This window comes from Tasmannia lanceolata, unplaced genomic scaffold (assembly GCF_043159265.1).
Source record: "Tasmannia lanceolata isolate RefF3 unplaced genomic scaffold, GAP_Taslan_0.1 ptg000015l, whole genome shotgun sequence".
Taxonomy (NCBI): Eukaryota; Viridiplantae; Streptophyta; class Magnoliopsida; order Canellales; family Winteraceae; genus Tasmannia; species Tasmannia lanceolata.
In genome coordinates, this window is record NW_027518692.1 from 3,518,371 (window position 1) to 3,590,459 (window position 72,089).

General features: G+C 40.3%; 3 protein-coding genes across 3 annotated transcripts in view; 2 read left to right on the forward strand and 1 right to left on the reverse strand.

Moving 5' to 3' along the window:
• SD2-5 (S-domain-2 5) overlaps window positions 1-51 on the forward strand; it is a 3,699-nt gene extending 3,648 nt beyond the window's left edge. The window contains exon 2 of the mRNA XM_077354426.1: window positions 1-51. This exon is cut by the window's left edge and continues 2,742 nt beyond it. The gene's annotated coding sequence lies outside the window, so the exon portion shown is untranslated.
• Window positions 52-21,600: 21,549 nt separating this feature from the next.
• LOC143847087 (uncharacterized) lies at window positions 21,601-32,300 on the reverse strand. Its single transcript, XM_077355766.1, has 7 exons — window positions 32,011-32,300; window positions 30,884-31,905; window positions 29,876-30,781; window positions 29,172-29,410; window positions 27,460-27,596; window positions 26,977-27,162; window positions 21,601-21,610 (listed from the first exon to the last, which is right to left on the reverse strand). The coding sequence occupies exons 1-7, from the start codon at window positions 32,298-32,300 to the stop codon at window positions 21,601-21,603; spliced, it is 2,790 nt and encodes a 929-aa protein (XP_077211881.1).
• Window positions 32,301-64,919: 32,619 nt separating this feature from the next.
• LOC143891860 (uncharacterized) lies at window positions 64,920-66,228 on the forward strand. The gene is made up of 2 exons (XM_077396365.1): window positions 64,920-65,469; window positions 65,565-66,228. The coding sequence occupies exons 1-2, from the start codon at window positions 64,921-64,923 to the stop codon at window positions 66,060-66,062; spliced, it is 1,047 nt and encodes a 348-aa protein (XP_077252480.1). The 5' UTR covers window position 64,920; the 3' UTR covers window positions 66,063-66,228.
• Window positions 66,229-72,089: the final 5,861 nt, after the last annotated feature.

Consider the following 72,089-nt stretch of genomic DNA (forward strand, 5'->3'; position numbering starts at 1 on the left):
ATTAGCCACTAAAAATAAAAAATAAAAATAGTTATTTCAATTGCTTCTTTATTGTATTGCCATCTCTTTTGGGATCCATACTTCTTTATATTCTTTTCTGGTTTTTACTCCTACTTGCTTTTGATCTATCAGTGATTTCTGTATATTTATTTATAGTTTATTTTCTAACTCAGACCAGCATATGCATATATTTTGTTTTAAATATGCCGGTCTTATTAATGAAGACTTTGTTTTACTTTTGGTTGGTAAATGTGGGATCCGATCCCGCGAGAGGGGCGGCGCGACCTGCCTCCCTCTCTCTTGGTTTCTCGTACCGACGCGATTGGCGTGTGCCGTTTATTATTTGATTTAATTCATCTTTTCCGTAAACTTGGGATCACTAAAACAATCCGAATTTCACGTAAAAGATAATGACAGTCGCCACCTAGATGAGAGATTTAGGATTTATAAGTGACCAGAAATCTAGATTCGTTACCTGATTACAAGAATGGAAGGTATGGGGAGTTACCACCACATGCACCATTCTTGCCTGATAATCCGGTCTTCAATTTCAAAAGTTAACTTTCTTGAATTTCTTTTAAATAGCTCATTTAACTCTATTAATGTGCGAACTATATGACATGCATCATAAAATCTAATTTCAATGTATTCCCTAATGTGTCTTGATTTTCTTAATTTGTTTGGATTCAATCTAAGTAAATGTTCTTCTAAAATTCTAATTTGAGAGAAATCCTATATATTTAGTTAAGAATTTATAAAAAAAATTAATATACAAAACCCCACCATTTGTGGTAGACCGACTCGTGCTTGGTATGCCTTTCAAAGCATCCAAAGTTGCCTACGTATCCAAGCCTCACTGGAATAAGAGTCGATCGTAGTTCGGTGCCTGAACTAAGTTACATGTCTAAGACATCTAGGACACCAATCTATATTGGAATGACTGTTTTAACAATTTAAGAAAGATTATTTAGTTCAAGTTGAGTATATTTTATTATCCTAGGACTCCATCTAAGATGTTATATGGTCCTATCTAAGTGCAATACATCCATTAGACTAATGCAGGTGAACCTACATCCTATGTAACTAGGCTTGTCCTATGGGAAAAAGGGATAACTAGTGTAACTAGATCTATAACTCAATTGCTAATAATAGCAATTGGTTGTGATGAGGCTGAACTCCTTAACTCTAGGACTCCTTAAGACCTAAAACGTGACGTAAGTGAATCCTAAAGGGGCTCTAAAGGTTCTTACGAAGTGATACCGTTATCCAACGGTTCCAAAAGCATGGATCAAATTACCTTAATTTATTAAGTTAATGATTTTCAATTTTTTAAAGATTTTCGATTCATAATATATAAGGAATACAAATGGCTCTATTATTGGCAAGTTTCAGCCTTGAGTTGCATTCATAGAAGGGAATCGTGCTTTCCACCCTTGCATAATTTAACACGTAAGTTATAGTATGTTATTGCCTGGCATATTTCTCAGAATTTTCGTAGACAGTGGACCTCGGAGCCAACAACATAATATAATTTAAATGCTCAAATTATTAAGGATTGATCACAATTAAGATATGATTATGAACGCAATCTTTGCGATTAAACTATAATAGCATTGCAAATTAACAAAGGAAATCAATGGCTCCTAAACTTTCTATTTCAATAGTTTAAAGATTGAATACATGATAGAGCATTAGATGTCTTTGGAAATTTTGATAACAATTCAAATTTACTTTCATTTTTTTAAGTATTTTAAAGAAATCCAGTCCAGATTAGAGATTTACACATCAACTTATAGCAAATCTTATTCAGATTAAGCTGAAATTTTTACAGTAGCTTTCTCTTGAGTAGAGAAGATTACTGTAAAATTTTCATGGATTATAAATATATTTTGCTATCAGTTATCCAATGTTGAAGAGTTCTGTCCAGATTATAGATTTACACAGCAACTCATAGTAAATCTAATCTAATCTAAATAAGTTCAAATGTTTACAGTAACTGAATCTTGATCAGAGAATGTTACTGTACAATTTCTATGAATTGTAAATGTGATTTACTATCAATTTTTCCTTGTTGAAGATTTCTGTCTAGATTATAAATTTACACAAACTCATAGAAAATTTAATCGAAATAAAGTCAAAATTATACAGTAGCTTTCTCTGGACTAGAGAGAATTACTGTAAAAGTTTCATGAATTTTAATGATGATTTACTATTAATTTTTTATTTAAAAAATATTTGTCCAGATTATGAATTTACAAAGAAACACATAGTAAATCTAATCCAAATCAATCCAAACCTTGTGAAAACATATAATTCCAGCAGTAAATCTTGATCAAATATTTTCAGAATTTTTCATGGCAATTTGCTATTTGTTTCCGATTTAATATGGCATGCTTAATTTCGTATAAAAAATCATAAACAAGTATCTAACAGCAACCAAAAATCTTGAAAAGTTCACAGGAAATTAGATAAAGTCTTAGTTACTTCTCATCCAAATTTCATCTCTGGAAACTCTATATAGTTTTCAAAAATTAATTTTTTCCAAAACTACCCCTTGGATTAAATAAAATTTTAAACCCCTTAAATAAAATCCGAAATTCTTCAAACAATTCGTACTGTTTCAAAACCTTAAAAGTCTGTTATTTTTAAATTTTCGTTGATTTTTAATCTGTTTTGACATCTTTTTAAATTCGATCTTTAGAATTTTACCTCTTTAAGGATAAAGGTCAAAAGGTCAAATCATGGTCAAAACGAAATCAAAATTTCTGAAAATTTTAGATTTCTATGTTTTTTAATACACAAAAGGCTCAGAGATTGAAAATTTTAAGAAATTTCAAAGGTTTATTGAAGTTGCTTTGTAAAGTGGATTTAAACCTTCTTAATTTCAAAAATTAGATTTTAATATTAAAAAATAGATTTTTCAAGAAAAAATTTTAGATTATGAAATAACTTAAACCTGACCTTATCTTCTCAAAATTTCACATGCAAACAATTTCATCTTCATAGCTTTTCAAAGAAAATCACAAATTCAATCCGAGCATGCTTCTAATTTAAACTACATGAAAAAGGGTTTTGGAAGACCAACCTTACTGACTCTCTTTGTCTCTAGGGTAAGTAATCCTTGGATATACACTTTGACTTACTGTTTTAATTGCAAAAGAAACCCCAAAGAATCATAAACTAGCCTCCAATATGTTGAATATATTGAATATGTGGAAGTACTTTGTGAAGAACCAAGTGGAAGAGATGAACACCAAGGCACACAAAATAATGGAACAATTTCCAAGATAGAGGAGAGAGAGGGATGAAAATTTCTAGAGAAAATCCAAAGGTTGTGCGTGCTTTGTTTTTATAGAAAAAGTTGGGGTTAAGAGAAAAATAGTAATTCCCATGTGAGCTCCCATCTTTAGTTAGTTTCCAATTTGTTCTTTGACTTCTCATTCTTTGATTTTCATATTTAACTTATTTCTAAACCTTGTTTCTTGCAAGCTAAGCAATGCTAAATTACACAGTGGAGTTCCTTCAAGATCAATCTAGAAGACTTCTCACATAGGAAACTAGCTTTTATGAATGATTTTCGTCCAAAAAGGGCTGTCCGATGTTTGAACTCATATTTGACCAATTTAGAGGCTGATTCAAGAAAAGTCATAAACTAGAAAGTTGTAGAGCTTCTCGAGACGTTCGAAACAAATATAATTGCAAATTTTTAGGACGAGAAGGTAAAACGTTATGGCTGTTTTAGTAACCTGATCATACAAGCCCTCTCTAATTATAACTCTTCATTTCTTTATTATTTTTTCAAAACAAATATGATGTCACCAACCACCTCATCCCATATTGGACATTTTTGCATGTGGCCTCCTCATGTGGGGCGCCCACTTATTTGGCCGACCCACATCGGTGGGTCCACATGGACCCCCACTTTGTTGGCTTTAGCCCAATGTGCCTTGTGACATTTATTTTGAGTTTTTTTTAATGAAAATTCAATAAAATCCTTTAAATTTAAAATTTTTATTGATGAATCCAACCCATATGACATTTATGGTGCACCATCGACATATGGTCGAACCATCTCCTTTAGAAAAAATAATTTTTGGACCGAAATACCCCTATTCGACCATTACACATCCAAATGCGACTGAAATACCCTCAAATTGGTTCATCCCTTAAAGGGGAAAGTTAAAAATGGAAAGTCTTTGTGGTCAAACTTCAAAAATAGAAACTTTTAAAATTGGGTAATTTTGGTGGGCAATATCAAACATGATCATTTGGTACCCCTTGAAAATACCAAAAATGCCATTGACAGATAGAATTTCCAAGTTAAGCGAAACCCCTGAGATACTCTAAATTTAGTAGGCTTTCCAAAATTTATGCAATGATCCAAGATTCCTTAGACACATCCTAGAGATCAAATGAAACATATTGGAAATGACTAGGGGTAACCTGAGGTACAAAATTTTTGTGAAACTAGGGAAAATCCTTAGAAATTCTAAAAATAGTAGCTTTTTCAAAATTCATGGAATCACTCAAGATTTCTTAGACACAACTCGGGGGTCAAACGGGACACATCGGGAATGACCAAAATACTCCTGTAATGCAAAAATGGGCAAAAATGAGGGAAACCCTGGAATTTTTAAAAATAGCAGGTTTTTTTACTTGCTTGGAAACTTATACTTTCATCTTCCAGATATCATTAGAACCTCTAGAAACCTTTAGGATTGCGAATCAACTTCCAAACACCTAAAATGAGATGAAATCTACCCTAGAATACATGGATGCCTAATCTATTGCAGAATATGGACTCGAGACTTGACAAACTACCTAATCTTTTACTTTTTAAAGTGTAGCAAAATGAGGGTGTCTACAGATGCCCCTCTTTGGTAAAGATGACGTAGTCATCAAATACCAAAGCAAAAGTGACAGAACCATTTTGCGTAGCGTTAATCAACAAAGGATTCTCTTAACAATGCAACCTAACCTAATGCAAGACCCCTAGATGAAGTCCTAGAACATAATCAAGATAATTTATTCTTACCACCATGAGCTGGTAGTTTAGAATAACGAAGAAATGGATCCAATCTGATTTGTAAAAATTATGCAACTCAGAATGAAAGATAATTATGAGGCAGCGCCGTTTTCAAACGGGCATTGAGGAAATGAGAGATCATTTTCAAATAAATACCGCTTTCAAACAGGCTCAACATAAATGAGGCACTGTAATTGTACAGGCCAAGGGAAATAAGAGATAGATCATTTTCGAATGGTCTCACAGAGAATGAAATGCCATATTTATGCAGATTCCAAGGAAATAAGACATCATATTTATATCGATCCCAAAGAGGAACAAGAGATCATTTTTAAATGGATTCGGATAGAATGAAATACCGTATTTTTACGGATTCCAAGAAAATGAGATATCATATTTGTATGATGTTGAAAGAGAATTAAGAGATCATTTGGAATGGACTCAGATAAAATGAAATACCGTCTTTTTACGGATTCCAAGGAAATGAGACATCATATTTGTATGATGTTCAAAGAGAATTAAGAGACTATTTTTGAATGGACTCATAGTGAATGAAATACCCTATTTATACGAATTCTAAGGAAATAAGACATCATATTTGTATGCTGTTCAAAGAGAATTAAGAGACCAATTTGGAATGGACTCAGATAAAATGAAATATCGTATTTTTACGATTTCCAAGAAAATGAGACATCATATTTGTATGATGTTCAAAGAAAATTAAGATACAATTTTTGAATGGACTCAGAGAGAATGAAATACTGTATTTATACGAATTCCAAGGAAATAAGACATCATATTTGTATGATGTTCAAAGAGAATTAAGAGACCATTTTTTAATGGACTCAGATAAAATGAAATACCGTATTTTTACGGATTCAAATAAAATGAGACATCATATTTGTATGATGTTCAAAGAGAATTAAGAGACCATTTTTGAATGGACTCAGAGAGAATGAAATACCGTATTTATACGAATTCCAAGGAAATAAGACATCATAGTTGTATGATGTTCAAAGAGAATTAAGAGACCATTTTTTAATGGACTCAGCTAGAATGATATACCGTATTTTTATGGATTCCAAGGAAATAAGACATCATATTTGTATGATGTTCAAACATAATTAAGAGACCATTTTTTAATGGACTCAGATAGAATGATGTACCGTATTTTTATGGATTACAAGGAAATGTGACATCATATTTGTATGATGTTCAAAGAGAATTAAGAGACAATTTTTGAATGGACTCAGATAGAATGAAATACCGTATTTTTATGGATTCCAAGAAAATTAGACATCATACTTCTATGATATTTAAAGAGAATTAAGAGACTATTTTTTAATGGACTAAGAGAGAATGAAATACCGTATTTATACGGATTTCAAGGAAATGAGACATCACATTTGTATGATGCTCAAAGAGAATAGGAGACCATTTTTAATGGACTTAGAGAGAATGAAATACCGTATTTATACGAATTCCAAGGATATGAGACATCATATTTGTATGATGTTCAAAGAGAATTAAGAAACCATTTTTTAATGGACTCAGATAGAATGAAATACCGCATTTTTACAGATTCCAAGGAAATGAGACATCATATTTGTATGATGTTTAAAGAGAATTAAGAGACCATTTTTGAATGGACTCAGAGAGAATGAAATACTATATTTATACGGATTCCAAGAAAATAAGACATCATATTTATATGATGCTCAAAGAGAGTAAGAGACCGTAGTTGTATGGTCTCGGAGAAAATGAAATGCCGTATTTATACGGAGTCAGAGAGATTTAACTTGTTTGCAAACGAGACGGGAGATCAAATTCAGATTGCTTGGTTGATCAATTGTTGATTAATTGATGACTTTGATGATGGAGAATTTGGAGATTTTTCATGAACTTGAATTCGATGTGAAGTTGAATTTGATGAACTTTAGTTTCTTGAAATCAATGAAGGATGAAATCGGGGACAATAGAGATCGTGCCCGATGAAGATATTAGAAACTAAGACTTTGACGAATGACGAGACGACAAACTATAGGAATGAATATGCATGACTAACAAGAATGGTTTAGGAACGCTTTCAGAAAGCTTGAACAAGATTTTTCGCAAAGAAACTGTTGGTCTTTTCTTCTAGGGATTTTGATAACTGAAACCTTGATCTAAGTACTTGGGATCGATAATCTAGAACAACAGCTCTCTTGGATACTAAAAATTGAGAAATGGGAATTTTCCTTTCATAGGTGTTTAGATAAACATTTCTTGACTAGGATAGTATTCAACTACCAGGAAGGAAATTAAAAATTTTAAGGGTTCATCTTTCTGAGAATCTGGCCCAACCATCATCACATATAAAATCCTCCAAGCCTCAGGTGCTTTTCTGGGGCATGGTCCTCTTATGGAAACTGCACTTCCCGATATTTCTACTTCTGAATGCTTCTGAGCTGATCGTCTTTAAAATGAAGCTCTTTGACTAGATTCTCGAGATCTTTCCTTCATGATTAACTTGGCACATGTACAATCGCAGTGAGCTGACGACACCAGGCCTCTTTCACCGAGACAATTACATCATTTGGACACAAGGACGGTAGTTGACTCTTCTTAAAGAGAAAATTTGGGTAAAAGACATTATATAAAAGATTGAGGAACTCTAAAAGAGTGAACTTATAATGACAAAGATTGACTAACTACACTGATAGACAAAGTGATGCTTCTGACTTAGTTAACATTTTGTTTGGTAAGTCTATCATTTTAAAGAGAAGTTTCTCAATTGATAAATACTGGACTTCTTCCTTAAAACAGTAATGCCTCAAGAATTCTGTTACCATTCCTAGGATTGCTTGGTTTCAATGCCCCCAATTTCTAGGATGACACTTGAACTCGCTTGAACTTCTTTTTGATCTTCAGTCTTGATACCGACTGTAGCCTTCTTACAATGATTCTCTTACCGTGACGAAGTCACCTCTTCAAGGTTTTGAACTTGGTGGACCGTGTTAGCCTTTACTTTTGCCTGAACCGTCTTTCTAGGTTTTCAATCCAGCAGGCTATCCTCTTGACTTTTGCCTAAGCCGTCCTTTCGGGTTTTCAACTTAGCGGGAGAATGATCTTAAATTTTTCATAGACCGCCTATTTCAGGTTTTCAGTCTAGCAGATCTTCAAACTCCGTTCTTTTTTCTTTTACATTTTTTTAAGGCCTAGATCTTTGATTCTGAACATCTGAATGACTTTATAGGTAGGATAGGGCTTTTCAAAGAATGGCTTAAGGTTCAACAAAGATTACGACGAACCTGTGAACAGGTTGCCTACGTATCCCACGCTAGGAATCAGGTCGCGCGTAGTTTAGGGCGAATGCCTATAGTTTGAAGGTAAATTGATTTTTCTCTTTTTTTACTTTTTGGAACAATTGAACTTTCTTCTCTGATTGATTGGCTTTTTTTTCTTTTTGGAACAATTGAACTTTTTCTTTTGAAAGGACCGAACTCGGTTTGACCAAGCTGCCTACATACCCCAGCATAGGGATTAGGTCTCACGTAGTTCAGGGCGAATGCCCCTCGTTTGATGGTTTTCAAAGGAATTTTATTAAGGCTCAAAGGGATTTGCAAACGAGTATTCTTTTTGACACTCGATCATGAATTTGGAATTTGTTGGCCAAAGAAGGCCTTCTAATGTTCAGGTTTGGAATTGATCTACGTTGATAAATTTGCTTCATTATTCTTTTTTTTTCATAGAGTTTGACGGTATTTCCAGGTAAGAGATAATGGATCTTCTTCTTTCAAGATTCTGATATGTGTTTTCGACTTTGATGGAGCAAAACTTGTTCTTTGACATCCTTTATCTATGGATCTGTAACTCTTGATATTTGACGATCGCTTTTCAATGCTTGCTCTTGAACTTCTTATCTTGAATTTGTTGGCTTCATATTATGAATTTGGGAACCAAGGTCATTGACTGGAGATATGAAAGTTGTTTTCAATCCATGCCCCTTGTATAACATATGTCTCCCACTTTCTTCATTCTCTTGAGCTTTCGATCTATGTCTTGCCCCTGGTATCGGTTGTAGCGCTTCTAGACAATCTTCTTATCCTTGAAATGGGTTTATCAATTCTTCACACTCTAATGTATTTCTAATAGGCATTCACTGAATCAAAGTTTCAGTGCCATTATTTATTATTTCAATTTTCTCTTTGAGAGGCTGAGATCGGCGTTCCTCCTCTTGTTTAAACATATGCTGCTAACCAAGGGGAGTTTCGTCGATATCTTTTTTACTCATTTGAGGTGGGAGTATTATTTTCATTTGAGTCAGAAGCATACACCCTAGAACATATGAAAAAACAAACTTTATTGAATGGAAAAGATTACATCGTTATAACTCATCCTGAACAGGCTCAGGATTCACAACTTTTAAAACGAAAAGAAAAGCAAAAGATAACTTGCCTGGACTAGGCATTGACCTTGAACTGTAGAACTGTAAGACTTGACTCAATAACTGAACTAACATGATGACTTACTCAAAATAAAATTACTGCAACTGTCTGGCTCTGAAGGCTCGGCGAAGGCTTCCTCATAACTGGTAATCTCAACTTCTGATCTTTTCATTGTAACTAGACCCGAGCTTAATTGAACCTTGGGTCGTCTAAGCATTATGATTTGCCGGCGGCATTGCTGCATGAATCGGCAGAGGGTTATTTACAGTATTTGGCCTCTATTGAAATGCCAATGTTTTATCATCAATCAGCTTTTGGATTACATACTTCAAAGCTATGCATCGATCAGTGATGTGGCCCGGGCTCCGGTGGTAATCACAGTGGTCATGTGCTCTCCAATTTTGAGGTAAGGGATTGGGACGAGGTTTAATGGGAGGTAGGGTGATACGACCTGAGGCTAGACATTCTTTTAATACTTCAGATGCTGGAAGAGGGAGATGAGTGAATTCCTTCTTGAGTGCTTGCTTAGGTGTAGCCCTTAACTGATCGTATTTGAATACCATAGGATTTTGTAGCTCCTTGATATTTTTTGAAGTAAAATTGCCTCTGTTATAAGCCCCATGTGTTGTGGCCTCTTTGATTTCCTAACCTGTGGAGACCAGGCTAAATATATTCTGACCCATCATTGTACATTGCTGGTCGTGATTATCGTAAGACTTTCTCTTCATTTGCTCAAACCATGGTTTGCGGTCATCAGGAAAGGATGGAGTTTCGCCGCTTGACAAAAGATTTTGAGAGTTAAGGAGCTCCATGTCTATAACGTCTGGAATATCATATTTCAAACTGAGGCATTTATCAGTAGCATGACCAGGACGTAAATGGTAATCACAAAATTCTTTCATTTGGAAGGTCTTAGGAAGAAGATTAGGAACAGGCTCTGGTCCCAATAGTGTTATCATTCTTTCCTTGAGCAACCATTTAAAAGCATCAGGTTGTGAGATCGGTAAGTCTGTGAATTCTCTTTTAGGAGTCTCAGATGGTGGCTCTTGGTCATATTCAAGAATTAAGGGCCCAACAGAATCCTGATGGTGCCGAGAGACAGAGCTCATAGTAACAACATCCTGGACTTTGATATTTTTGTTAGCGAAATATTCAGAACTTTGGGACTGACAATACCAGGTTTGCATTTGTTGCTTCATCTGATAAACTTCTTCTGTTAGCACAACCATTTGTCTAGAGAGATTCACAATTAGTTCTTCCGAACCCATAACCATGGAGAAGCTAGGACCTTTGCCCTTAGAAACAACAGCGGTTGGACCAAATTTCTCAGTCAGTGTAACTTTGATGAATTGATTTTCTTCCTTCAATTCCTTCATCTGCTGGACGAGCTGGGTCACGGCTTCCATGATGTAAGAGAGCTGGGAATTTTTCATAGAGTCTGCCATGAGTATGGAAAGAGAGGATTAGAGATGCTTCTAAAGAAAATGGGGAATTAGCTTCCTCACTGACCGCGAATAGATTCAAACCAAAGAAGCTTTCCTGGATTTTCAGTTGTGAACAGTCATGACATAGAAACAATAAGAACGGTATATGAGCTTGACATTCAAGGATTGTTCATTCTCAATGACTTAAAAAAAATTACACGCTAAGCAAGTAATTGGGATAATAGAATGAATCCTAAAGGACCAAGACATGACAATGAAGACATAATCGTATAGGGGAATGCCCCCTAGTTCAAGGATCATGAGAGTTAACTCTGAAGGGGTTAGAAAATAATCTCGAAAAAGGTTGCCCCTAGAGTAAGAAGAGACCAAGGGTACAAGTATGATTAGATCATCAAGATCAGGATTGCATAATCAAAGGATTGAGACTCTGATCGAATCACACAAGAGGGAAAAATGAAAGACACATGATCAAAGGTTTAGATGAGATCGCACAAGATTGCTTTCAACGGATAGATCAAGACTAGACTAATCCTATAAGATCTTACAAAAAATGGGATTTATATCCTAATCCCAAAGGGAAAGCTTTTAATCTTCTTATATTTTAACAAGTGTTACCTGAAGGCATCAAACCCTAATCCTAATCTAGCAGAGTGGAGACAAGATCTCGACTCAAGACTTTGTTAGTGTTCCTAAGGACCGATCGTAGCCATTGGAAGATGGACTATGGCCTAATTTAGACACAAATGGGTAGGATATCCTAAGCTAGGCTCACACACGTGATGCACGTGTGTTCGTATACTATATGCATGTGTGGGGTAATCTAGGGGTAAGGCCAAGAGTTCCCTTAGCGCGAATCCGTGCTCAATATACTGTACCAGTGTCCGGCGTATCAGTACGTGAACAAGAGATCCATTTACGCACCATAAAGGTACTATGCTAAGAGTTAAATGCTTCTTTAGCACAGAGGCACCAGGTGATGAAATTCCAGTCAACCATGCTAGATAACACTCCGGGTTCCTAAAATAGGACGTGTGTGCATGTGAGATGCAAGGGTTTAGATGCAAGTGATGTAAGTGTGTGCAATATGTTTTCGTAATCTCTGATGCCCTCAGGGTTTATTAGATTAAGTTTGTAATATGATGTGATGAGAAAATAAAGCAAACAAACTAATCTAGCAAGTATATAAGATATAAGATAGTTTTTTATGAGCTAGTTAAAATAAATTCAAACGAACTATCCTTTGAAATTTTAATGAAGTTAGGTGGTCCCAAGTAGAGTCGCCAAATTGTGGGACCCGATCCCTCGAGAGAGGCGGCGCGACCCGCCTCCCTCTCTCTTGGTCACTCGTACCCACGCGACTGGCGTGTGCCGTTTATTATTTGATTTAATTCATCTTTTCCGTGAACTTGGGATCACGAAAGCAATCCGAATTTCACGCAAAAAAGAATGACAGAGTCGCCACTTAGGTGAGAGATCTAGGACCTATAAGTGACCAGAAATCTAGATTCGTTACCTGATTACGAGAATGGAAGGTATGGGGAGTTACCACCACATGCATCATTCTTGCCCAATAATCTGGTCTTCAATTTCAAAAGTTAACTCTCTTGAATTTCTTTTAAATGGCTCATTTAACTCTATCTTAATGTGCGAACTATATGACATGTATCCTAAAATCTAATTTCAATGTATTCCCTAATGTGTATCTTGATTTTCTTAATTTGTTTGGATTCAATCTAACTGAATGTTCTCCTAAAATTCTAATTTGAGGAAAATCTTATAATTTAGTTAAAAATTTATAAAAAAACTAATATACAAAACCCCACCATTTGTGGTGGGCCGACTCGTGCTTGGTATGCCTTTCAAAGCATCCAAAGCTGCCTACGTATCCAAGCCTCACTGGAATCAGAGTCCATCGTAGTTCGATGCCTGAACTAAGCTACATGCCTAAGACATCTAGGACACCAATCTACACTGGAAGGACTGTTTCAACAGTTTAAGAGAGATTATTTAGTTCAAGTTGAGTATATTTTATTATCCTAGGACTCCATCTAAGATGTTATATGGTCCTATCTAAGTGCAAGACATCCCTTAGACTAATGCAAGTGAACCTACATCCTAGGTAACTAGGCTTGTCGTTCTATGGGAAAAAAAGCTAAGTAGTGTAACTAGATCTATGACTCAATTGCTAATAATAGCAATTGGTCGTGATAAGGCTGAACTCCCTAACTCTAGGACTCTTTAAGACCTAAAACGTGATGTAAGTATTCCTAAAGGGGCTCTAAAGGTTCCTACGAAGTGATACCGTTATCCAACGGTTCCAAAAGCATGGATCAAATTATCTTAATTTATTAAGTTAATTATTTTCAATTTTTCAAAGATTTTCGATTCCTAACATCTAAGGAATACTAGTGGCTCTATTATTGGCAAGTTTCAGCCTTGAGTTGCATTCATAGAAGGGAATCGTGCTTTCCACCCTTGCATAATTTAACACGTAAGTTATAATATGTTATTGCCTGGCGTATTTCTCAGGATTTTCGTAGACAGTGGACCTTGAAGCCAACAACGTATTATAATTTAAATGCTCAAATTATTAAGGATTGATCGCAATTAAGATACGATTATGAACGCAATCTTGGCGATTAAACTATCATAGCATTGCAAATTAGCAAATGAAATCAATGGCTCCTAAAGTTTATATTTCAATAGTTTAAAGATTGAATACATGATAGAGCGTTAGATGTCTTTTGAAATTTTGATAGCAATTCGAATTTATTTTGATTTTCTTAAGTATTTTAAAGAAATGCAGTTCAGATTAGAGATTTACACATCAACTTATAGCAAATCTTATTCGGATTAAGCTGAAATTTTTTACTGTAGCTTTCTTTTGACTAGAGAAAATTACTGTAAAATTTTCATTAATTATATAAATATGTTTTGCTATCAGTTATCTAATGTTGAAGAGTTCTGTCCAGATTATAGATTTACACAGCAACTCATAGTAAATTTAATCTAAATAAGTTCAAATATTTACAGTCACTTAATCTTGACCAGAGAAGGTTACTGTACAATTTATATGAATTGTAAATGTGATTTACTATCAATTTTCCCATGTTGAAGATTTCTGTCTAGATTATAAATTTACACATAAACTCATAGAAAATCTAATCGAAATAATGTCAAAATTTTACAGTAGATTTCTCTAGACCAGAGAGAATTACTGTAAAAGTTTCATGAATTTTAATGATGAGTTATTATTAAGTTTCAATTTTAAAAATATCAATCCAGATTATGAATTTACAAAGAAACACATAGTAAATCTATTCCAAATCAATCCAAGCCTTACGAAAACATGTAATTCCAGCAGTAAATCTTGATCAAATATTTTTAGAATTTGTCATGGCAATTTGCTATTTGTTTCCGATTTAATATGGTATGCTTGATTTATCATAAAAAATCATAAACAAGTATCTAACAGCAACAAAAAATCTTAAAACATTCACAGGAGATTAGATCAAGTCTTAGTTACTTCTCATCCAAATTTCATCTCTGGAAACTCTATATACTTTTTTCCAAAACTACCCCTTGGATTAAATAAAATTTTAAACTCCTTAAATAAAATCCAAAATTCTTCAAACAATTCGTATTGTTTCAAAACCTTAAAAGTCTGTTATGGTTAAATTTTCATTGATTTGTAATCTGTTTTGAGATCTTTTTAAATTCGATCTTTAGAATTTTACCCCTTTAAAGGTAAAGTTCAAAAGGTCAAATCATGGTAAAAACGAAGTCAAAATTTTTGAAAATTCCAGATTTTTATGCTTTTTAATATACAAAAGACTCAAAGATTGAAAAATTTAAGAAATTTCAAAGGTTTATTAAAGTTGCTTTGTAAAGTGGATTTAAACCCTCTTAATTTCAAAAATTAGATTTTAATATTAAAAAAAAGATTTTTCAAGAAAAAATTTTAGATTATGAAATAACTTAAACCTGACCTTATCTTCTCAAAATTTCATATGCAAACAATTTCATCTTCATAGCGTTTCAAAGAAAATCACAAATTCAATCCTAGCATGCTTCTAATTTAAACTACATGAAAAAAGATTTTGGAAGACCAACCTTACTGGCTCTTCTTGTCTCTAGGGTAAGTAATCCTTGGATATACGCTTTGACTTACCCTTTTAATCGCAAAAGAAACCCCAAAGAATCATAAACTAGCCTCAAATATGTTGAATATACTGAATATGTGGAAGCACTTTGTGAAGAACCAAGTGGAACAGATGAACACCAAGGCACACAAAACAATGGAACAATTTCCAAGATAGAGGAGAGAGAGGGATGAAAATTTCTAGAGAAAAGCCAAAGGTTGTGCTTGCTTTGTTTTTATAGAAAAAGTTCGGGTTAAGTGAAAAGTAGTAATTTCCCATGTGAGCGCTCCAATCTTTAGTTAGTTTCCAATTTGTGCTTTGACTTTCTCATTCTTTGATTTCCATTTTGAACTTACTTCTGAACCTTTTTTCTTGCACGCTAAGCAATGCTAAATTACACAATGGAGATCCTTCAAGATCAATCTAGAAGACTTCTCACATAAGAAACTAGCTTTTATGAATGATTTTCGTCCAAAAAGGGCGGCCCGACGTTTGAACTCAGTTTTGACAAATTTAGAGGCTGATTCAGGAAAAGTCATAAACTAGAAAGTTGTAGATCTTTTCGAGACGTTCGAAACAAGTATAATCGCAAATTTTTTGAAGGAGAAGGTAAAACGTTACGGATGTTTTAGTAACCTGATCATACAAGCCTCTCTAATTATAACTCTTCCTTTCTTTATTATTTTTTCAAAATAAATATGATGTCACCAACCACCTCATCCCATGTTGAACTTTTTTGCATGTAGCCTCATCATGTGGGGCGCCCACTTATGTGGCCGACCCACGTCGGTGGGTCCACATGGACCCCCACCTTGTGGGCTTTAGCCCAATGGGCCTTATGACATGTATTTTGGGTTTTTTTTAATGAAAGTTCAATAAAATCCTTTAAATTTAAAATTTTTATTGATGAACCCAACCCATGTGACATTAATGGTGCACCATCGACATATGGTCGAACCATCCTCTTTACAGAAAATAATTTTTCGGACCAAAATACCCCTATTTGACCATTACATATCCAAATGCAACTGAAATACCCTCAAATTGGTTCACCTCTTAAAAGGAAAGTTAAAAATGAAAAGTTTTTGTTGTCAAACTTCAAAAATAGAAACTTTTAAGATTGGGTCATTTTGGTGGGCAATATAAAAAATGATCATTTGGTACTACCTGAAAATTCCCAAAATACCCTTGACACATAAAATTTCCAAGTCAAGCGAAACCCCTGAGAAACTCTAAATTTAGCGGGTGTAGACCCCGATCCGAGAGACGCAGGGGACGAGCCCCCACGAACAGTCTCTCTCTGGAATCATCCACATGAATGGAGAGCTTTACCAAGGAACTCTAGAAAGAAAAATGCCTCTCACAGCATGAGTGGCGATAAAAGGTGAGATACCTCTCGATTCGAGGACTAGCCCGGATTCGAGACGTACCTTAAACAAAGAAGAGTCGCCATCCAAGGAAGTGGGCCCTGGATCCCATACTATGCTCTGTTGCAATGGATAACCAGAGATATGAAAGAAGGTTCGTGCCTGGTTACGAATTTGGAAGGTCCGAAGAGCACCTCATCCGCCCAAGTGCAAACACCTGATCTCTTATGCCATTTATTTATTGATTTTGAAGAGTTTTGGGCGAAAGTCATATGAAAGGGGAACACATATCTCCGAGAAGACGTCTATCTAATCATGCATGTCTCGGTGATGATTAATAAGCACACATAAAGAAATGAAATAAGTGTCACCTAAGAATAACTATGTTATGAATGTCATACCTAATTGGTGTCTAAGTTCTAGTGTGCAAACACATGCATGCTACAGCTAAATGTATAGGATCTGTACATGAAAGTAAGAAAACAAAACAAAACACACAACACAAATCAACTCTATACACAACTTGACAAGACGAATCCTAAAACTCTAATGCAATACTTGACTCGGACCAGAATGGCCATCCACCCTGGCTGCTCTACGTATCTCGGCCTCGGAAAGAATCAGAATCAACCTAGTTCGATGACCTATTCTAAACTACGATGCTTAACCATCTAGAACCGCTATCCTAGACTCGATCCACTAGACTCGACTGATTTTTAAAGCTTTTTTATACAATTGCTTAAGTTCACGTGAATTGTAATTTTTAGGACTCTCTATATGCCCTAATTAATACAGGTTGATTAGCCTTAAGCTAATACAGGTGGGCCCTATATCCTATGTGTAACTAGGCTGTGCATCCTAAAGAAAATCATGGGCTGACTATATGCTTCCTAGTCTAGCCATCGGTTCGACTAAATGTCTAACCGACTAGGACTCGAGGCATCCTAACTCTAGGGACACTCACACGACAAGACACAGCATATAAACACAAACAGGACAGCCTCCTAACTCTAAAACACCCCAAACATCTAAGACAGACTCCTAACTCTAGGGCAAGATCTTTTTGAAAAGGTTTTGAAGAATTTTTGTATTTTTTAGAAGGTTTGAAATGTTTATTTTTAAAGGTTTTGCTGGACTTAGGATGTGGATCTCAAATTGCACTACGTACCCTTTGGAAAGGGATCAAGCCAATGTAGTTCGAAAACAGACTTCCTAGTACGCTCCTAAGACTCAAGACTATTGAGATTTTTGGATTTTTCAGATGTTTTGACTTTTTGAAAATTTTTAATTTTTTTGAGTTTTTGACACAAGAGGACAAAATCCTATCATCATAAGGGTAGGATAGACTCCTGATATCTCGCAAAGGTTGGACAGCATCCTATGCTTTGCGGGGAAATTGGATAGAATCACACCTCTGCATGGGTTGGACAACATCCTATACCTTGCAGGAGTGGATAAAAAAAATCACATGACTTGATGAGAGGTTGGACAGACTCCTAACCCCTATGATGATAGGACAGACTCTTGAAAGACTGCTTCTTTAACTAAGGACAGACTCCTAGCTAAGGATTGACTCCTAGATTGATGACTCTAAGAGGGATGCTAATGAGACAAGGTATGTCTTCTAGAAGTTGAGGAGATAAAGAAGGGTGCTAGTGAGACTGGGCAAGTCTCCTAGACACAGAGGTGAGATCCAAGTAACCTTATCATTGCCCTTGCAATGAATAAGTAAGGTCAAGCAAACTACAAGACCAAGTAGGTCTTCAACTAATAAAGGTATTCTACCAGAGGCTTGGATAAAATCTTTAAGGGGTAGGCTCTAAACAAGGCTTGTCTCCAAGAGAGGTAAGCCTTACGAGACATAGTGTGTCTCCTAGTGGGGTTCTGGTTTCAAGGTTTTTATTTAAAAGACTGAGTTAGTCTTATAACCAAAAGAGGGGAGCGCTATCCTGACTGTACAAGTCCTCTAAGGATGGGCTTAGGCTAACGCCTTCATCGCCCCTTTAGTGATAGAGTTACTTACGTTTAAAGTTATTGAGATATATGTATTCAAATCCTATGTCCATATCATTTATACACACACTAAAGTAGGACCATACACTCAAATTATTCTTGAAACAATTATACATGATCAGTTCTCATAAATGGTTGGTTTATTAAAAAGGAACAAGGGAAACAGTATTTCATTAGTGCTAATTTTTGCCATGTTATAACCCATATATCACATAGATATCAAAATATCATTATAGTTATCACAAGCTAATTTAAAAAAATCATGCAAGCTGAGACATATATTCATTTTAACTCTTTGCAAATGACTAAATATTTTTTATCATATATTACATATAGAACTAAAGCTTCAGGCCAATGGATGAGTGTCCCAACCTAAAATATATTTCTAGGACCTTACTCATTTATACAAATCTAGTTCAACTCCTCACAAAGAAAATGCATAAGAGTAGCCTATGTATCTCACACAAGCATTCATTGAAGACGTGAAAACACATTACAAGATGCATTACTCCAAACAGAACATATTCAGACAATTCTAGCATTTTAAAGTTCTCTAAACACAATCACTTTAATCAATCAAATATGCTGGCTGATTCTCACCAATTGGCATTCATTTACTATCATTATCACTGGATTTTTAAACAAAAGATAAATGATTTTATAACAGGCAATAACAATCATTCCTTCAAATTAATTATTCTAAGCTTATGAAATAATATGAACTCAAATCATCGTTGAAAACTGTAACAACATAACTTTTAACAAATGTCCTGAAAATTGTTAAAAACCTGCAACTATATGCCACTGACTGAACCTGATATAATGAATTTTGACAAATGCTTCTACCAAAATTTTATACTGTTATTGACATATGATGCCATTGTTAACACCCCTGTACATAATGATACTAATACTATTTCCCCAAGGGCTGACATTACCATCAGCATATCCGCCTAAAAGAATGAAGGTTATGGTTCAAGGTGACTAAAATTTGAGTTATCTTATGGGAGCCTTAGCAAATAGCAGTTGTACAATACCATGAATATCATCAAGACTCCCAAATTAATAGGTTGAGTTGAAGGACTTACAGGATTTTCCAAATCAAACCAATAACCACTCTCTGTTTCCCTCTCACAAAGAAACACTAGCATTCTAATTTCCAATGCTCAATCTTGTCCCAATTGCAGACTTGTACACAATTAACAAAATTTGCTACTTCAAGCACTTGACACATAAGTAATAAACTATATAATTGTTGAACCATATAAGAATCAAACTTTACAAACACCTAACCGTATAGACACTAAACTGTACAAGCATTGAGCTGAACATAAAGAGACTTTTATCTTTAAAAAACATACTAGAATCTGACTATCCTCAAGGAGAACAACATAGGATGAGAAAATGACATGAATGCTACTAGGTTTTGATAGCTGCCCCTATCTACCTTGTCTTTTAATGTTTAAAAGGGCTAACAAAAGATCCAATTAACCATCACAAGAGAGGTGTCCTCAAAAAGAGAAAATTCAAGTTGAAAAGAAGAAAGAAAAAAAACAAAAATTCTTATTGAGCTACTAGTATTGGGGCTACCATGAACATTACCAATGACAGAGGAGGGCTGCTATTGTATGACACTAAAGGTCAGCCTACTCAAACAGCCACAGGCATCACAATATCTAAACAATAATTCCATAACAGCCATTTAAACTGTAATTTTCATACCAATACGAAGTAGCACATCAACTAAAAAAACGATATTCAACAGACCTATTTCAGGTTGTCACCAAACAGTGCTGGAAATTTGAATTTTTGCGTTTTTGGGGTACTTAAGCCCAGAATTAGCTGGAGATATCAACTAGAAAGTTGTAGATCTTTTTTTATAGATACAGATGCATATAAATTTTGTTAAATTTGGATAAGAATTGAGTGTGTTATGCTCATTTCGATTTTCTGCGGAAAAAGTGGATTCAAATGGGTGTTCTCTTGTTGATCATGAGGAACAACTCCCATGGATAAAATTGATGTAACCAATCTAATTATTCTTTTAAACAAAACTCAACGATCCAAATACCAAGAAGAAAGGTAGAATAAAATGGGAATAGAATCTTAGAACTGAGGTCTAACTCTTTGACAGCTCTATGTTTGATTAAAAATGGGAACACCAAAATTTTCACCTACATAAATAAGAAAGAGGATAACAGGGCATCTTTCCCTTTTTTCCTCCTTTTAAAAAAAAAACAATAGAACCCTTACAAAACATAAGCATCAAAGGGAATCCAAGACAACGGGAAATAATCAGTATCAATGAGCATAATTGTAGCTTGTGAAAGAAAATCCTAACTGAGCAAGGCTGACTATAATGAGGAACAAAAGATTGACTTGCTCACTTGTAAAACTCCTACTAAAAATTAAGCCTCGAAACACATACAAATACTCTAGTGAACAATGATCATGCTATAAGACTTTTCTTCAACAAACTTAGCACAAGAACTAAGGTTACAAGTAATAAATAAACAGAGTCAGTATATTTATAAACCTACTCTCATTACATAATGACCCCTTAATAATATAAAGCCACAGAAACCAAATCTAAATAATATAATTGTGATAGTCATAGTTTAAAGGCTACCAGAACATGCAAGGTATCAAAACATAAGGATTTTTGAGCAAAACCGAAACAACATTATTTGCCATGAATGAAATACTTACTTCCAAATTTTCTATGATCAAAACAGGTCATATTTAGTACATTGGGCAACTTATCTTTTCCTCTTGTCATTGACAAACATTAAGGACTACAAAAAAAAAAAAAAATTTAAACATTAGGTTAAATTAAAAAAAAAAACATATGTTCACATACATTTATGAAAAACTTAGCTATACTAACACTGACTCTAAACAGGTATGAAGGAGATAACTCCCATAACAATTTACCATTCCTCTAAAAATGAGTCAATGAAGACACAAATTCTAAATACATCATTCAGCATTTTTTCCTACCATGAATATGGCTAAATGAAGAAACAGATGACACTTGAATGTTGTGCATTATTTCAAGTAATAAATCTTGACAAAATCTGAGATGATCTACATTTCAAAATCAACTAAAATAAATCATAATCAAACCAATGAACTTAGCAAATCTATGTATAAATCGGAAAATAAATCATCAAAAGAATATTAGAGGAACCTGAATAACAGAGCATGAAATTTAAAAAAATAAAAATAAAATAAAAATAAACTTACGAGTCTAGCATCATGAGGTAAAACAAATAAAACCAATTGAATTTATTATACTCAAAATGAGATAATTCTGGTTATTGGAAAATGAAAGAATACATCCTAATAGATGAAATCATATCATTGACTAAAAACCTAAAACCCTATATCAAGTTAAAATAAGGTATAGCTGAAATTTATTCTAATTGATGAAAATAAAGGACATGGACTCAAGGAACAAAATCGTTATCAATGTACAAACCTATGGAAATAATGTCCACTTCATTTCTTTCTAACAAAAAATTAATCTCTTTCAATATGCTGTATGGAAATTTCAATTATCCTAAACAAGTATAAAAAATGTAAATTTATTTTTCTCAAGACACATTACTACCAAAAAAAATTCATCAATTCAACAATACTAGTAAAGAAACAGATTCTAGCAATTCAAAATGCATAAAACTTGAACCTTTTATCAGATAGAAAACAACAGAAAAGAGAAAAAGAAAAAAGAAACTGAGATTACCTCAATGATACAAACCTATCTTCTTCCTTGCTTTTAACTACCTCGATTTGCTTCAGATCTTTAAGGCATCAATCGAATAGCTCCTATTCCAATTGAAATTCCAGCAATACTCCTCAAGAAGTATAAACTCAAAAATCTACCTCTCATCTCTCTATTTAACATTTCAAATCTGAGATTTTAAGCACAAAATCAAGAGAAATGTAAGATCTAGTAATTGTAAAGCTAGATCTAAGGTTGTAAAGATTTATAACAAAGAGGGGGATTCTGGCCGAAACTTGTGTTTTTACCGGAGTCTTGGCCGAAGAAACAACGATTTGATCGGAAAATATGGATTTTCTCGAGCTTTTCTCTCTTTCTAAGATTAGGTTTAGAAAATCCTAATTTTGAAAAAAACAATGGCTTGAATTTGAGGTTCTAAGAGACAGATCTGAGGTTTATAGATGGATTAGGGTTTGAAATGAAGAAACAAAAGAGGAAATAGCAGATTTGCAGAGAAGATGAAAAAGACACATCAATCGAAACTTGCCGGAGTATGATCGGAGTCTTGCCGGAGAAGACGGATAGAGAAGAAAAGCAAAATGATTAGGGTTTCAAGATCGAGATCTAGTTTCTCTCACTAGGTTTTTCTCTTTTCTCACTCTTTCTCTCTCTAAATTGATGGAAAATCTTGATTCAAAAAAAAATAAAAGGTTAAGCTAGTATTTAAAGAAAATAGAGGCTCCTGATATTGGCACTACTAGTGGATAAGGCGCGCAGTTGACGCAAATTTTTGATAGGCGCACCAATGGTCATGTCCTTTCTGGCCCAGGTTCGGCCCTCTCCGGGATAAATTCGCCCCCCTCTCAGGATACATTCACCCCTCTTTTTGGTTTACATTATGGCATTGCTTTGGTTCGCTCGCTAGGCAAACGCACTCAGATTTTGACAAAATTTTGCAGGGACCTTGGTGAGACCCTAACCTAGCTGAGGGTGAAATTTGAGGTCCTATCTCAATGGTTTGATGGGGTTTTGCACAAAATTGGAAAGTTTAAGGCACGGTCAAAATGGGGTGTCTACAGATGCCCCTCTTTGGCAGAGCGTGCTGGTCGCGCGAATGTCAAAGCTGAACAGACAACTTATTTTGGCCGACCCGAAAAATAAGCAAATCAAATTTTTATTTTTTGTTTTGAAAAAGAAATTCACAAAGATAACACGGTGAAATAGCCTCTCTCCAACTCTTAACTCAACATACATTGACGAGATAGTCTCTCTTACAAAACTTTAAAGGATTAGATTGTTTGTGAATGATCTTGGAATTTGAAGAGAAAAAGATTTGGATGCTGTGTAGAAACGAACTTGAATGGGGAAAACAGACTTTGAGCGCCGTGTGGAAACAGACTTAGAATGCTGTGTGAAAACGGACTTGAATGCCGTGTGAAAACGGACTTAGAATGCCGTGTGAAAACGGACTTGAATGCCGTGTGGAAACGGGCTTGAATGCTATGTGAAAATGGACTTGGAATGCCATGTGAAACTGGACTTGAATGCCGTGTGAAAACGGACTTTGAATGCCGTGTAAAAACGGACTTCAATGCCGTGTGAAAACGGACTTGGAATGCCTTGCGAAAATGAACTTGAATGCCGTGTGGAAACGGACTTGAATGCCATGTGAAAATGGACTTGAATGCCGTGTGAAAACGGGCTTCAATGCCGTGTGGAAACAGGCTTGAACGCCATGTGAAAATGGACTTGAATGCCGTGTGAAAACGGACTTGAATGCTGTGTGAAAATGGACTTAAATGCCGTGAAAGACAAAGTGAAGCTGAATGCTGTAGAAAGCAAGTGCATAATGATTGGATTGGATTCAAAATGAAAAGAAGATTTTGACTGACTTAATTGGGGAATCGATTGATCATCTCTTGCCGAGAGAAATAAAGAGTTCGCATTCTCTGCTGAGATTAGAACTTGAACGACTTGAAAAGATTTTGGGTATTAGCCCTCTTCCATTTTCAAAAATAGAACTGTATTCTGAAGATTATTTTGAAAATTATTTTTGAAGAAAACTAATTTTGAAAAGCATTGACTTTGCTGAAAAGCATTTAACTGGAGAATGTTCAAGCTCCTCTTATCTTCATTTGTTGAGAATAGCCATCTCAATCACCATTGTTCACTTGATATCTTTTATGACCTGATTGCTCAGAGCATAAAAGATGCCCCTAGTATTATTTTACTTCCATAACAAATTCATAAGAGAGCAAGACACAGGGAAATGGTTAAAAATGTTTTCATTTCTTCAATATTTGAGGTTACAAAGCTTTCAGGTTTATAACAGACTGTATCTGCCCGACAACCGCCTTTCATTTTCGATGATCTCTACCATTTCATATGGGCTTGAAAGCCTGCCAGATGGACTTGAGAATCTACCATCTTCTGAACTTCGTTCTGCTGTGTATTACCTTTGAGGAGACACAACTTTATCATTTTTTCTCATCACCCCAGCCTTGGGAGGGATACTAACCACACAGGACTCTGGAGTTTGACCTTGACTCGACATAGAAAAGACTTGGACAACTAGCAAACGAGGACTTCGACGGGCACAATTACTTAAACTCTAAGAGAGACTGAATCTCCTTCATAGTCTGATAAGTATTTTTTAAATGGTACAGTCTACCACTCTTAGAATATTTTGAAAACCGTATTTAAAGGTGTTTTATTCCTTTTTCCGGTATTTCCATCATGGTTATTATCCCTTTGGGTTGCTTAGTCTTAACCCTCTTAGCTTAGAGAGTATCAGAAGAATCTCTACCGGCGCTTATTCAGACTTTGGAGTAGTGCCGCCGAAGAAATGAAAGTCTTGCTGGCTTTTAGAGGTTTTGTCATTTTTAAAGTCACTGCCATGACCAAATCGCCTTTTCAGATTTTCGATTTAGCGGACCGCATGTCTTAATTTTTGCCTGGACTGCCTGCCCTTGCAGGTTTTCCATCCAGCGGGCTTAGCACCCTAATTTTTGCCTAAACCGCCCTTTCGGGTTTTCAGCTTAGCGGGTGAATGACCCTAACTTTTGCGGAGACCGCCCTTGCGGGTTTTCAGTCTAGCGGGTCTAAGACTCCATCATATTTTTTTCTGTTTCTCTACAAATCTGGGCCTAAATACAACAGAAGGACTTTTAGGTAGGCTTGGGTACAAATAGGTTAACCTTTGGTAAGTTTTCATGTATTTGACCGAATCTGGCCCTCCAGACTGCCTACGTATCCCCAAAGAAATGGGAATCAGGTCCGCGTACTTCGCGCATTTGGGTTGCAAGGATTGTTTGTTTTGTTCTTTCTTTCCTTTTTTAAGTATTTGAAAGATTTGAAGGATTTGACCGAACCTGAATTGATCAGGCTACCTACGTACCCTGTAGAGAGGGATCAGGTCATGACGTAGTTTAGGCTCAATATCTTTTATGACGCAAGTCATAAAAGATGCCCCTGGTTTGAGTTTATCAAAGAAAGAAGGTTTCTTTTTTTTTTTTAGGCTCAAAGGGTTTGCAAACATTTTTTGACTTTGAGGTTGTTGGCTTTAAGCTCTGATCGTCCAAGGATGGCCTCCTGATGTATCTAAGCATAGTATTTCTTTAGTTGGTCCAGGTTTGTAGGTTCTGTTAATTTTTCTCCATTTTCATTGAGGAGCCTTACGGCTTTTCCAGGCAGGACTTCATCAACAATGTAAGGACCAGACCAATTTGGCCTGAATTTCCCTCTGGGATCAAACACTGGTGCCCTGTAGGACTTCAAGAAGAGATCTCCTAGCTTCAAGTCTCGAACCTTGACCTTCTTGTTGAAGGCCCTTTCGATTCTTCTCTGATACCCTTGGATGAGATATAAGGCTCTCAACCTCTTTTCATCGATCATCTGTAATTCCTGATGTCTGCTCTTGCCCATTCAGACTCTGGCAGATTTGCTTCCATCATAACTCTTAAAGAAGGAATTCTCAGCTCAACACTTCCATTCCATACACTAGAGAGTACGGAGTTACACCTGTAGAGGATCTGATCGATGTCCTGTAAGCACACAAGGCAAAATAAAGTTTGTTCGACCAGTCCTTATAAGTCTCTGCCATCTTGCTGATTATAACTTTGAAATTCTTGTTCGCTACCTCTATAGCAACATTTGTCTGTGGTCTGTAAGGAGATGACTTGTGATGCTTAATTTTGAACTCTTCGCATAGGTGCACTACCTCTTTCTTGAAATGAGATCCATTGTTAGAAATCAGCTCATGAGGTACTCCATATCTGCAAATGATATTTGCACGGATGAACTTCACAACTGTATTGGAAGTTATGGAAGCATACGAAGCAGCTTCTATCCACTTCGTGAAGTAATCGATGGCTACTAGAATGTACTCATGTCCACTTGACGACTTTGGATAAACTTTGCCAATGATATCAATCCCCCATACTCAGAATGGCCATGGTGAGGTCATAGAGTGTAACTCTGACGGAGGCACATGAATAAGATTCACATAGACTTGGCATTTATGACATTTCTTCACAAATGCGAAGCAGTCTGCTTCCATTGTGGGCCAATAGAAACCAAGTCTTAGGATCTTCCTTGATAGGATCTTACCATTCATGTGAGGGCCACAAACACCTTCATGTGTTTGCTCTATGAGCTCTGCAGCCTGATCTTCATCAATACACAGAAGCTGTATCCCGTAAAATGACCTTCTGTACAACTCTTCACCACAGATAATGAAGTTACCAACGAACCTCTAAAGAGTTTTTCTTTCTTTATTGGAAGCCTCAGGCGGATGCCCCTTGCCTGAAATGAGATTTCTAATGTCTGTATACCACGGCTTTCCATCTGAACACCTGGCTGATATCTCAATTGCATTCACATGTGCGGGAGCCCATTGTAACCTCACAGCTAAAGGTTGAACCTCCATCGTCGCAGAAATGTCTAGCATTGACGCCAGAGTAGCCAAAGCATCGGCAAAGTGATTCCTTGTCCTCGACAAATGAGTAAAGGTGACACTCCTGAACTTCTTGACCATAGATTCTAAATATGTGTGATATGAGATCAACCTCGCCTCTTTAATTTTCCAATCCCCATTTATTTGACAAATGATCAAGATTGAATCACCGAACACATCTATGTCTTGAATTCGCAAAGCCAAAGCTGCTTCAAGTCCTGCGATGCATGCTTCATATTCTGCCATATTATTAGTGCATTCAAACTGCAAGTTGATGGATATAGGGATGTACTCCTTCTTTGGAAATACAAAAACTGCCTCTATTCCTTGACCATGATTATTGACAGCTCCGTCAGAGTACATAAGCCACTTGGAACTCAGAGTCTCTTCTTTAATGTCCATGATCTCTTCATCAGGAAAGTCAACCTTTAGAAAAGCATTTTCTTCAACAGGAGCATCAGCTAACTGTTCAGCGATGACCTGTCCCTTAATTGATTTCTGAGTGACATAAGTGATGTCAAACTCAGACAACAATAACAACCATCTAGCTGTTCTTCCGGTAAGAGCGGGTTTCTCGAACAAATACTTCAACGGATCCATCCGTGAGAGCAGAAGTATTTTATTTGACAACAGGTAATGTCTAAGCTTTTGAGTCGCCCAAACTAATGCTAGATAAGTCTTTTCCAAGATAGTGTACTTGATTTTATACTCTAACATTTTCTTGCTGATATAATAGATAGGCTTTTCTTTCTTAGACCCTGCATCTTGCTGAGCGAGCATACAACCCATTGCCGTATCAGTGATAGATAAGTACAACAACAGCGGTTGACCTGGAATGACCGGGGATAAGACAGGGGGTAAAGACAGGCACTGCTTGACCTTTTCAAATGCTTCCTGACATTCTTCATTCCACTTCTTGGAAGAATTCTTTTTCAATAACTTGAAGATGGGTTCACATGTCATGGTTAAATGAGATATGAATCTCCTCAAGTATTGCACTTTCCTAAGGAATCCATGAATCTGCTTTTCCGTCTTTGGTGGTTGCATTTCATGGATAGCCTTGATCTTCTGAGGGTCCACTTCGATTCCTCTCTCACTGACCATGAATCCAAGCAACTTTCCTGATGTAACCCCAAATACACATTTACTAGGGTTCAAGCGAAGTTGATACTTTCGGATTCGTTCGAAGAACTTTCTTAAAGTAATTGTGTGCTCTGATCGAGTCTTTCCCTTGACAATCATGTCATCTACATAGACTTCGACCTCTTTATGAATCATGTCATGAAGAAGAGTAGTCGCAGCCCTCTGATAGGTGGCACCAGCATTCTTGAGACCAAACGGCATCACTCTGTAGCAATATGTCCTCCACTGAGTAATAAATGTCATCTTCATCATATCCTCAGGCGCCATTTTAATTTGGTTGTACCCTGAGAATCCATCCATGAAAGATAAGAGTGCATGTCCAGCTGTATTGTCAACCAAAAGATCAATGTTCCGAAGCGAAAAATTATCTTTCGGACTTGCCTTATTTAAATTTCTGAAATCGACACACATCCTGACTTTCTCGTCCTTCTTGGGCACCGGTACAATATTTGCAAGCCATTCGGGGTATTCAACTACTTCAATGAATTTCACTTCGAGTAGTTTCTTAACCTCATCATGAACTTTCAACTCCCATTCTGTTTTAAGTTTTCAGAGTTTTTGCTTTTTCGGGTTGATGCCAGGGATTAGAGGTAATTTGTGTTGGACAATGTCCTCACTCAATCCTGGCATGTCATCGTAAGACCAACCAAAAACCTCCTTAAACTCTTTTAGTAAGGTGATTAATTCTTTGCGCTCCTCAGGAGATAAAATTTTGCCAATTCGTATTTCCCGAATTAAGGATTCATCACCTATATTTACGGTTTCATTTTCCTCTTCGAGTGGTTTTGCTCGGCGACTCTCCTCTTGTTGAATCATATGTTTGATTTCAAGGGGAGTTTCGTCTGCTACCTCATTAGAGGGGGAGTCTTGATTATCATTATTAGTTACTTGATCAGGTTTAGAAGCAGAATCAGTAGAAGAGACAAGTACAGGAATATACACAAAATAATCTTTTATTTCATCGGAATCAATGATCACATCAGATGACTCGCCCATATCAGGCGTTACAGACTCTGAAATTGAATGAAAAGACAAATCGACATCAGTATCGACATAACCAGAAATATGTACAGACGAAGAATCAATGAAGACCTCCTCAAACTCGGACTCGATGCCACCAGGGACAGACTCGTCACCCACTCCAGAAGTAGACTCGACCTCTACAGTACCTGCATCAAAAGAAAATTTAGCAATGACAGACTCTGGGACGGACTTAGAAACTAACACAAATTTTGAAACGACTGACTCTTTTGAAGGGACTGGAGTATACTGAAGGACTACTTGGGGTATAACCTGTGAGGTCCAGTTATCCAGAGGTCCCTCGGCTGAGGTGATGCAGTTCTTAGGGTTCACGAAAGGTGTATCTCCTCCAATTATCGCAATCACTGGTGCTTCAACCTGAAACAGAGAGTCTAGGAGCTCTGATTCAAGGTTCTCAACCTAGTCTGAGTCTGGTTCCTCTGTCACTACTGTCGCTGCAATCTGTTCACTATAAAAATCTGCTGGCAGCTCATCTGCGAATGAGATCTCAAGACCCGGCAGCTTTGTCCCATTCTCATCATACCAATGCTCAGGAAAACCGTAATAAGGGCAATCAGCTCCCTCTTTTCAGAATTTGCCATTCATGACCATACTGTATGGTCCCATCGGAAATTCTAAGCCCCTGCGGCGGCATTCGGCCCACTTCAGCATGTAAGCTCTCATTTCTTGCTTCTCCTTGCGAGTTGGCTTGTATCCCAACCCAAACAATCCGTCAGATGCTTTTAACTCTGGCCGCTCAGTTGGACCCTGTAGATTTTTCCCCAGCCCAGCTCCAGGAACATAGCCATATCGGCGCATCATCTTGACTACCCGAGTATTGGTGCTAGAGAGAAACATAATTTCTTCACTCATAGCCTCTTCCATGGTGATAGCTGAAACCTCTACTGAAAATCCTGTCAGACTAACATCTCTTGTGTTTTCGATAACGAGCTCTTGAGATATCTGTCCGACTTCCGGTTTGGGATCTCCCCTGACTGTGATCACCCGGTTGTTTCGAATGAATTTCAGTTTTTGGTGAAGCGTGGAAGGAATAACTCCAACCTTGTGCAGCCAAGGTCGGCCAAGCAACAGACAGAAAGAAGATTTAATGTCCAACACCTGAAATTCGATGTCAAAGGTTTCTTCTCCGATCACAATCTCAGTAGCCAATGTTCCAATTACATCCCTTCGGGTCCCATCATATGCCAATATGCCTTGCTCAGACGGTATGAAGTCTTCAGGCCCAAACCCCAGAGTAGTGGTAGTGTTCAAAGGACATACATTCAGAGCTGATCCATTGTCTACCAGCACTTCAGAAACTTTCTTCCTGTTGCACAGTATAGTAATTTTGAGAGGACGAGTATGGTCCTTTCCTTCTGAAGGCAAGTCCTCGTCTGAGAAAGATAAGACTTTTGAAACTTTGGTCATGGCCACCAAACCGACCAACTCGTCTGGAGTAATCTCAACTGATACCTGGGACGCATTTAGGTCACAAAGCACAACCTGTCTATGTTTCGGGGCTGCCATCAGTAAGCCCCAGATAGAAACATTAGCTTGTGTTTTCTTGAGCTGATTCAACAAGTTGTCATCTTCTTCATCAAGTCTCTGTTTCTGTTTTTGACTGTCAACTGCTCTTGGAACTTCAGCAGGATTGTCAACTCTGAGCTCAGTTGGTTTGAAGACTCGTCCACCATGTGTGACGTGACGGAGTTCATCACATTGATCATTTAGAAGCAACAAATCATCGTCTTCTATCTTGAGGATGTATGGGGTTTGCATCTCTTCTTCCTCATCATCATTCATCTTCAAGACATACAGAGCTTCATTCTCTTTCTTTTCATTCTCACACTGGAGAATGTACGACCGGTTTGATGGCCTAGCCACATCAAGGTCTTTCCAGGATAAGACATACGGCTCTTCCGCTTCTATCCATTCATCTTCTTCCTCAAATTTCCAAATATAGGTCACTTCAGATTCAATAGCGCATATGAAGGAAGTAGGATCAATGATAGACTCTTTAGCGCAAATGACATTGACTGAGGGTGGAGGCGGCATTGCATGTGTCGGAAGGGGGTTTCTGGTTACATTTGGCAATTCAATTGCTAGCTCCTTCCTATCGATCATGTTCTGTATTTGGTGTTTTAAAGCTAAACACCTATCAGTGATATGGCTCATATTGCGGTGATAATCACAAAATTGATCCTCTCTCCAGGATCTCGGCAATGGATTGGGCAGAGGCTTAATGTCAGGCAGTTTGATCTTCCTGTCCTTTAACAACTTCTTCAAAGCCACGGACAAAGAATATGGGAGGGGATCAAAGTGACGAGGAGGCTTCTGCTCCATCGGCGGCCTTCTCACTTCAGTGATTGCCCTAGGTGGTGGTCTGACATAATTGACATTATGTACCGCTTTTGGTGCCATCAAAGGTCGCTTCCCCTCTCTGACATCAGATGAAATTCTTGATCTTAGGCCTTTAGCCACTGCATCTTCTATCTGGGTTCCCGTCTTGATAAGTTGATTAAAATCAAGGAAGTATTGAATAGCCATATGGTGGTAATATTGCGGAGACATATTCTTGACAACTATCTTTATCTGATCTTCGTCTGACAGACGGTGAGTAATTTGCGCAGCTTTCCTTCTCCATCTGCGGATGAAGGAAGTGAAGGTTTCATTATGGCCCTGCTTCAAAGCCTTGAGATCTCTCTTGGTTACGTCGATCCCCTCTTCCATGGAGAATTGTTCGACGAACCTATTAGCAATATTCTCTAAGGTTTGGATCTCTTCCGACTTTAAACTCAAAAACCACTTCTTGGCGGTTCCAACAAGTGATCGGGGAAATAGAAGAGCAACCTGCTCTGGAGACAAGCCATGTTGTTGCAGAAGCGGAAGAACTGACATCAAATGGCTTCTAGGACATCCTCTCCCATCATATTTATCCATGTCTGGTACTTTGAATCTTGGAGGCAGTGTGACTCCTGGATAAACCATGAAATCAGCCATATTCAGCTTCTTCGGGCCTTGGAACTTTATATTCTCCATCTCTTGAGTCAGCCTGTCTAGTCTGTCTGTTATCACCTTGCCCTTATCAGACCTATCAAAATTAGGAAGGCAAAATCTCTTCTGCGTACTGCTCATCATCGAAATCATCCTCAACATTCAAAACAGCAGGCCTGGCCATCTCATGAGGTGGAGGAGGTATAACTGAAGGTTGCTGGGGTGCATGATCTTTAGAGGTAGACTCTCTGTCAATTTTCAGGCGGGCTATCTCCTCATTCATGTTATTCATTTGTAGGAGCATAGCCTTCATCATCTCACTCAGTTGAACTGGTGAAAGTATTTCCTGGAAGTTTGAAATAGGTAACAGAGGAGAGGTAAAAGAAGTAGGTTAAGAAGAATATCGACTCAGCCTGGAATCAGTAGACTGACGGGACCAGGTTGGTTTTGAAATGAGGTTTTTCTTAGGAGCAATGGCTGCTCAATCAAGAATCCTGTAATGGAAATATAAACCCTAGATTAAAAATTTGATAATCGAGATAAAATATTCTGATCAAACAGTGACAAGAGAAACAGAAACACACTTTCATTAAATGAAATTCAAATTGTGATTACAACGGATGAAAATACTAATCTCTGATCACAACTGGATAAACAGACTGACAATAATGGGAAATGCAGAAATCAAGATAACAAAACGTAATATAGATCCTCAAGGCTCCTCAATCCGAGCTCTCCTGGCTCTTCCGATATTTCTCCACATCGGATTTTAGATGCTAAAGAAAATCTCCTCTTCATATTTTTGTTTCCCCAAGCAGCCACAATGGATCTAATGAGATCAGGAGTGAGATCTTCACAAAGAGGAGGGACTATGGCTCCGGGAGGACATGGAATTCCCCTAACCTGATGGAGAAATCACATGGGTGCATAAAAAAGAAGATTTCTCGATACCCATCAGGTAAACAAACGGATGTGGGTAAGTGCTAGTCAAAACTTGGAAGCTGTAGACACCCCCATTTTGCTCCGCTTTAATCAACAAAGAAGTTAGTGTCTCGTTGTCGGGTTCTAGTGTTTTCCATTCCCGTGTCCGTCCCTTATGCTTTCTCGATCTTTTCAATCATTTCCGCCATGTTTCGCATTTTTCCGTTGAGTGTTGAGAGTGGTTATTCGCGAGAATCAAAGCAAGAGAGAATTTGGACCCGTTGGTAGGCCCGCATTGAACATTTGCTTAGATTTGGATCAAACAGGGGGCCCGCATATAGTCTTAATGAAAAATGAGTTTCAAGCCTACTTCGATCCAGTACATGAAAGTACCCATCAGGGGAATAATCAGGATTTCAGGGAGGTTATTTTAACAACCAAATTTTGTTGCGATCATCAAGTTGAAATTGTTCGGATAGCTCTCGGAAATAACTTTGAGGCATAACTTTATAAATTAATGGCTCGGATTATCCCATGAAAAATAATTTGTGGGCCCAACCCATGTATTGCGGCCCATTAATTGGGTGGATTGGCCCATCCAATGGATGATTTGTGGGGTATGACCATCTATGTTGTGACCTATTAATTAGGTACTCCGGATCACTCTTACGGAGAATATTCTTTGGGCGCATTCTACTTCAATTGTGGGCAATTAAAATGAATGGTTAAGATTATAAGGGTGGTTCGGTCAATTTGATGGGGCCCACGAGTTTCACAAATTGAATTGTGTCCACCATGATGATCGGACATACATAATGTTCATACAAGGTAGCTGAAAATTCAAAAGGAGTGCCATTATTAAGAGCTGAAGGTTAAATTTTTGTCCTTAGTGGGGTTACTTTTTCTCTTCTAATCCCATCACTTTCCAACCGTAGGATGGAGATTTCCAAGGAGTTTATTTTTAGACAGACACTTGAGAAGAATAGCAATAAGGGTATTAAATTAGCAAGCTAGGGGATGAGTGTCATTGAAATAGTAACTCTATTTAGCCATTTGCTATTTTGAAAACGAGGGAGTGAAGAAACCGAAACAGCAAGTTGCTAAGCTTAGAAGAATTGCATGGTGAACCATGTTGCGACCATATGGCATTTTCTTTGAAAGGGATATAGGAGTTTCTATAATAAAAAAAGAAAAAGAAAAAAGAGGCAAGCATGGATTCAAAAAAGGGAGTTACGGTGGCTCTCATGGAAAAAAGAGGGGATACACATGGAAAGAATGGGGGGATTTCTTAGGAGGAAGGCTGGCAGCGATCGTGGGGATCTCTCGAATGGTATTTGAGCAGCCCACGTTTAGGAAAGAAAAAAAAGGAAGAAAAAAGACAACTCGGTAAAGAGAAAAAAAGAGCACGATTTTGGTTTTCCGACACGGCCTCTCCCTCAACCGCCCCCCGACTCTGTTTTCTTTCCTCCTCGGACCACCCTCTGTGTATTCCACCCTCACTCTCCCTCTCTGTTCTTCGATTCTCCACTCTCTCCCGGCCTTTCTCTCTCTCATCCTCTTTCAACAAAGAAACAGAGCATCTCTCTCGCTCTCTACCATCACTCTGTTTTTCCACATTCTCCCTCTGTTTCCATATCCTAACAGAGCCTCCCTTTCCCTCTCACTATCCTGGGCTCATCTCCTTCTCCCTCAATCTCTCTCTGGACAGAAGTTGGAATTAAAAAAAAAAAAAAAAGAACAGCAAAGAGAAAAAAACAGAGTATCGGTTTTCACCGATACTCTGTTTCTCTCTCTCTCTGTTTCTCTCTCTCTCTCTCTCTCTATACCTCTCTTTCTACATCTCACTCCCTCTCTGTCTGTCGCTCTCAGTTCCTCTCTATATCTCTCACAAATTTTTTTTTACTCTCATTCTCTATCTCTCTATTGCTTTCGGTTTCACTCTCTTTCTCTAGATTCTTGTCTATCTCTCACAAACTCTCTTTTCACACTCATTCTCTCACTCCCCTCTAGACCTCTCATAGGTCTCACACTCAACAGAGGAGCGACACTCTCACAGCAGTAAGAAAACAAAGAAAAAAAAAGAGAAAAGAGAAGAAGGAAGCGGGTCGGATTGCAGCGTCGGCGGACTTTCTCGGACTTTTCGGCTCTCGGATTCGACAGAGATCTCGCCTACAGGTTAGTACACTATTCTCAGATTTTTCCCAAACGATTTGGCATTTTTTATGAATTTTGCATGGTTTTTAGCATTCAATTAAATTTAATTCAATATTAAATGTGTGAACTAAAAATCATGATCTGCATGAGTGTTTCAAATCCGTTTCGTCCCAAAATTTAATTGGATGTTCTACTTAAATAGAGTAAAATAACTATCGGATTGGATCGGACATTGGATCAACGGTTTTTTAAAATTTGAGTGAAGAGTAGAATTTTATTTAAAATATTGGCTGAGTAATTACGAAATTCGAAAAAATAGCCATCTCAGGATGATCTATTTTTTGGAATTTTAAATTTTTCTTGTGTTCATCACATCAGAACAAGGTTGGAGGACGCTTTCCGGAATCGTAATTTTCTCGAAAATCGTGTTTTAAAAATAGAAAACTCTTCAAAAATATCTTTTCGACGAAGAAAAATAAAATATATACTAAACGAATTCCAAAATTAATGAAATTTATTGGGAAAATAATATAATGCTGATACATTCTAACATGAATTTTTGAGAATTTTTGGATTTGGTTTAGTATATTATTTTATGCTTTCTTTGAACATTATTAGATTTTGCGAGAATTTTTACAGACATCAGATCACAGATAAAATTCCCAAAATTTTTACAGTAGTCTTATATTCCATATTTCTAGTTTCTTTAAACTTTTCAAGTGATTTAGATCTTGTTTCATATGGGATGTAGTGTCAATTCATAATCTGGTCTGAAAATTGAAAAATCCGAAACTGATAGTAAATAGTTTCTACAATTCATGAAAATCTCACCTAATGCTATATTTACTCATATCTTATTTCTATAGAAATTTCATTGAATTTAGATTTCTATTTCTAGTAGTTTCTGTGTTATTTTTGCAATCTGGCCAATTAATTGTTAAATCAATATTAAATATGAGCTTAATGTAAAAATCTGTAAAAATCTTCCAGTAAGCTACATTTCATCATATCTTGCTTCTGTAGAAATTTCAACTCATTTAGAATTCGTTTGCAACAGTTTCACTTGTAAAATCACTCATATGTTTAAAATTGATAAAATTCATTGAAAATCCGAAATTAATTGAAAATCATTTGAAAATCTCTAAAGAACCTTAAGTCTCTGTCACATATTCACTCCTCAATCCATTGAAACAGAAATCTTAGGATCTTTAGATTTTCCTGGAAAAATGGCCAGTGCATCCATAATCATATCCCTATTGCACTCGATCTTTGACAATTTGAATATCTAAGCTATAGTATGTTGTTGGCTCCGAGGTTACTGTCCACGGAAATCCTGAGATTTGCTAGGCAATAAGATGCTATACCCTAAGTATTAAATTGCGCAAGGAAAGAGCGCACTATTCTGGGCCGAAATTGGTGAACCCTAGAACCATTGGTAATCCTTCAATGTCCAGAAACTGAAAAATCCTTGAAATCTGAAATTCATTAACCTCGAGAATTTAAATCGATTTGTCTTGTGTCTTTCGGAACCGTTGGATCGAGGTTTCCGTCGTAAGAACCATTAGAGCCCAATTTAGGAACACTGGTGTCAGGTCGTGTCCTAGGTTTTAGGGAGTCTTAGGTTTTAGGGAGTCCTAGAGTTAGGAGTCCAGCCTCATCACGGACGCTTGCTATGAATAGCAACCGTGCCATAGGTCTAGTTACACTAGTCACCCAATTTTTCCTAGGACAAGCCTAGCTAACTAGGATGTAGGTTAACCTGCATTAGTCTAAGGAACAACTTGCATTTAGATAAGAATCATATAGCATCTTAGATGAAATCCTAGGATAATAAAATCCTCAACTTGAATTAAATAACTACTCTTAAAACTGTTGAAACAGTCAAATCAGTCTAGATCGGTGTCTTAGTTGAGTTAGGCATAAGTAGCTTAGCTTAGGTGCACCGAACTACGTCGACTCTGATCCCAGTGAGGCTTGGGTACGTAGGCAGCTTGGATGTCTGATGGCATACCAACAACGAGTCGGCATCACAACAAATTGTGGTGTTTTGTATATTAATTTTATTGTAAATGCTTAATTAAATCGCTTAGGACTTTCCCTGAAATTAGAATTTTAGGAGAACTTTCACTTAGATTAAATCCAGACAAATTAAGAAATCAAGATACACATTTAGGATTCACATTAAAATTAGATCATAGGATGCATGTCCCGTAGTTAGCACATTAACAGAGAGTTGAATGAGCCATTTAAAATAAATTTAAAAGAGTTAGCTTTTGGAATCGAAGACCGATTATCGGGCAGGAATGGTGCATGTGGTGGATAAATCCCCATACCTTCCATTCTTGTAACCGGGTAGCGAGTCTAGATTTCTGGTTAATTACGAGTCCTAGATCTCACATCTAGGTGGCGACTCCGTCAGTCTCTTTTGTGTGGAATTCAGATTGCCTTAGTGATCCCAAGTTCACATAAAAGACGAATTAAAATCAATCATAAAAATGCACACGCCAATCGCGTGGGTACGAGAAACCAAGAGAGAGCGTGGCGGCTCACGCCCCACCCCTCTCGCGGGATCGGGTCCCACAGTTTGGCGACTCTGCTGGGGATCACCTAACTTCATTAAAATTCCAAAAGATAATTCATTTGTATTTATTTTAACTGGCTCATAAAAACTCTATACTTGTTAGATTAGTTTGTCTTGTTTTATTTTCTCATCACATTTTACTTGAACTTAATCTAACAAAACCTGAAGGCATCATAGATTGCGCGAACTTATTGCACACACTTACATCTAAACCCTGCATCTTACATGCACACACGTCCTATTTTAGGAACCCAGAGTGTTATCTAGCATGGTTGACTGGGATTTCATCACCTGGTGCCTCTGTGCTAGAGAAGCATTCCACTCTTAGCCTGGCACCTTATGGTGCGTAAACGGATCTCTTGTTCATGTATTGATACGCCGGACACTGGTACAGTATATCGAACATGGATTCGCGCTAAGGGAACTCTTGGCCTTACCCTTAGATTAACCCACACATACATGTAGTATACAAACACATGTGCATTACGTGTGTGAGCCTAGTTTAGGATATCCTACCCATTTGTGTCTAGATTAGGCCGTAGTCCATCTTCCAATGGCTACGATCGGTCCCTAAGTACACGAACAAAGTCATGAGTCGAGATTCTCTCTCCACTCCAATAGATTAGGATTAGGGTTGATGCCTTCAGGTAGCACTGTTAAAATACACAAAGATTAAAAGATTTTCCTTTGGGGTTAGGATATAAATCCCATCTTTCCTAAGATCTCATAGGATTAGTCATTCATGATCTATCCGTTGAAAGCAATCCTATGCTATCTCATCCCATCTCTTGATCGTACAATTTTCAAACTTCTATTATGTGATTCGATCATGTATCCATACTTTCTTTATACTGGCAGGAACTTATCCCAATCTCGTGTTCATGTAATCCTGATCATTCTTTATCCCTTCTCTTGGCTTGCAGGCGCCATGTCTACTCGTGCAATTCTTGATTGGATCCGTGGTACATTAAGAGAATCCCATATCTATGCCATAAGTGAGCAAGAGAAAAATCTATTCAGCTACGTGGCAACCATCAAGCTCGATTGGGGATTACTCTATGCCGCATCAGAGTGTTGGGATCCCGATCATCATGTCTTCCGTTTTGACAACCTAGAAATGTGTCCCACCTTTGAAGAATGGTGTGCCTTATTGGAATATCCTGTGGATGGCCCTCTAGTGAAGCCATCCTGTGTTCCAGATTATCGTCCTTTGTTCCTTCGCTTGATGAATAATCCAGATGAATCCATGAACTCTTTCATCAAAGGCCAAGAAGTGTCCATGCAGCAACTGATTGACATTTACCCTCCTGTTGGACACATTGGTGCTGTTGATATTCAAAAAGCCCGACGGCGCGCTTTGAGATTCTGCTCCTTTGCTAGGTTCCTCACTGTCCAGCCTTCTCGCTTTGCGTCAGCTGTTCTTCTAGACCTCGTTGATCAAATGGATCGTGGCGCCAATCCAGTTCCTACTATACTTGCAGAAACCTTCAATGGATTGGATGATATGGCTCGTCTTCGTGCCAGCTCAGGTCCAGGCTCTTATGTCCACTCCTTCGCTGGTTCTTTCTCAGGATGTCCTGCATTACTCCAGGTGTGGTTATGCCACAAGCTAAAAATTGCAGCTCCTGTCCATTTCGATCATACGTTATACACATTCAGTGAATGGCGTCATAATGTTTCTTTCGATCATAAAAGCGATTGGGTTGAATGGTTAAATTCTCGCCAACAAGATCAAATTTATTGGCAAATTCCTGGAATCCAAGAAGCTGTCTTCAACACTGGAGAAGCTAACTATGTTCACCTTCTTGGCCTCGAAAAGACTTCCTTTTATGTTCCTGCCAGGATCCTCCGTCAGTATGGAAGTGAGCAATCTATTGTGCCTCCCCTTCGTCATTTCTATCCGCCTGAGGATCTCAAGCCCAAGATTGTCAAAGCCGTTTCATCTGCTTGGGATGTCAGGATCATCAAACCTCTAAAAGAGTCAGCTGAGCATGATTGTCGTACAAAGAAGAAGTCTAAAAAGAATGCTTAGTTTCATGTTTAATCTTATCCGTTTATCTTTGAAAGAATGAACCCTGTACTCAAGCTTCAATGATTGATCAATAAAGTTCATCTTTCTCTCTCATCATCCTAGTCTATGCATGCATCATTGTTTACTTCTTTCCGTGATTTTAAAATGTGTCTTTCAAATATTTCAGGGAAGTAAACATCATAGCTAACCCTACTGCTCCTTGGGTTCGGGTCTCTTCACGATTGGAGAGGAATTCTGTCTCTCCACCACCCTCTCTGAGAACCCCAGCATCTCCTTCTTTCTCATCCTCACCAATGACAGATAACCAAGATGGCCTTCCACCCGCTGCTATTACCGATACTCTTACCTTGATTCTCCAACAGCTTCAAGAACTCGAAGAAGAGAACCGAGTTATCAAGGCTCAGCTTTCTGAAAAGTTGGGACCGTCGTTGTCCAAGGATAAAGGGCCTATGCACCAAGCAGCTACTTCAGCAGCACTTGCCCAACCAGTGTTCATCAATATCCCTGATAAAGCCGAAGAAGACTTAGAAAAAGAGCAGTACAGCGAGGATCGCAGTAGGCCTTCTCAGTTCATGGTTGATAAGTCTGTTATGGAGAAATTAGAGACTCTTACCAGGAAAGTTCAAGACATTCAGTTTCAAGACCAGGGTGGTTTCAATCCCAGTGATCTTACTCTATTTTCCGAAATCCGCTTTCCTACTAATTTTCAAATGCCCGATTTCGACAAATATGATGGTGTGGGTTGTCCAATCACACATTTGCAAATGTTCACCATCATGTGTCAGCCTCAGGGCTTATCTCCTGAGCAAATGGCTCAATTGTTCCCAGTTTCCCTAACCAAGGTTGCTAGGAGATGGTTTATGGTCTTGGACAAGACTCGTTACAGGACATGGAAGGATATCGGCGAGCAATTCATCAGGCAGTTCAAATATGATGATGGGACAGAAATCACTAGAAAGGATTTAGAGAGAACAAAGCAAGACTCGAGGGAATCCTTTCTGATTTTTGTGAAAAGATGGAGGAGAATAGCAGCTCAGATGATGGAGCGCCCGTCTGAGGAGGAGCAGGTTCAAATAATCATGAAAAATATTTCCCCCCAACTCCAGTATCACATGTCATTACAATATTATCCGGACTTCAAACACTTCATTGTGGCAGGCACCCAGATAGAGGAGGCTATGGCTCAAGGTGTATTTAACCGTAGCAACCCAAACCCCAGAGATTTCAAAAAATCCCCCCCAGCCCAAGTCAGTAGTATCTCTCGTTCCAATGCTCAACCCTCTAAATCCCAAGAACCTTTAGTGATGGACTATGCTCAACCAGCGACCGCACCTCGGCAACAAACCCGAGTAGAATTTACCCCTCTTCCCATTCCATCTTCAGAGGTGCTTAAGCAGTGTCTTGCTTCAGGTCGCATAACCCTACCTGCCATCCGGCCTCCACCCAATCCCCTACCTGCAAATTGGCGAGCTGACCTACACTGTGAGTACCACAGAGGTCCTGGTCATCTTACTGACAACTGCATTGCATTGAAATATAGAATCCAGAAACTCATTGATGAGAAAGTCATTGCATTCCAGCCAAGACCCAATGTCACCCAAAACCCGCTACCTGGTCATGCAAATCCTCCTGCTGCCGTTAATGCCATAATCATAGGAGATCCTGAGTTTGACCCTCTCACCCTCATATGTGCTTTAGAACCCGTTTCTGAACCCCAAATCATTTTCTGTGATGAATCATACCCAAGAGAGTCAGTACCTCCCTTGGTAATCACCTATGAGCCACAAGTCCTTCAAATTATCACTTATGATGAGCCTGAATTGGATGAAGTCAGACATGTGACAAGGGGCGGAAGAATCTTCAAACCTGCTGAATTGAGAGTAAAAAATCCAGGGGCATTGAGGAGAGGAGCCGCAATATGTGAAAGACCCAGATGATGAAGTTGTACAGCAACTGAAAAAACTCAGGCCTTTATATCTGTTTGGGGATTGTTGATAGCATCAAAGAAACACAGAGAGGCTGTGTTGAAAGAATTGAATACCACACAGGTATCCTCAGAGATATCTCCGGAGCAACTGGCTGAAGTTGTTGCTCTAACCCAGGCCACCAGGGCCATTAGTTTCTCAGATCAGGAGCTGCCTCCTCAAGGTCGGAATCATGCTAGAGCTCTTCATGTCACTATTATCTGTGGAGGCAAGAAAGTACCATCTGTGTTGGTAGATAACGGATCCGCCCTGAATGTGTGTCCATTGAGAACTGCCATTACCTTGGGTTTCGGTCCCACTGATTTTGCCGAATCAACCCTTGGTATTCTCGCATATGACAACACCCACAGAAATGTGGTCGGAGTCCTCACCACCAGGATCGTTATAGGCGGTCAAGAATTTGAGGTTGAGTTTCAAGTTATTAATATCAAGGCCTCGTTTAATTTGCTTCTGGGACGTCCCTGGTTGCATAAGGAAGGCGCTGTTGCTTCAACCCTCCACCAAAAATTGAAGTTCGTCAGAGATGGGAAGTTGTTCACTGTCAGGGGTGATGAAGAGCCAGAAATAGGACAGATAACAGGAGAAACTCTGATCCCTCCAGTTGCAAAAGCAGATGACTACAACTTGAATGGTTTCGCATTCGACGTTGCTGCTATTTCTTATGAGGATGCCTCTCGGGAGGAGTTGTGTTTGCCGTTTGCCATCAGTCCTGTGGTGGCCAAGATGATGAGAAAAATGAACTACTTCCCTGGTATGAATTTAGGCCGTGATCCAAGCAAGGCATCTCACTGGCGCCCAATCAAAGCAAACCGTGGAATTTTCGGTCTTGGATATGTACCTACTAAGGAGGAGGAGGAAGCCATGGAAGAATTATTGAAATTGAAGGAAGAAGTCCGCCGCACCGGAAGGGTACTCCCAATGGCTCCATATTCCTTATCAATGAATGGTCATTTTATCAAAGAAGGTGAGACTTCTACATACTATGGGTTTTCTGAACCATGGTATGACTCAGTGACAGGGATCATGATACCCGGTTTTGAAATATTCAGTGGCCTTGCCCTCCCAGAAACAGAACCGCCGATATATTATGTTGAGAAAGCTGTTGAGGACTGGTTAGTCTACCTTGAGCCAGATGTGGTGGGATCTTTGTTTGAAGAAAATGTGCCTGATGTTGATTACTATTCTGAAGAACAAGAAGAGACAGATTGTGAAGATGTGCTGGTGGCAGTTATTCAGAGTAATGATACCTTTACTGAACCTCAGAGTCAGATTGCACCCGCAACAGAAAATCTTTAAAACTGGAGTTCTGATGTTTTTCCATCTTATTTTATTGCTAAGTCAAGTCCAGTCAAGTCGATTGAATCAGTGTCAGTGCCTACTCCAGGCGAGTCATTTTCTGATTTTATTTACTATGTGAATCCTGAGCCTGTTCAGGATGAGTCCAATGATAATGATGTAATTTCTTTCAATTCAATGAAATCTGATTCTCAGTATGTCTCTGTGTATGCTTCTGACTTTAATAATGATAACACTCCCTCCTCAGACGAAGAAGAAGGGATCGACGAAACTCCCCTTGAATTGCAGCATATGCTCAAACAAGAGGAGGAGCGCCGAGCCCAACCTCTTAAAGATGAAATCGAAATTATAAACATCGGAACAGCAGATTTAATACAGGAAATATGAATTGGAAATACTCTATCCTCTGAAGAGCGCGATGAATTAATAAACTTACTTAAGGAATATAAAGAAGTTTTTGCCTGGTCCTACAAAGATATGCCCGGGCTGAGCGAAGACATTGTTCAACACAAGCTAACTTTGTTACATGGGATTAAACCTAAAAAGCAGAAGTTAAGGAGAATGAAGCCCGAGTGGGTCTTGAAAGTAGAAGAAGAGGTTACTAAGCAGTTGAATGCTGGATTTCTGCAAGTGGTGGAATATCCAGAATGGCTCGCAAATATAGTACCTGTACCGAAGAAAGATGGAAAGGTGAGAATGTGTGTAGATTTCAGGGATTTGAACAAGGCAAGTCCAAAAGATGATTTCCCCTACCACATATCGATATCCTGGTAGACAATACGGCCGGGCATGAATTACTATCTTTCATGGATGGTTTCTCGGGCTACAATCAAATTAAGATGGCACCCGAGGACATGGCTAAGACCTCGTTCATTACACAATGGGGAACATATTGCTATCGGGTAATGCCATTTGGTCTTAAGAATGCTGGTGCGACATATCAAAGAGCAGCTACTGCCTTACTCCATGACATGATACATAGGGAAGTCGAAGTTTATGTTGATGATATGATTGTAAAAGCCAAGGAAAGGAGAGATCATATCCCGAACTTTAAGAAGTTCTTTGAAAGAATTCTCAAATACCAGCTTCGCCTGAATCCTAGCAAGTGTGTATTCGGGGTTACCTCTGGTAAGTTGTTAGGATTCATGGTGAGTCAAAGGGGCATAGAGGTAGATCCTCAGAAGATTAAGGCTATCCAGGAAATGCCACCGCCTAAAACCGAGAAGGAAATTCGGAGATTCTTAGGAAGGATACAGTTCCTAAGGCGATTCATCGCTCATCTGACATCAACTTGTGAACCTATCTTTAAGCTCCTAAAGAAAAAACTTCCAAAGAATGGACGAAGGAATGTCAGCAGGCCTTTGAAAAGATAAAGCAAAGTTTGTCTGAACCACCGATAGTAGCACCAGTGATACCGGGGCATCCTTTGCTGCTTTACTTGTCAGTAATAGAAACCACAATGGGTTGTATGTTAGCACAGCAAGATCCAGAAACCAAGCATGAAAAGGCTGTGTATTATCTCAGTAAGAAAATGTTGGAATATGAACAGAAATACACTGTCCTAGAAAAAACCTGCTTAGCTCTGGTTTGGGCTACTCAGCGACTCAGGCATTACCTTTTATCACATAAGGTCGTGCTCCTGTCAAGGATGGATCCTCTGAAGTATCTCTTTGAAAAATCAGCCCTGACAGGCAGGACTGCCAGATGGTTATTATTGTTGTCTGAGTTCAACATCACCCATGTAACCCAAAAATCAGTAAAAGGCCGAGCCATTGCTGAGCAACTGACAGAAGCACCCCGAGAAGAAAATCAGCCTTTCAAGCCGATGTTCCCAGATGAAGAGATCATGATGATAGAAGATGAATATCCAGAGACTGGTTGGACCCTCTATTTTGATGGAGCAGCAAACCAAACAGGACAAGGAGTAGGGGCATTGCTGGTGTCACCTCGAAATGAGCATGTTCCCCTTGCCGTTAAGTTACAATTCAATTGCACCAATAATATGGCAGAATATGAAGCATGCATTGTTGGGCTTGAGGCTGCATTGGCCTTAGGCATAGAGAATCTTGACGTATATGGAGATTCGAAGCTAATCATTTGCCAAACTCAAGGAGAGTGGAGAACCAAAGAAGAAAAGCTATTGCCATATCATGAGTACTTGGATGCTCTTGCTAAACAATTCCAGTGCATCACTTTCAGTTATCTGCCAAGGTTGAAGAATAGATTTGTCAATGCCTTAGCAACATTAGCTTCTATGATTGACATACCTCACAATATGAAGATGAGGCCCATCACAGTTCAAGAGCAATGGGCTCCTGCATATGTTGATGCTATAGAGATAGCTGCAAGATGTCCCGATGGTAAACCATGGTATACGGACATAAAGAACTACATCTCAGGCCAGGGGCATCCCAATGAGGCGTCGAATAAAGAAATAAGGACTTTGCAGAGATTGGCAGCTAATTTTGTCATTTGTGGAGGGAAGTTGTATCGACGGTCTTTCGATGGAATTCAACTCTTATGTGTCACTGAAGATCAGGCAGAAGAAATTCTCACAGATATTCATGAAGGGGTGTGTGGGCCTCATATGAATGGAAAGATGTTGGCAAGAAAGATCCTACGTCTGGGGTACTATTGGCCAACATTGGAAGCAGATTGTCATACATTTGTGAAGAAATGCTATAAATGTCAAATACATGCGAATCTCATCCATGTACCACCCACCGAATTGCATTCTCTTACCTCTCCTTGGCCGTTTTCGGTATGGGGAACTGACATCATTGGCAAGATTTCTCGTAGGTCATCTAATGGTCACGAGTACATACTCGTTGCAATTGACTACTTCACCAAGTGGGTCGAGGCCGTTTCTTATGCAAAGCTTACATCCGCATCAGTTGCTAAATTCATACGAACCAATATCATATGCAAATATGGAATTCCCCATGAACTTATCTTAGATAACGGATCTCATTTCAAGAAGGAAGTAATCATTCTTTGCGAAGAATTCAAGATTAAGCATCATAAATCCTCACCTTATCGTCCGCAGACGAATGGAGCGGTGGAAGCTGCGAACAAAAATGTTAAGACTATCATTAGCAAAATGTCAGAAACTTATAAGGATTGGTCGAATAAGTTGCCGTACGCCTTGTGGGCTTACAGAACATCAATTAGAGCTTCAACTGGGGCAACCCCTTACTCTCTTGTTTACGGGATGGAGGCAGTGCTACCTGTTGAGATCCGTGTACCTTCGCTTCGAGTATTGACTGAAGCTAAGTTGCCAGAAAATGAATGGGCAGAGGCCAGATATAAAGAGCTGAACATGCTAGATGAGAAGAGGTTAAAGGCGCTTTACCATGTGCAAGGTTATCAGCGCAGAATAGCCAGGGCTTTTAATAAAAAGGTTAAAATCAGAGATCTAGAAGAAGGCAATCTTGTTCTGAAAGAGAACCGAACACCAGTATTTGACCCAAGAGGCAAATTCAAACCAAATTGGTCAGGACCATACATTGTGGACCAAATCTTACCCGGAAAAGCCGTCAAGCTCCGTAATTTAAATGGAGAAATATTACCGGAACCAACAAATCTTGATCAACTCAAGAGGTTCTATGCTTGAACATCAAAAGGCCGTCTTTTGGCCGAATAAATCCCAAATTCATAACCCAAAATTAAAATAAAATAAAAATATATATATATATATATATAACCTTTTGCAAACCCTTTTGAGCCTAAATAAAATTTTCCTTCAAAACCCAATATACTAGGGTTATTCGCCCTGAACTACGCATGACCTGATCCCTACACCGGGGTACGTAGGCAGCTCGGTCAAACCGAGTTCGGTTGTTTCAAAAGAAGAAAATCAATCATTCCAAAAAGAAGAAGAAAAAAAAATCCATGCAAAAAGAAAAGAAAAATTGAAATACCTTCGAACTAGGGGCATTCGCCCTGACCTACGCATGACCTGATTCCTACACTGGGATATGTAGGCAACCTGTTCACAGGTTCAGTTGAAATTCTTGCAAATCCTTAAGCCATTCTTTGAAAAGCCCTACCTCACCTATAAAGTCCTTTGGGTGTTCAAGTAAAAAAAAAAAGAGAAGAAAAAAATGAAAAAAAAAAAAGAGAAAAAAGAAATGGAGCTTGAAGATCCGCTAGATTGAAAACCTGAAAAGGCGATCTAGGCAAAAGTTAGGATCATTCCCCTGCTAAGTTGAAAACCTGAAAAGGCAGCTTAGGCAAAAGTTAAGGGGGTGGCCTGCTGAGTCGAAAACCTGAAAAGGCGATTCAGGCAAAAGTTAAGGCCGAGCGGTCCGCCAAGTTGAAAATCCAAAAAAATAAGACTTGGTCGTGGTAAGATGGGGTTCACGCCAGAAGAATTACCTCGATCTCTGAAGTCGCAGTAGGTCAGGCAAAGCTAATAACAACAATTCCTGAAACTAGGGGCATTAATTTCAAAGCAATCCGAAAGTCGATAGAAAGATATATGGAGTATCACTGTCTTAAAAATAAGTGAAGATGTTTATCAATGGAGAAACATTCTTGAAAAGAGGCTAGCCTAACCCAAAAGAAAATGCTGATAAGTCAGAAGCATCACGAGATTACTTGAGTAATCTTTCTTATTTTGTTTTTTTATTACAAATGTCTGTGGTTCTATTTTTTAGAAAAATTTACGAACTCTATTTTTAGAATTGTTGTAGGGTGCAATCACTCTGAAGGTAGGTTCATTAACAGGTTCTGAGAAACTTGGAAAAAGGTGACACTGTCATGAATGGCGAAAAATCTTTGAAGAATGATCCCTGGTCAATGAATAGAAGAAGGATTGAATGCCTCAAACTGGGGCAAGTTGCTAATGAAGTGGCATCTCATATTCAAGCCCTGAAAGTCCTTTGCTACATGGTTTTATTAAATCCTTTGCTTCTAAAGTTGTTAATTGGAAATTTTGATTTCTTTCAAATTTCAAATTATCATATCTCTCTGAATCCATTTGAAAATAATATTTCCTCTTTGAGCATCATACAAATATGATGTCTCATTTCCTTGGAATCCGTACAAATACGGTATTTCATTCTCTCCGAGTCCATACAACTATGGTCTTTTATTCCCTTTGAACATCATACAACTATGATGTCTCATTTCCTTGGAATCCGTATAAATACGGTATTTCATTCTCTTCAAGTCCATACAACTATGGTCTTTTATTCCCTTTGAACATCCTACAACTATGATGTCTCATTTCCTTGGAATCCGTATAAATACGGTATTTCATTCTCTCCGAGTCCATACAACTATGGTCTTTTATTCCCTTTGAACATCATACAACTATGATGTCTCATTTCCTTGGAATCCGTATAAATACAGTATTTCATTCTCTTCAAGTCCATACAACTATGGTCTTTTATTCCCTTTGAACATCCTACAACTATGATGTCTCATTTCCTTGGAATCCGTATAAATACGGTATTTCATTCTCTTCAAGTCCATACAACTATGGTCTGTCATTCCCTTTGAACATCATACAACTATGATGTCTCATTTCCTTGGAATCCGTATAAATACGGTATTTCATTCTCTTCAAGTCCAGACAACTATGGTCTTTTATTCTCTTTGAGCATCACACAAATGTGATATCTCATTTCCTTGGAATCCATACAAATACTATATTTCATTCTCTTCGAGTCCATACAACTATGGTCTCTTATTCTCTTTGAGCATCACACAAATGTGATATCTCATTTTCTTGGAATCCATACAAATACGGTATTTCATTCTCTTCTAGTCCATACAACTATGGTCTCTTATTCTCTTTGAGCATCACACAAATGTGGTATCTCATTTCCTTGGAATCCGTACAAATACGGTATTTCATTCTCTTCGAGTCCATACAGCTATGGTCTCTTATTCTCTATGAGCATCACACAAATGTGATATCTCATTTCCTTGGAATCCGTACAAATACGGTATTTCATTCTCTTCGAGTCCATACAACTATGGTCTCTTATTCTCCTTGAGCATCACACAAATGTGATATCTCATTTTCTTGGAATCCGTACAAATACGGTATTTCATTCTCTTCGAGTCCATACAACTATGGTCTCTTATTCTCCTTGAGCATCACACAAATGTGATATCTCATTTCCTTGGAATCCGTACAAATACGGTATTTCATTCTCTTCGAGTCCGTACAACTATGGTCTCTTATTGTCTTTGAGCATCACACAAATGTGATATCTCATTCCCATGGAATCCGTACAAATACGTTATTTCATTCTCTTCGAGTCCATACAACTATGGTCTCTTATTCTCCTTGAGCATCACACAAATGTGATATCTCATTTCCTTGGAATCCTTACAAATACGGTATTTCATTCTCTTCGAGTCCGTACAACTATGGTCTCTTATTCTCTTTGAGCATCACACAAATGTGATATCTCATTTCCTTGGAATCCGTACAAATACGGTATTTCATTCTCTTCGAGTCCCTACAACTATGGTCTCTTATTCTCTTTGAGCATCACACAAATGTGATATCTCATTTCCTTGGAATCCGTACAAATACGGTATTTCATTCTCTTCGAGTCCATACAACTATGGTCTCTTATTCTCTTTGAGCATCACACAAATGTGATATCTCATTTCCTTAGAATCCGTACAAATATGGTATTTGATTCTCTTCGAGTCCATACAACTATGGTCTCTTATTCTCTTTGAGCATCACACAAATGTGATATCTCATTTCCTTGGAATCCGTACAAATACGGTATTTCATTCTCTTCGAGTCCCTACAACTATGGTCTCTTATTCTCTTTGAGCATCACACAAATGTGATATCTCATTTCCTTGGAATCCGTACAAATACGGTATTTCATTCTCTTCGAGTCCATACAACTATGGTCTCTTATTCTCCTTGAGCATCACACAAATGTGATATCTCATTTTCTTGGAATCCGTACAAATACGATATTTCATTCTCTTCGAGTCCATACAACTATGGTCTCTTATTCTCCTTGAGCATCACACAAATGTGATATCTCATTTCCTTGGAATCCGTACAAATACGGTATTTCATTCTCTTCGAGTCCGTACAACTATGGTCTCTTATTGTCTTTGAGCATCACACAAATGTGATATCTCATTTCCATGGAATCCGTACAAATATGTTATTTCATTCTCTTCGAGTCCATACAACTATGGTCTCTTATTCTCCTTGAGCATCACACAAATGTGATATCTCATTTCCTTGGAATCCGTACAAATACGGTATTTCATTCTCTTCGAGTCCGTACAACTATGGTCTCTTATTCTCTTTGAGCATCACATAAATGTGATATCTCATTTCCTTGGAATCCGTACAAATACGGTATTTCATTCTCTTCGAGTCCCTACAACTACGGTCTCTTATTCTCTTTGAGCATCACACAAATGTGATATCTCATTTCCTTGGAATCCGTACAAATACGGTATTTCATTCTCTTCGAGTCCATACAACTATGGTCTGTTATTCTCTTTGAGCATCACACAAATGTGATATCTCATTTCCTTAGAATCCGTACAAATACAGTATTTGATTCTCTTCGAGTCCATACAACTATGGTCTCTTATCGTCTTTGAGCATCATATGAATATGGTGTGTCATTCTCTTGGAATCCGTATAAATATGGTATTGCATCCTCTTCAGAATCCATTCGAAAATGATATCTCATTCTCTCGTTGCCCGTTTGTGAGCGGCACCGCAGCGGGATTTTTATTACACTCCAATTCTAGGACTTCGTTTAGGGTCTTGCATTAGGTACTAAATGTTTGCGTCTAGGTTCCGTTTTGTGCCGAGTCTTTTGTCAATTAAAGCTACGCAAAATGGTTCTGTCATTTCGACTTTGGTATTCGATGACTACGTCATCTCTACCAAAGAGGGGCATCTGTAAGCACCCCCATTTTGCTCCGCTTTAATCAACAAAGAAGTTAGTGTGTCGTTGTCGGGTTCTAGTGTTTTCCATTCCCGTGTCCGTCCCTTATGCTTTCTCGATCTTTTCAATCATTTCTGCCATGTTTCGCATTTTTCCGTTGAGTGTTGAGAGTGGTTATTCGCGAGAATCAAAGCAAGAGAGAATTTGGACCTGTTGGTAGGCCCGCATTGAACATTTGCTTAGATTTGGATCAAACAGGGGGCCCGCATATAGTCTTATTGAAAAATGAGTTTCAAGCCTACTTCGATCCAGTACATGAAAGTACCCATCAGGGGAATAATCAGGATTTCAGGGAGGTTATTTTAACAACCAAATTTTGTTGCGATCATCAAGTTGAAATTGTTCGGATAGCTCTCGGAAATAACTTTGAGGCATAACTTTATAAATTAATGGCTCGGATTATCCCATGAAAAATAATTTGTGGGCCCAACCCATGTATTGCGGCCCGTTAATTGGGTGGATTGGCCCATCCAATGGATGATTTGTGGGGTATGACCATCTATGTTGTGACCTATTAATTAGGTACTTCGGATCACTCTTACGGAGAATATTCTTTGGGCGCATTCTACTTCAATTATGGGCAATTAAAATGGATGGTTATAAGGGTGGTTCGGTCAATTTGATGGGGCCCACGAGTTTCACAAATTGAATTGTGTCCACGATGATGATCGGACATACATAATGTTCATACAAGGTAGCTAAAAATTCAAAAGGAGTGCCATTATTAAGAACTGAAGTTAAATTTTGGTCCTTAGTGGGGTTACTTTTTCTCTTCTAATCCCATCACTTTCCAACCGTAGGATGGAGATTTCCAAGGAGTTTATTTTTAGACAGACACTTGAGAAGAATAGCAATAAGGGTATTAAATTAGCAAGCTAGGGGATGAGTGTCATTGAAATAGTAACTCTATTTAGCCATTTGCTATTTTGAAAACGAGGGAGTGAAGAAACCGAAACAGCAAGTTGCTAAGCTTAGAAGAATTGCATGGTGAACCATGTTGCGACCATATGGCATTTTCTTTGAAAGGGATATAGGAGTTTCTATAATAAAAAAAGAAAAAGAAAAAAGAGGCAAGCATGGATTCAAAAAAGGGAGTTATGGTGGCTCTCATGGATAAAAGAGGGGATACACATGGAAAGAATGGGGGGATTTCTTAGGAGGAAGGCTGGCAGCGATCGCGGGGATCTCTCGAATGGTATTTGAGTAGCCCACGTTTAGGAAAGAAAAAAAAGGAAGAAAAAAGACAACTCGGTAAAGAGAAAAAAAGAGCACGATTCTAGTTTTCCGACACGGCCTCTCCCTCAACCGCCCCCCGACTCTGTTTTCTTTCCTCCTCGGACCACCCTCTGTGTATTCCACCCTCACTCTCCCTCTCTGTTCTTCGATTCTCCACTCTCTCCCGGCCTTTCTCTCACTCATCCTCTTTCAACAAAGAAACAGAGCATCTCTCTTGCTCTCTACCATCACTCTGTTTTTCCACATTCTCCCTCTGTTTCCATATCCTAACAGAGCCTCCCTCTCCCTCTCACCATCTTGGGCTCATCTCCTTCTCCCTCAATCTCTCTCTGGACAGAAGTTGGAATTAAAAAAAAAAAAAAGAATAGCAAAGAGGAAAAAACAGAGTATCGGTTTTCACCGATACTCTGTTTCTCTCTCTCTCTCTCTTTCTCTCTCTCTCTCTCTTTCTCTCTCTCTCTGTTTCTCTCTCTCTCTCTCTCTATACCTCTCTTTCTATATCTCACTCCCTCTCTGTCTGTCGCTCTCACTTCCTCTCTATATCTCTCACAAATTTTTTTTTACTCTCATTCTCTATCTCTCTATTGCTTTCGGTTTCACTCTCTTTCTCTATATTCTTCTCTATCTCTCACAAACTCTCTTTTCACACTCATTCTCTCACTCCCCTCTAGACCTCTCATAGGTCTCACACTCAACAGAGGAGCGACACTCTCACAGCAGTAAGAAAAACAAAGAAAAAAAAAGAGAAAAAAGAAGAAGGAAGCGGGTCGGATCTCAGCGTCGGCGGACTTTCTCGGACTTTTCGGCTCTCGAATTCGGCAGAGATCTCGCCTACAGGTTAGTACACTATTCTCAGATTTTTCCCAGATGATTTGGCATTTTTTATGAATTTTGCATGGTTTTTAGCATTCAATTAAATTTAATTCAATATTAAATGTGTGAACTAAAAATCATGATCTGCATGAGTGTTTCAAATCCATTTCGTCCCAAAATTTAATAGGATGTTCTACTTAAATAGAGTAAAATAACTATCGGATCGGATCAGACATTGGATCAACGGTTTTTTAAAATTTGAGTGAAGAGTAGAATTTTATTTAAAATATTGGCTGAGTAATTACGAAATTCGAAAAAATAGCCATCTCAGGATGATCTATTTTTTGGAATTTTAAATTTTTCTTGTGTTCATCACATCAGAACAAGGTTGGAGGACGCTTTTCGGAATTCTAATTTTCTCGAAAATCGTGTTTTAAAAATAGAAAACTCTTCAAAAATATCTTTTCGACGAAGAAAAATAAAATATATACTAAACGAATTCCAAAATTAATGAAATTTCGTGCGAAAATAATATAATGATGATAAATTCTACCATGAATTTTTGAGAATTTTTGGATTTGGTTTGGTATATTATTTTATGCTTTCTTTGAAAATTATCAGATTTTGGGAGACTTTTTACAGACATCAGATCACAGATAAAATTCCCAAAATATTTACAGTAGTCTTATATTCCATATTTCTAGTTGTTGTAAAAGTTTCAAGTGATTTTGATCTTGTTTCATATGGGATGTAGTGTTAATTCATAATCTGGTCTGAAAATTGAAAAATCCGAAACTGATAATAAATAGTTTCTAAAATTCATGAAAATCTCACAGTATGCTATATTTACTCATATCTTATTTGTGTAGAAATTTCATTGAATTTATTTCTAGTAGTTTCTGTGTTATTTTTGCAATGTGGCCAATTAATTGTTAAATCAAAATTAAATATGAGCTTAATGTAAAAATTTGTAAAAATCTATCAGTAAGCTACATTTCATCATATCTTGCTTCTGTAGAAGTTTCAACTCATTTAGAATTCGTTTGCAACAGTTTCACTTGTAAAATCTCTCATATGTTTAAAATTGATAAAATTCAATGAAAATCCGAAATTAATTGAAAATCATCTGAAAATCTCTAAAGAACCTTAAATCTCTGTCACATATTCACTCCTCAATCCATTGAAACAGAAATCTTAGGATCTTTAGATTTTCCTGGAAAAATGGCCAGTGCATCCATAATTGTATCCCTATTGCACTCGATCTTTGACAATTTGAATATCTAAGCTATAGCATGTTGTTGGCTCCGAGGTTACTGTCCACGGAAATCCTGAGATATGCCAGGCAATAAGATGCTATAACCTAAGTATTAAATTGCGCAAGGAAAGAGCGCACGATTCCCTTCCTTGGATGCTATTCTGGGCCGAAATTGGTGAACCCTAGAACCATTGGTAATCCTTCAATGTCCAGAAACTGAAAATCCTTGAAATCTGAAATTCATTAACCATGAGAATTTAAATCGATTTGTCTTGTGTCTTTCGGAACCGTTGGATCGAGGTTTCCGTCGTAAGAACCATTAGAGCCCAATTTAGGAACACTGATGTCAAGTCGTGTCCTAGGTTTTAGGGAGTCTTAAGTTTTAGGGAGTCCTAGAGTTAGGAGTCCAGCCTCATCACGGACGCTTGCTATGAATAGCAACCGTGCCATAGGTCTAGTTACACTAGTCACCCAATTTTTCCTAGGACAAGCCTAGCTAACTAGGATGTAGGTTAACCTGCATTAGTCTAAGGAACAACTTGTATTTAGATAAGAATCATATAGCATCTTAGATGAAATCCTAGGATAATAAAATTCTCAACTTGAATTAAATAACTACTCTTAAAACTGTTGAAACAGTCAAATCAGTCTAGATCGGTGTCTTAGTTGAGTTAGGCATAAGTAGCTTAGCTTAGGTGCACCGAACTACGTCGACTCTGATCCCAGTGAGGCTTGGGTACGTAGGCAGCTTGGATGTCTGATGGCATACCAACAGCGAGTCGGCATCACAACAAATTGTGGTGTTTTGTATATTAATTTTATTGTAAATGCTTAATTAAATCGCTTAGGACTTTCCCTGAAATTAGAATTTTAGGAGAACTTTCACTTAGATTAAATCCAAACAAATTAAGAAATCAAGATACACATTTAGGATTCACATTGAAATTAGATCATAGGATGCATGTCCCGTAGTTAGCACATTAACAGAGAGTTGAATGAGCCATTTAAAATAAATTTAAAAGAGTTAGCTTTTGGAATCGAAGACCGATTATCGGGCAGGAATGGTGCATGTGGTGGATAAATCCCCATACCTTCCATTCTTGTAACCAGGTAGCGAGTCTAGATTTCTGGTTAATTACGAGTCCTAGATCTCACATCTAGGTGACGACTCTGTCAGTCTCTTTTGTGTGGAATTCGGATTGCCTTAGTGATCCCAAGTTCACATAAAAGATGAATTAAAATCAATCATAAAAATTTACACGCCAATCGCGTGAGTACGAGAAACCAAGAGAGAGCGTGGCGGCTCGCGCCCCACCCCTCTCGTGGGATCGGGTCCCATAGAAGCATGAATGACTTACCCAACGAAACTGGCTCTCCTTTACATGTTACAACCAATTGCGCCATTCATCAATGGACTGAGGTTGATTAGCTATTGGTTGCCATGCACGAAAATTCTTCAGGGTATACGGATTTTGGTTTTGTTGTTGAAGAACCTAAAGTTTCTCACCAAGCCAGACATATAGCAATTTTACACATCCAAAGAAATTGTCTTTGATCTCTTAGGAAGCAATAAGATCTAGTTCCAAGAAGGTCTCTGCTAACATGGTGGGTATAGGATTCCTCCCCTCATTGATCTGATCTACTACTCCTAGTAGGGTCAAAGATGCAACATGGGAATTTCGGCGAAGAACGTGACATGCGAAGAGCATAAAAATTAAAGCACTACGTCGGCAATCCCGAAAACGAGAGTTAGTAGGATTGACGTTTTTGTAAAAATGTTTAACAAGGTCTTGAATTTTCACGCACGTATTGTAGACACCCTATTTTGACTGTACCGTAAACCTCCCATGTTTGAGCAAAACCTAACCAAACCAATGTTTTAAAACTCCAAATTTCACCCCAAGGTAGGTGAGGGTCCCAGCAAGGTCCCTGCAAAATTTTATCAAAATCCGATCGCGTTTGCCTAGCGAACGAGTCAAGCAAAATCATAGTGTAAATTCAGAAAAGGGGGGTGAGTTTATCCTGAGAGGGGCCAATTTATACTGAAACGGTGTGATCCAAATCTGGAAAAGACACGATTGTGTCGTGCATCTATAAAAATTTGCGCAACCGCGCGCCAAATCCACTTGGAGTGCCTTTATCACCATCCTACTTTATCTATAAATACGGATTTAAACTCAGATAAAAAAAAAAATCTTTCGTTTTTTCCTTTTAGAGATAGAACAGAGAGAGAGAAAGTAGATCTGAGCCAAACCTTTCTTCTCCGATCGTCCTTCTGGCAAGATCACCGGAGCTCCGGCTAGATCCTCACTTCAAGCACCTTATTTCATCGTCTCACTAGCTTTTCTTTTCTTTCTTCACGTTTTTTTTTTCGAGTCTCACAAAAACCCTAACCCATTTTTTCCAATCCAAGCTTTATCTTCTCCGGCAATACTCCGGCCAGCCATCACCATATCTTTCTTCTTCTTCTCCATCACTATATTTGTCTGATTTGCTATTTTCCTTCCCAAAATCACAGTTCATAAACCTTCGCCTGTGCTTCATTTTTTTCCGTTTATCTTCTCCGGTTTACTCTGACAATATTGCTATTTGACCGGATTCTGATCATCTACTCCGGTCAAGCTTCGTAAGCTTCCGATCTACACATCCAAAGCTTTAATCGGAGCTTTAACCTTGCTGGAGCTGTGGATTTTCTCAATCAAGCTATTAGCATTATTTTCTCTTTTAAAAGAAGGTATTAATCATGATCTCTGATTTTAGAAGTGTTTAATCGTATTTAAACATTAGTTTACTCGAAGTAATTCTTACATTAATCAGATCTGAGATAATCCTTTTGTAATTTTGTTCTTTTCTGTCATCTGGGGATTATCTGATACAATGTATTATTATTTTGGTTTAGATCTAAAAATAAAAATAAAAAATAAAAAAAATTGTACAAGATCTAACGTATTCCTTTTATTTTGAGATTGATAATTTGTAACGAGTTTATTTTTGTCTCCATTATCGAATCAAAATTTTTTTTTTTTTACATAAAGATCTGTTCATTTAAGCTTTGATTTTCCTTCAATTGGTTGAGTACTCATGTTTATCATGTAATTTTCATTATTTGAGGAATAGAATATTTTGTATATTAGCTTATTCTGATACACAAATTTTTTTTTTTTATGAACCGTGTGTCTGTTGTACTAATTTTCAGTGAAAAGGTTTTCTTGAAGGGCTGTTGTCACATGATGATAATGCTAAAGGATACTCATTTATCTTTTGTAGTATTGTCATTACTTTCATTGGCTTCATGGCTAAGAGAAGTCTTCTTTGAGAATTTTTTAGAAAAAGTCTGCATAGAGTGTTTGAGGTTTGATAATATTTCTTTAGTTTATAAGTGAAATGCTCAAAATATTGGATATTTTAGGGTCTGTGTATAAGATTTGATAGGTGGCTTGGGGAATAATGTCAAGTCATAGATCAAATGATGTTGCGTTCCTCATAGGAAAATCATATGATTGGGTTGAGAGGATATAAAATGGTTATTTCATATAAAGCTTGCCATAATAGAGAAGTATTAGGGATGTTCTGTACTGTACCATATCAGTGTTTTTTTTTTTTTAGTTCAACAAACTGATAGACTTTGTTAGTGAGTCAAAGTTCAGGTGAAGTTGCCAAATGTAGTGGTATCGAAGTTGTTCTCCATTTGCCCAATATGCTTTCTTCCTTGGATTGTAATAACTGTACATCTATTTATTTATTTTTGTCATACTAAAGATATATGAGGTGAGTATATTATAAATATTAAATCCTGTATATTCTATGAATGACCATGATTTGTTATTATAGAACAGGTATAGGTAGAGTGGTTTCATATGAATGAACGAATGCCAAATATTGATTTTTGTCTTGGTATCATCATATTTAGTGTCAATACTGTGTTGAGCCATCTTTTGTATTATGCAGTTAATTTCTACATTATAGAGACTTGATTTTGCACTATACAATTCTATCGTAGGAAGCCTGATTATATTATTTGGCATTTTTCAATTGTGATAGATAATTTCTATACCCGCTTGCCTAATTTACATGGTCATTATTTTCATAAAGTAAGAACATAACAATGTTAACAATAGTTTAAGCTATATAACACAACATGGATTTTGGTTATTGCATGTTGGTAGTAGTGATACCCTGTTCTGTGGAGTACATCAAATTCATTTTTTTTTTTGGGAATGAGTTAGCTTCAACTTTAGAAGAGGATATGAGCTCTCATTAACTACATGTGTAAGGAGACATGGGTGCAAATAATTCCCCCAAAGCTTTGGTGTTGGTATTATAGCCATGTAGAGTTTAAAATATCAATTCTTGTTTGAGTTCAGCTTCAATCATTTTAGCAAATCTTTATATGTACATTCAAATGAATGGAATCAGAGGCTTCAATTGGTGTTGTGGTTTAGTCTAATGCATGATAAAATGACATATGTGATATTCACTGTCCTAAAATCATTTCTCCACTTATCCTGTGGCAGTGCAAGTTGTCCAAAGTTAGCTTTCCTCTTCACAGCTCGCATTATAAACTGCGCTAGATCGGTTTTCTTCTTCATAGTTCCCATTATAAGTTATATGAGTTTAGTTTTCTTTTTAATAGTTTGTCTTACAGTTTTTTATAATTTACAGCTAAGATATGTTCTATTTAGAGGTGTATATTTGCTGTTTTACAGGTTTCTGCATTTTATAGTTATGATGTGTGTGAATATGTGTAGGTATGTGTGTGTGTGTGTGTGTGTGTGTGTGCGCGCGCGCGTGCACATATGTATGTGAATGTTGAGTAAGTAAAAAAAGAAAAAAAAGAAGGAGATTTCATAATGATTTTTGAGTTGGGCATCATATGATGTTAATGCTGTCATGAGCTCTCATTTTCATGATGACAATAATCCTCAGGGTAATGACCATAACAATCCCTCATTTTCAAAGTTCATGAATTTCTAAGGGAAGAGACTAGTAGTTTTTTTTTTACCATGGATATATAGGATGATATTCACATTCTCTCTTGGTTTTTCATTGACAAATATCTAGCCTTCATAACTGTTGAAAATCAATTGATATTTTTTTTCTTTGATGATTTCCCTTTTTGACTTTACTTATTACTATATTGATGGTGTTTCATTGAATCATATATAAGAGTTGCAAATACTTCTTGTCTTAGGGTGTGTGACATTGATACCATGGATATGGTGATGCATCTTCTGATTATTTTCATAAGAAGTTATATTATTATGATAAAGGCTGAACAAATGTTTTTTATAATCATGTTTTGTCATATAAAGTGTAATTATCTACTGGATTTGATATTATGCTTATGGTTTGTACATTGAGATGAGTATAGATAAAATTGTTTTGGAAATATAATGCCTAAGGTAATAAAGAGACCAAGAGACGGTAAAACTGGTAGAGTATGGCTCACATTTGGAAATTATGAAAATTATTAGTGAACCTACTAGAAATTTAAAGCTAGAATGTTTAGTGCTTGTGTAAGGAAATGTTGATTTGCGAATCTATCAGATGTATGGTTTGATGATTGCGTGCAGGTTGCTCTACAGCTTGTTTATCCGAAGTTCAAGGTTGAAATTAAATAATCCTATCATTTCTTTAATATATAGGTTGGCAGTTACATTTTTTTTGGACTGTTCTTTTTTAAGCTTAAATTGAAGATTGAACTGATTATGGGTAATATGAATTGATTTTGAGTACATATATAAATGTCGGAAGTAATGATGTTTAGGTAATAATAATATGATTGTCTGAAGATTCTAAGATTGGCGAATATTATTGATGGCGTCTGAATCCGGGTCTGCGATCGCGCGGTCGGTAGAGGGCCTCCGCGGGGTCTGCAATCACAAACAAAGGGGGTCAGGGGGTCCGGGGTGAGTCCCGGACGACCACTTCGACACCCAAGTCAGATCCTTCGACCAATAAATATAAAGAACAGCGAGAGGGGGAAAGGAGTTTCGATCAGGGTTACTAGGGGCAGCACGCGGGCTCTTTTCTGGGTGTGTGAGTGAGTGGGTCAGGGGGACTAGCAGTGAGAGTAGGATTGGGTTCCTAGCCTCCTCTGTTGTTGCCTCGCCTCTTTTTCAGGTGTCCGGAGTGGAGAATGGATAAAGTCCTCTTTTCAGCGAAAGGGCCTCCTACTGTTCTTCTTTTTCCTCCCTTTTAAAGGGAGGCGCGCGGCCCCTTTCATCATTATGGAGAAAAAACCTTCTTTCACAGGATTGGGCTGTCCTCCTGCTTTGCCGGCGCGCATGGCTTTGGCGGTCATTTCCTTCCATAATTTGTGATGATGAGGCTTGGGCGGCGAGAGGGCGACACGTGTCGTGAATGTGTGGTCTTTGCCGTTTTCCAACGCCATTCTTCATGATGGTTGGGCTCTGCTCGTGCATGGATGACACGTGGCGATACCTGGGAGCGTAGCCGTATTTGTGCCCCATCATAACTCCCCCTTACTCCTTTGGTCCATTGAATGGGCCAAGGGAGTAACATTTTGTTTGAGCGAAGTCATGATGAGGATATTAACGAGGGCTCCGGGGTACGAGGAGACGTGCCGTTTTCTCCGGCGGCTGTCCTCGGGAAGCGACAGCGTCGTTAGGGAGGTTGCGTTGTCTCGAGGCACCAGGATTTCGTTCCCGAGTTTTTAAAAGAAGGGAATTATCCTGGTGCCTTTTTTCGTGGCTCTGCGTCGTTCTTCTTCTCTCCTTCTCAGTAGGGGTTCTTTTCGTATCTTCTTTAGCAACATGTCCGGTTCTTCTTCACGAGTTAGGGTCAAGGCCCGTTTCCTCCAGGAGTCGTCAAGTGACCCTGACTTGTCCTCCGATCCGGGGGAGGATCTCTTGGGTCGTCGGAAGAAGGCTAGGAGGGGCCCAGGTCCTTCCTCGGGCTTCCCCCCCCTTCGTCTTTCCTCCTTGCCTAAGGGGGACATATTGTCTCGGTCTCGCGTCGCTAGGGAGTGGTCGTTTTTCTCTCGAGTCTATTATCAGGGAACGGAACTGCGTGGCCGCATTTCGAAGATGGGCAAGGAGATCGAGGACTTGAAGCGGAAGAATGAGGTTTTACAGAAAAAGGTTCACCTTCTCAACGAGCAGCTGTTGGAATATGAGGTGGACCCCCTGTTGGAGACCTCTTGGGAGGAGGAGGGGAACCCTTCGGGAGAGGAGTCGTTCTCCGATTAAGCTTTGGGTTTCCTTGTTTGTCTGCATGCCTATCCCTTTCTTTGTCGGGGATTTCTGAGGCCTGCGTACCCTGTGCTGTGTTTTCTTGTTTCCCTTTCTCTTTTGTAGGCCTGTGGGCCAGGAGGATGTGAATGGATGATCTTTATGAATTGGTGCCGTGTCCCTTTATGCTGTTTTTTTTTTTTTTTTTTTTTTTTGCATTTGTTTGATAGGGATTATCTTTGTTGTAAGGAATTGCGACGTTCTGACGGAGCTTGCGAGGGGTTCCGAGCCTTTCTCTGGTGCTTTTAATCTCGTTTGCTCATTGTGCTTGCGTACCGTGGCCTTCGCATCTGGGCTCCGGGCCTCGTCCTTTTCTCCTTTTTTTTTGTGTAGGTCTGCGCTCCGGGCCCCGAACCTGCATGGGGTCAGGATAGCGGTGCTTGTCGACTTCGTATGGTCTTGTCGTTTCCCCTCCCTTTCTTTATGGGGTTTAAGCTTTATATAGGTGTGGGGGGCGATACGCGGCGTGTTTTGGGAATAACGCCGCCTTTATATCTCTTCATGATACTACTTTTAGTTGATTGATTGGCCTCGGGGAGCGGGCTTGCTTGCCTTGCCAGAGAACATTGTGTCTAGGGCATTTATGGGAGCTTTGGGGTTTGAGAGGACGTGCTGTCTCGTCCGACGGTTCTTTCCCAAGGAGTTGCCATTCAGCGGCGCCGCTGGATCATTCAATAGGAAACGAGCACGCGGATGGCTATCGCTTCGTTTTCCTACCCTAGGGTTCCCCCTAGGGTTTTATAAGGGGTGAGCTCTCTTGCAGATTGTCTTTGTCCTCCATTTTTTTGCTTTCTTCCGGCCTTTCTTTGCCAGAGATGTCGTCGTCTTTCCAGGGTCTATCCATCAGTGGTGGGGGGAGAGTCGCTACCGAGGGGAGTCCTCCCAGCAGTCCCGAGGGTAACCCCGACGGGTTGGGGCCCCTGCAGGCGTTTCCTGAGAGGAATCCGCCTCCAGGGTTTTCCCCGCGTTCTCCTCTTCTTCCGTTTCACGAGAGGGAGTCCCATGAAGCTTTTGTCCATCGCCACCGGTCTTTTTTCTCCCATGTCTATCGTAGGAAGATGGCGGTTTGCAGTCGGATGATTGACATGGAGAGGGAGATTGCGGCCTTGCGGGCGGAGAATGAGCTGTTGAGGAATCGGGTGCGCTGGTTAAATGACAAGGCCCGGTTCGCTGAGAATCGCCGCTGGGGGAGCTCTTCGGAGGGGGAGCAGAGTGATAGGGAGCTCTCTGATGTGGAGAACTCTTTCAGCGACCAATCGCTCTGAGTAGGAGGAGTAGGATTTCGGAGGGAGTTTCTTCCTTTCTTTTTTTTGTTAGGGGCCTTGGGAGTTCAGGCCTGTATGCCTTATGTCTTTATTCCCCCCTCTCTTGTAGGCCCGTGGGCCAGAAGGAAGTAGTTTATGAATGGCTCTCTTTATTTTTGTTTCCTTTGTCCATTTGTTACAATCTTATATCTTATGTTTGCCTTCTTCTTGCGTGTTTTTATCATCGAACGTTGTTTTTTCCATCTTGTGGAGATGTATGCCGGACCCTTGTGACGGGTTCCGAGCCCTTTCCTTATGAATGTGGATTTTTTCCATCTTGTGGAGATGTATGCCGGACCATTGTGACGGGTTCCGAGCCCTTTCCTTATGAACGTGGTTTTTTCCATCTTGTGGGGATGTATGCCGGACCCTTTTGATGGGTTCCGAGCCCTTTCCTTATGAACGTGGTTTTTTCCATCTTGTGGAGATGTATGCCGGACCCTTGTGACGGGTTCCGAGCCTTTTGTCATCGAACGTGGCGAGGGTCTATGGATGGCTTGCTGGGGAAGTTACTTTGTGGGTAGGGGTAGAGACGTCCTTTCCGTATGGCGCTTCGACTTATGGCGGTTCCCTTGGGTTTCCCAATCGGCGCCACGTGTTCGTGTCCCATCGGATTTAGAAAGGGCGGGAGTTGAAACGACGCGTGTCTAAACCCTAGCCCTTTTAAAGCCTTTTTGGGGATTTCATTCTTTACTTTATTGCTTCGTCTTCCTCGGGTGAACGGGTTTTCCTCCGCGGCGGTTTTTTCACGCGTTGCTTATTCACCAAACTTCTTCCGGTGAGTTCCGTATCTTTTATTTTATCCGCGATTTGATAGTTTACGATGTCTGTTGCGACTGTACCTCAGAGCCCTTCTTCTGAGTCGGTGGAGGTGGTGGAGAGGGCTCTGCCAAGAAAAAGGAGGCGGTTATCTTTAGAGGGTGGGGGCGTCGCCTCTGAGGATGTACAGCAGCCCACGGAGTTGAGAGATAGCTCCGGGGCCTCTGGGTCATCGGTGGGGGCCGCTCCCTCGGAATCTCTGGCTCGAGTTTTTTCTGCTTGTGAGGCGGAGGTTGGGGATAGTCGGTCTGGTGCCGTTATTTGCCCCGGTCGGGTGGCGTGTTTCAGGAACACTTTGGGAGAAGGGGCGGCGGAGAAAATTAGGAGGGAGTTCCACATTCCCGATGATTATGGGATTAGGGTTCCTTCCTTTGTAGAGAGTGTTTGTGGGGGTACCACTGAGGAAGAGGTAGCTTTCTACGTGGAGGCTTTTCGGGCGGGGGTTAGGTTCCCGCTCTTGGGTATTATAGTAGAGGCCCTTGAGTTTTACCGGGTGGCTCCTTCCTAACTGGCGCCTAATAGTTGGTGTACTCTCTTGGCCTTTGTGGCTAAGGCGGGCCTTCACAGGGTTCAACCTACCCTTCCGCTGCTCCGGGCCTGTGTTGCCCTTAGCCCCTTAGTGAAGGGGGAGGACAGCTGGCTATATCTGACCCAGCGTCCTCGGGTGAAAATGGCGGCGAATTTGCCTTCCTCCATCAAAGGGTGGAAGGAGGAGTATGTGTTCATCACCCCTCCGTTGGACGCTGGCTGGGGCTTTCCTCACTCTTGGAGGCGCTCTGTTGAGTGGCAAGTTTGACTTGGGGAAGCTCGCCTCCGGGGAGGCTATCGATGTTTCCGAGTTCAAATGGGAGAGGAGCTTGAAGAGGCTTGGCTTGCTGGGAGCTGTGGAGAAGAGGGCCCGTTGTACGGGCGAGGGAATGGGGGAGAGTTTCGCCAGTCCTCGTGGTGAGCCCCTCCCCTCCTTCTCTCTCTCTCTGTTTCTCCTAATTTTTTTGTTTTGGTTGCTTTCCCTCGTTCTGAGCAGTTGTTGTTTTCCCGTTTTTTTTTTGGCAGGAGGTATGTCTTCTTCCGGTGATTCTAGGAAGAGAAAAGGGGTAGCGGTGGTGACGAAGGGTCTGACGAGTCAGAAGAAGATCCCTTCCGATTTCATGGCCGCGGCCAGGTTGGGCCGATCACAGGCAAAACTTGCGGCATCTGTGCCTTCTAGCCCCCCTGTTCGAGCGGTCGGAGAAAAGGGGGCGGCTAGGCTTTTTCCTTCGGAGTCGGAGCCGTCCGCCAAGAGGGCTGCCTCTTTTGGCGCTCGACAGGGGGATGTTGTTCGTGTGGCGCGTCCTCCTGTCTTTGCGGAGGACGTGCCAAGTCGAATGGAGGGGGCGGTTATGATCAAACTTCTTCTGGAAAGAGTGGTGCTTCCTCCGCAGAGCTTCCAGGTGCGAGGAGAGCTGTTTAAGCCTGACTGGAAGATCGGTGTTGAGGATAGCGTTCTTGCGAATCCCCGGGTTGGGGTGGAGCCGGGGGTGACGACCGCCCTTCCTGGCGACGAGGCTGAGTTGGAGGGCTATGATCGCAGGGCCCTTGGGGCTCAGTATTTTCAATCAACATCTTGCGTAAGTACCGGGCGGCCGGTTTTCTGTTTGTACGTTTCTCTTTTTGTCATTTGGTGGACGCACGTCGGAAATTTTCTGATAGGTTGCTTTTGCAGTCCCAGAGCTACGCCAGGAGGATAGTGCAGTGCCTACTCGAGGATGAGGCTGAGATAAGTGCCTTTGTGGAGCAAAACCGGCGGCTAAGTGAGGATTTGGACAGAGCCCGGGCGGAGAGAGCGACATTTGATGATACTGTCGCTCAGCTTCGGGAAGACCTCCGGAAAACCATGGAGGGGAGAAGTCGTGCGTCAGACAAATTGGCGGTGGCCCGGCGGACGCACGGCCGGGAGCTGGCGAAGGCGCGGGAGGAGTGGCGTGGCTCAGAGGAGTTCCTTAAGGCTGCGGCTGCGTTCAGCGTGGATGTTGAGATTGATGCTTTTGCTGAATGCCGGCGGCGTGTCCATGAGGTTGATCCTTCCTTTCCCCTGGACAAACTGATGCACGAGGCTGAGGCCGATCCTCCGTCGGTACCAGCAAAAGCACCGGAGCTGGTCGATGAGGAGGTGGCTGCTCTGGTGGATCCTGTAGTTACCGAGACCTCTGAGGGGGCTTAGTGATGCCAGGATGTCTTTTTGGGTCTTATATTTTACCTTTTCTTGTGGGTCTGTAATAACTTTTGAATTCTGCTTCTTCTTCTCTTCTTTTCTGCTTTCTTTTTTTTTTCTTTATATACACGGTGCGCTCCAGGTTATTCGAGCCTTTTGAATTTTAATCTGATCATCGAGAATGTTCCTGGTGCACCCCGTGGGGTGTCTTTTTTTGCGGAAGGACTATCTTCCCCTCGAGTGATCAGTTCGGGGTTAATGGGTCCCGCCTGCCCTTTTAGGGGGAGGTCTTTTCTTCATGGGGAGTGTTTTAGGGTATTCTCGGGGGGATCGGCCCCGATGCTACCTCTGTCTCGCTCCTTGTCTTCTTTCGGGTCCCTCGTTTATCATGGGCCGGAAAGTGGAGATACGTATGCTTTAAGTAGAAACGCTATTCCATTGATTCGTTTAAGGAGAAAAGATACATCTTTGCCTCTAAAGACACAAAAAGAAACAAACAAACATTCGTCATGCTTTTAAAGAAAAACACGGAGCTTACCCTGTTCTTTTACTGGTAAAATTCTCGGAGGTTGTCCATGCTCCAACTTCGAGGGACTGGGGTCCCGTCGAGACGTTCTAGCTGGTAGGCCCCGGGGCGGAGTGCTCGAACGACCCTGTAGGGTCCTTCCCATTTAGGTGCGAGTTTTCTGGTGTTGCGGGGGTCGGATACCGCCGTACGCCGTAGTACGAGGTCTCCGGGTTTTACCGAGCGCTTTCTTACCCGGGCGTTGTAGTACCGTGCCACCTTTTGCTGGTAGGAGGCGGTTCGGAGAAGGGCTTGGTCTCTTTTTTCGAGCACGAGATCGAGGGTGTTCCGGAGGAGCTCGGAATTTCCCTGTTCGTCATAATTCGCGGTGCGGAAGCTGGGGAGGCCAATTTCCAACGGGATGACCGCTTCGGCCCCGAAGGTTAAACTAAAAGGGGATTCTCCAGTCGCGGTTTGCGGCGTCGTTCGATAGGCCCAAAGGACGCTAGGTAGCGCTTCTACCCAGTTTTTCCCAGCTTCTCCTAATCGCTTCTTGAGGCTCTGAAGCAAGATCCTGTTAGTTACCTCTACCTGCCCATTAGCCTGTGGGTGCGCTACGGAGGCAAAACGGTGTTCGATGCTTAAGTTATCGCAGAATTTGCCAAATTCGGCGCTTGCGAACTGGGGACCGTTGTCCGTTACAAGTATCTTTGGAATGCCGAAGCGGCAAACCACGTCGTGGTAGAAGAACCTCTCTGTTGCTTTCGAATTGGGTTTTGCCACGGCTTTGACTTCGACCCATTTGGTGAAGTAGTCGATGGCGACGTACAACATGGTATGCCCCCCGGGGGCTTTCGGGAAGGGTCCGAGTAGATCCATGCCCCAGATGGCGAAAGGCAGGGTCCTGCTATCGTGGTGTATGGTGTGGCCGGTTGGTGGGGGGTGGTTGCGTACCTTTGGCATGGGCTGCATTTTTTGACGAACTCCTTGGCGTCCCTGAGGATCGTAGGCCAGAAGTAGCCGTGCCCTACGATTTTCTGAACCAGGGTCCTTCCGCCCCCGTGGTCTCTGCAGATCCCTTCATGTACTTCTCGCAGGGCGTAGTCTGATTCGGAGGGCACCAGGCATCGGAGGTACGGCCATGTGTATGACCGTTTGTAGAGCCTGGGTCCGTGGAGCATGTAGTGGGCGGCTCTTGCAGTTAGGCGCCGGGCTTCCAGCTTATCTGCGGGTAGTATACCGTCTTTCAGGTATCGTATGATGGGGTCCATCCAGTTTGGTCCAGGTGGGATTTTCAAGACTTGCACCTCGTCGATGCTGGGGTGGGGCAGTATTTCTGTGAGCACGGTACCGAAGTCATGGGTCTCTTCGGTGGCCATCCTTGATAACGCATCTGCTCGGTTGTTCATGTCCCGTGGTACTTGGAGGATCTCTACCTCGCCCATTCCCTGCAGCTTTTCTTTTACCCTCTGGAGGTATCTCTTCATTCTGGGGCCCTTGGCTTCGTATACGCCGTTCACTTGGTTGACGACGAGCTGGGAGTCGCTATGGACTTTTAACTTTCCTGCGCCGAGCTCCGCGGCTAGACTTAGTCCTGCCAGCAAGGCTTCGTATTCAGCCTCGTTGTTGGAGGCTTTGAAATCTAACCTGAGGGCGTATTCTAGTGTGAATCATTCTGGGCCGTGGAGGACCACCCCCGCCTCGTGCCCTTTTTGGCCTGCTGAGCCGTCAACGTGCAGGGTCCAATGAACCTCGTCGCTTTGTTCCGCCACGTTTTTGCTAGTCGTCTGTTTGGTGGGGCCGTCGCCATTTTCCGTTGTCGCTGGTTCCTCGGCCAGGGCCATGGATTCCACTATAAAGTCAGCGAGGGCCTGGGATTTAATGGCTGGTCTCGGGCGGACTTGTATGTCGAACTCTCCCAACTCGACGGCCCAACTGACCATCCTGCCTGAGGTCTCTGGTTTCTGGAGAATTTTCCTCAGGGGTTGGTCGGTGAGAAGCACAATGAGGTGGGCCTGGAAGTAGGGGCGGAGCTTTCGAGCGGCGCTGACGACTGCGAGGGCGAATTTCTCTATGTTTAGGTACCGGATTTCTACACCGTGGAGAGTCTTGCTCACGTAGTACACCAGGTGTTCCTTTTTGTCGCTTTGTTTGGCCAACACCGCACTCACTGCCGTGGGGCTGACGGCCAGGTACAAAAATAGCTCTTCCCCCGGCTCGGGTTTGGCGAGTACGGGCGGTGTCTGAAGGTATTGCTTCAAGGAGTTGAAGGCCTCTTGGCAGGCTGGGGTCCATTCGAACTCCCGTATGTTTTTTAATTGTTTGAAGAAGGGTTGGCATTTTTCTGCCGATTTGGGCATGAATCGGCCGAGGGCCGTGATTCGACCTGCGAGCCTCTGTACTTCTACTGCTATTGCCGGGGGTTCCATGTCTAGGATGGCTTGGATCTTTTCGGGGTTGGCCTCGATCCCTCTCTGACTGACCATGAACCCCAAGAATTTTCCGGAAGTTACCCCGAAGGCGCATTTCGCGGGGTTGAGCTTCATTCGGGCTCGTCGTAGGGCGCTGAAAGTTTCCTGAAGGTCGGAGATGTGTTTGGAGGCTTTCATACTTTTTACCAGCATATCGTCGACATACACCTCTAAGTTTCTTCCGATTTACGCTTGGAACAGCTTATTTACGAGCCGCTGGTAGGTGGCGTCCGCATTTTTTAAACCGAAGGGCATAACAGTATAGCAGTAGACGCCCTGATTGGTGATAAACGTCGTTTTCGGGATGTCAGGCTCGTGCATTTTGACCTGATTGTAGCCTGAGAACACATCCAAGAAGGTGAGAAGTTCGTGTCCGGATGTGGCGTCGATGAGTTGGTCTATGCGCAGCAGGGGGTAGGGGTCCTTTGGGCAGGCCCTGTTTAGGTCTGTGAAGTCTATACAGGCCCGCCAACCTCCACTAGCTTTCTTGACCATGACGACGTTTGACAGCCACTCGGGGTACCGGATTTCTCTGATGAACCCGGCTTGTAGTAGTTTTTCCACTTCGGCCTTTATGTGAGTTTGACGTTCTATCGCGAAGTTCCTTTTTTTCTGCCGGACAGGTTTAAGGGCTGGGTTCACATTTAACTTGTGAACGGCCAGTTCCTTGGGTATCCCGGGCATGTCCTTAGCGGACCAGGCGAACATGTCTTGGTTTGTTCTGAGGAAGTCGATCATTTGGTCTCGCAGGGGGCCTTTTAGGAGGGAGCTGATCCGGACTTGTCTCTCCGGCTGATCTTCGGCTAGGGGGATGGAGTCTAGCTCCTCGGCGAGCTCTCCTCTGATTGTGCGGGCCCGCTGCCGGGGATCTTCACTACCGATCGTGAAATTTTCGGCCGGGGCGTTGGTTCCTCTCAGGCTTGCGGCGTAGCACTGGCGTGCTACCATTTGCTGTCCCCGGACCTCCCCTACCCCGGTCGGAGTGGTAAATTTCATCTTGAGGTGGGGGGTGGAGACTACTGCTCCCAAATTTCTTAGAGCAGGGCGTCCAATGATGGCGCTGTAAGTGAATGGTATGTCTACGACCAGGAAGGTGGTCAAGATGGTTTTTTGGAGGGGGTACGTCCCGAAGGTTACGGGTAAGTCGATCTTGCCGTCGACCCGCATGGACGCATCGGAGAACCCGTAGATACAGTATTCCGCGGGTCCTAGCCTTTCTTTGCCCAGTTTCATTTCTTCGAAAGTCTCGAGGTGTAGCACGTTGACGGAGCTTCCTGTGTCCACCAGGATTTTTCCTATATCGAAGTTGGCGACGACCAGTCTGATGACAAGTGCATCGTCGTGCGGGACTTGTAGCCCGTCGAGGTCTTCGTTGGAGAAAGTGATGATCTGGTCTTGTAGGGGCGGATCCATTCAGGCCTTTTTGGAAGGCATATCCATGGAGAATATTCGTTCCGCGTATGCCCGCCGGCCGGCGGTTGTCGGCCCTCCCGCTGCTGGCCCGCCCGTGATGATATTGATTTTTCCGATAATGGTGGGCGGCTGTTCGAGGGCCTGCGGTTGCTCGGGGGGCTCCTCTTTCCGGGGGCGCTGGTGGCGGTATGCGTCGCGTCTGCTTCGGGATCGACGTCTCCTTCTTGAGCGATGCTTGCTAGGGGATCGATGTCGGCTTGTGGATCAGCGACGGTTGTTGGACCGACGTCCATTGGGTGATCGGTGCCTACCTCTGGGCTCATTGGAGGGATGCTGGACCTCGCGCGAGCTTTCGTCAGGACTTCTGAGATATTGATTTAGGTGCCCTTCTTCGGCCAACTTTTCCAGTTGGAGGCGGAGGTGGAAGCAATGGTCAGTTTCGTGGCCGTGGTCCCCGTGGAATTCGCAGAATTTTCGGGCGGACCTCTTCTTTGGGTCTGTGGCCATTCTCTTGGGGGGGTCAGGAGACCCTGATCCCTGATGGCCAGTAGAACGTGGGAGAGGGGGAACTTTAGCGGGGCGGTTCCCAGTCTCTCGAAGACGAGGACGGGGTTTCTGCCCCCTGCCTTTCGTCGGCACGTGGCCTTATGGCCCTTCGGCAGTCGTTTTTCCTTTCATCGGGGCCGGGCTGATTCTGTTCTCGAGCGCAGGCTTCTTCTGCTCCTACGAACTTATCAGCCTTGGATTCAAGTTCCTGTAGGTCCCGTGGTGGCTTGAGGGTGAGATGCAGCTTGAGATTCAGATCGGTGGTGGCATGCTTTAGTGTGGCGACCGCTATTTGGACGTCCATGTTAGAAAGTTGGGCTAATTCGGCGTTGAATTTCAACATGAAGTCTCTCAGGGTCTCGTTTCTTCCTTGTTGGAGGGCTAAGACGGCATCCGCTGGATCATGGCGGAGGCAGTTGTTGGCGAACCTTGCACTGAACTTCGTCCCAAATTCCTGGAAGGATACGATGGAGCCGGGCTCCAATCTCATGTACCAGTCGTTGGCAATTTTTCTCAGTAGGGACGCGAAGGCTCTGCACATGAATCCGTCCGACGCGCCTCGGAGCGTCATTACCCTTTTGAAGGTTTGGAGGAACTCGAGGGGGTCTGTGCTTCCATCGTACAGAGTGAAGCTGGAGAGGTCTATGCCTGCTTCTACGGGGGTTTTTAAGACCTCCAAGGTGAATGGGGATGCCGTCTCCCTTTCCCACTCATCGAGGATGCCGTGGGCGTAGGGTTTTTTCATTTCTAGTTTTACCTCCCGGATCTGTCTTTGTAGGTCAGCTATCGGGTCCACGCCGGGCGGTTGTGCTGAGGTTGCCACTTCTTCCGCCCGAGCCAGGGGCGGTTCCTGGAGGCGGGTAGCTTGGATAGGGGGAGCGCGGCTGTTTGTAGCCTGCCTCCCACTGTCCCGTTGGTATCGCCTAGTTGCGGGGCGCAGAGGGATATTTGCTGACGGGGACCGCGTCCGGCGAGTCGGTGCTCGCTTTCGCCGGGGATGGCGTTCCCCTGGTTGTTCCTCGTTGCCTTCGTCATAGGCCTCTGTCTGGTCCTGAGTTATCGGGGGCCTCTCTGAGGCCGGAGGAGGCAAGCGTTGGAGTA

Bases quoted from the DNA above. Each gene is read 5' to 3' on its own strand.
- LOC143847087 (XM_077355766.1), bottom strand. From the start codon at position 32,300: ATGGAGAATATAAAGTTCCAAGGCCCGAAGAAGCTGAATATGGCTGAT. The intron at 29,411-29,875 runs GTATGGTCATGA...CTTTTGATGCAG, and splicing joins ATTTCCGATGGGACCATACA to GTACTGTAGAGGTCGAGTCT. The intron at 27,163-27,459 runs GTACTCTGACGG...CAAGAAGTTCAG, and splicing joins CTGAGTTCCAAGTGGCTTAT to GAGTGTCACCTTTACTCATT.
- LOC143891860 (XM_077396365.1), top strand. From the start codon at position 64,921: ATGTCTTCTTCCGGTGATTCTAGGAAGAGAAAAGGGGTAGCGGTGGTG. The intron at 65,470-65,564 runs GTAAGTACCGGG...TTGCTTTTGCAG, and splicing joins ATTTTCAATCAACATCTTGC to TCCCAGAGCTACGCCAGGAG.